This window comes from Ambystoma mexicanum, chromosome 1p, assembly GCF_040938575.1.
Source record: "Ambystoma mexicanum isolate Mex_15411 chromosome 1p, UKY_AmexF1_1, whole genome shotgun sequence".
Lineage (NCBI taxonomy): Eukaryota > Metazoa > Chordata > Amphibia > Caudata > Ambystomatidae > Ambystoma > Ambystoma mexicanum.
The window spans coordinates 1,394,538,702-1,394,610,790 of NC_090921.1; the positions used below are offsets into that span (position 1 = coordinate 1,394,538,702).

Here is a 72,089-nt window from a genome sequence, read left to right on the forward strand (position 1 = left end):
GTGGTCAGGCAGTCCCCATTACATCTACTGATGGTTCAGAGGACCCTGACTCGCCTCCGAAAAGGCACAAGAGAAAGTTAGACCCTGTCCTTCCTTCTAAAGGGCCAGTGGTTGATGTTAGTGGGATTCCATTCTTCGATACAGCTCTTATCCAACAACCCAGATCGGCAGAATGACACCCTTCGGATGCAGTGTCATTTTTCTTGAATCATTGGGTCAGACGCCCCTTACCTAAGGAGGACAGAAGCAAGTTACATTCGGAATGCCCTAGGCCGATGGTTCCAGATAAGGTGGCCCTCACTCCTGAAATAGGCTAGTCCATGGTAGCCTTTTTGTCCCAGAAAGGGAAAGACCCCAAGAAGGGGGTAGATAATGCCTGGTGGAGTTGCCAGGACAAGTTGTTTGATGTGTTGGGTCCTGTGACACAGATTTTTGAACTAGCAGAGGAGGCAGTATTTTCTAACTTCCCTATTGATGTGCAGGTCCTGCGGGCTGGATTCAGAAGACAGTTTGTCTGCTCGGCAATGCCAACGTCTCCATCTCTAGAGAGCGGCGTAAGACCCTCATCATGTGGATTGATCCCAAGTTGGCAGACATGGCAGAAAAGGAGGCAGGTCCTACAGCCCAGGGCAGTATGTTTGGTGACAGATTTCTTAAGGATCTTTCTGCCTATGTTCACACTTTTCACAGCATAAGACAAGGCTCTAGACAATATTAAGAAGGTATTTGCCCCTAAGGTTTTTGATAGGGCTGGAAGAAGTAGAGCCCGCTCCTCCGGAAGTTTCTCCCAGGGCTCTACCCATCCCCGGCAAGACACATCAAGAGGTACGTACAAATCCTCCTCTGCTCGAGGAGCACAAGCCCAGTTTTATCCCCAAAGGAGTTTCCATTGTAGAGGGTGTGCAGGCAGGGGTGCTGGTAGATCAAGAGCAGCTCCAGGTAATGCCATATGTGTTAAAGGCTTCTTCCCACAAAGGTTTAGGGGGCAGGCTGACCAGGTTTCTTCCTCAGTGGGAGGCTCTTCAAAATGGAGGGGATTCATCTACTCAGGGACACCCTTCTCTCGCAGATTGGATGGTCAAGTTAGACCTCAAGGATGTGTACCTGGTGGTCCCTGTCTTTCCTTCCCACCAGCAGTTTCTTCAGTTCCAGTGGGTGTCTCGCACTTGTCAGTTTGCCGCCGTACTGTTTGGCCTTTCATCAGCCTGCGGGGGCTTCACCAAGTTAATGATGCCGGTGATGGCTCACCTCAGGTCCAAATGGATTCGGATAAAAATGTATTTCAACGATATGCCTCTGTTAGCATTGTTCTCCTTCCGGACTGCAGGCTCTCCAAGATAAGCAAGGAAATCTGTCTCCTCCTCAGGAAAGGGACGGTCTCCCTCAGGCAGCTAGCCAGGGTTATGGGAATGTTGTCAGCTTCCATCCAAGCTATCTTTCCGGCCCCTCTCCATTAGAGCGTTGCAGTGCCTCAAGGCCAAACATCTGTGCAAGAGTCTGTCTTACTCGCAGTTAGTGCTTCTGTCCCCAGAAGCCAGGTTGGAGCTCCTTTGATAGCTCAGGCACATGGATGCCTGGAATGGCAGGGCAATTTTTGGTCCCTCTCCGGATGTCATTCTGGAGTCAGATGCCAGAAGAGCGGGCTTGAGGGCCAGGATCGGATAGGTTTCCACAGGCGGAAAGTTGTCCGCTTCAGAGAAGCAACTGCATATCAACGGTCTGGAGCTGTTAGCTGGCTCTTTTGCAGTCAAGAGCCTTCTCAAGGATCAGGGGAATTGTTGTGTCCTTCTCCAGATGGACAATGTTTCGGCGGTTCGATACATCAATCATCTGGTGGGAACCAGGTTCAAGGCCCTAGCAGATCTTGCAAGGGAATTTTGGCATTTCTGTCGGATTGGGACATTGTGTTGAAAGCAGAGTATCTTCCGGGGGTCAGCAACGCTGTTGCGGACTGTAACTTCAAGCATCTCCAGGACAAGAGCGACTGGATGTTGGACAGGGCTATTTTTGCCAAGATCTTGTCTCTTTGGGGTCCAATTCAGGTCGATCTCTTTGCTTCGTGACTCAACTGCCAGCTTCCCCAGTTCTACAGTTGGAGACCGGATCCCAGTGCGCTAGCGACCAACGCTTTCCTCCAGGATTGGTCTGGTCCCCTTTCGTATGCTTTCCTTCCCTTTGCCATAATAGCTAGAGTCCTGGTACAGGTGCGCAGGCAGGTGGCAATGCTAGTGTTAGTAACCCCCTTGTGACCTTCCCAGGTGTTGTTCCCAACTCTTCTGGAATTGGCGGTGGATATTCCTCATCTTCTCCCACTCCACCCACAGCTTCTGTCAGACCAACAGCTCTCCCTCACTAGCTGGTCCTTTGGGGACACCTCTCCCTTATGGCTTGGAAGATTTCAGCTCTTCCTGGTGCTTCCAAGAACTTTCACAGGACTATACCTGTCATCAAGGACTCCTGGGCGGCCTCTACCAAGTTAGGGTACTCCTCGGCATGGAACCGTTGGGTTAGCTGGTGTGTGGCTCAACACTTCAATCCCGTTTCTGCCCCTCCAGTAGAGGTGGTTAACTTTCTGGTGGAGTTGTTTAGAGAGGGCAAGGCTTACAGGACCATAAATGGATTTAGATCTGCAATTTCCGCGGGGCATGTTCTGGTCAACAGTGAGTCAGTGGGTAGGCACTTCTTGGTGTGCAGGGCCCTAAAATCCATTTGCATTAAGATCCCCCTGAAGCTAGGTATTATGTTTTATGGGACGTGAATATGGTATAGGATCTGTTCCGCTCTTGGCCTTCTAATGAAGATTTGTCTTTGCAACAACTGTTTTCCAAGTTAGCCATGTTGTTATGTCTTGTTACTATTAAGAGGGTTTCTGATATTAGGGCATTGGATGTGGACAACAAAGTGTTCACCCCTCAGGGGGTCACTTTCTTTATTTCCAGGAGAACTAAGTGTTTAATTTCCTCCATTTTTTAGACAGCCTTTCCAGAAGATTCTAAGTTATGTGTGATTCTTTTTTAAATTTTTCATTCAATTCACATACATAATTATATTATTCAAATCGTCTTTTACAGTATCATTCATTAATACAATTATTAAAATAGGGAATTACTATTCCTTAAATATTTAATCCAACAATAATTTCATTTTAATAGATAAAAGAAGAGCTACAAAGACTAGTAATCGTAATGCACATAAAACAATATTTTCACTTGAAAGTATTCTAAATCAGGTTTATCTCTCTAGGTAAAACAGCATTCACATATTGGGCAAGTGCTATTTGTATTGCAGTTCTTGGGCTAGTAAGTAATGCACGCCATATTTCATCTTTAGATCTATAGCAGTTGAATTGGAGCAATTTGTTAAAGTGTTTTCCCCGTAATCAGTTTAAAGCTGGACATTCAACCACCTAATGTAACAAAGTCTCTATGTGTGTATGATCACTACAGAATCAGAGAGTATTTTGATTTTTCGAGATTAACCCTCTTCTTGCTAGGATTTCACTAGTTGGACATAAGTTAATTTGTATTCTTAACAGTTGCGTTCTGGTGTAATTAGAGGGGCATTTTACTAAATAACTCTCCATTTTTCAAGGCTTTTGTGGCCAAATAGTGTGCAATTAAAATCCACATATCTTTGACATTGTTCTTGAGTGCATATCCAGTCAAATCAATAAAGGATAATTTGGCCCTTACTGGATTCGTTATTAAAAGTTAAATTGTAATATTTGCATCAATTAAGGCATCAAGGACACATTTGCTCCATGCTTTGGGAAATTTCTCTATTGAAGTTAAGACATATTGTGCCACCCTACCCAAGATATTCAGAGCAGATGCTCCTATTAAGCATTTTCTGTATAAACTGCACATTTTCCATAGCACTTGCCTGTAGATAGAAATAGCACCCAGTTCATGACGTAATAACGGTGAAGGCGTGCAACTAGGTAGCCTCAGGACCGGTTTCCAAAATTTGGCCTCGTACTGGTCCCAATGTTTCCCCGATCCAGGGATCACTGTATCAGACCCATATGTGAGTATTGGTACTACTTTTTGTTGAAAGAAAGTCATTATATGGGATGATGTAAATTGACCATATTTGTACATGACTATTTTTGCCTGTGATGTTAAAGTTCTAATTTTGGCATCCATTGTCAATGCGTACGTAGAGTCATTAATAGTTCCAGTAAAAGGTATTCCCAAATATTTGTAATATGGTACAACTGCCAGTCTGTTATTCTGTAAGGTCCATGTACAAGTCGACATTTTGTTGTTCTTTTTTTTCTGACATATTTCAATTAGGATTTTTTCAGAATTAATGGTTAATTTGTTTTTATTGACATACTCATACAATTTGTTTAGCACATTTTGGAGTCCTTTTGGAGTTAATTTTCTGGTCTCCCAATTTTGGGGCATCCGCAATAGTGTCCTTGAATGTAATACCTATGTCCAAAATAAACAGATTGAACAAAGTCGAGGCCAGGATGCATGCACCCTTGCTTCAGTCCCTGTTCCGTCTTAATTCTGGCAGACAATATCCCATCCAACGTGAGCCTCAGTTGGATGGTTGTTTCAGTATGCAACATCTTGATTAATGTAAAGAGCGATGGTGGACACTCATAGTGTTTTAATTTAGCAAAGAGTAGTTGACGATCGACCAATTCAACGGCTATGTGGAAATTCACAAATGCCATGTATATGGTATGATTTTGTTCTAAGTATTTGGATTTCAGCCTATTAAGAGTAATCATATTCGATGAGGTACCTAGTCTAGTGACAAAACCCGACTGGAAGGGATCTCTTTTATGTTTACTCATTGACCACGCATTTAGTTCTTGTAAAATGATGCGACTATAGATCTTACCAGGCGCATCTAACAATGCGATAGGTCTATAGCTTTCGGGATTAGAGTGGTCCCCCTTTTTATAAATCGGAACAACTATGTGGAGTGTTTCCAAAACTGAGGTAATGATTTGGAATAATTTATTTGCTCGATATATGATATAAAATATCTGTCCAAAATTCAGGATGTTGCTTCAAGATTTTATTTGAAAGACTGTCAGGGTCTGGGGCTTTAGATTGGTTTACTGTGTTGATATAATGCACTATATCTGCTCTTTCTATGTCTAGATGAAATATATCTGGTGTTTTACCCTCATAATCCTTGGTTATCGACACTGGTTTTGCATATATCTTCATGACAGCCTCGGGTACACTATGTACTTGTGACATCAATTGAGGGGTTGATGCTGCACAATTAAATGTCTGCCAAATTTGTGCCGTATTTTTATCTCGTATTAATGACAGCATTTTTTCTCCATCTCTTTAATAGAGTCGAGCACGATGTGAGCGTAACTAGTTTTTATAGGCTGTTTTGATCTTGGTCAAAACTACAAATCTCATACTTGCCGAAAGTTTAGGGACGTTGCGCTTTTGTTGACGAAATTGAGATTTTCTATTTTTAACCTCTGCATCAAATACGTGATTTCTCCGCAGCTGCCTCCCCTGGGTAAACTTATTAATAATGTAGCTTTGCATAAGATCGAAATGAGATGTTCCCATTGTATCCGCCTTACTCTTTCCTGTGTGTGATCGTGTTCAACGCAATGCAAATTAAGATCCCCCGCAACTATGGTATGAGAAATTTCGGGTGCTAATGCAATATAGTATAGTATGGTTGATACATTGTGGAGAAATATTTGATCATCAATGCCTTTGGGATTCCAGTATAAGTTAACCAGGGCATACAGTGCAGAGTTATCAGAGACAATTGATAACTGCGAATAGGCATTTGGAGCATATGTAAAAATTATACGTAGCTTTGCATTAATTCTTGTACTTGTGAGAAGACCAGACATAGGGCGGCCTTTCTCTCCTTTTATTTTAGATTGTACATTTACATTATTTGATACAGGCTTTGTAGGGAAAATAGGAGATGTTTCTTTCTGAGATCTGCTATCTGGAGGGCCATTAGGAGCCTGCACTGGTCCCACTATTAATAAAAATCCTAAAGCAAATAATTGATCTTTAGCTTGCCAGATAATGTTGCACACAGCTCGAGATTGCAACCATATGCGAACAGTAGTCAAAATTGTATCATTAATAAACTCAACTTGGTCTAAATCCGAGCTGCTTATATCCTCTAACATAGGGACATCTGAGAACAGCTCCATTAGGCTGCGTCGATTTAGATCATACTGGGGTAAAAGGAGCTGGATGACAGCCAAGGATTAAGGAACTCGAATTCACGTCACAGGCTAGTGAGCTTGATTGTTGTTTTAGAGTTTGTTTGGTTTTATGTGGGTTTACAGCTTTAGAAAATATTCTCGTATGTTGTGGATTTTTAGGTAATAAAGACTATAAAATACAAGCTATTTCAGTATCAGTTCCTTCTTGTTGTTGTTCATCAACTTTCAAAGGGCAATTGTTGTTCAACTTTGCCAATGGGAGTTGTACATTTTTTGCTACAATATTATCAGAGGACGGACACATTTGGTTCGTGTGTGCATGTTCAGATATGTAAAGACAGGAAGAAACTTGAGGGTGATCTTGAGATTTGTTATTAAAGTGACTTGCTTTATTTGAGTCCCGGTTTATGGGACATTCATCATATCGCCTAGGGGGAACAAGCAAAGGAGCTCCTAACTTAGCAGGATTTGAAAATCTAGTCATATAAGCATTAACCTCTTTCCTAATTTCTTGACGTCTACTTTCTTTCACTAATTGTTCGTCTTGTGCTGTGTTGGAATAAGATGGTGCTGGATGGACAGGTATAACGGTTTCAAAGATTTTAGAAATGGTCATGCTTTGGTAGTTTTGGACAGCTTCTAATAGCTCGTTTACTTCAGATTTATGAAGGGTCGCCAATTTTGATTTGCGCGCTTGATCTAACAGCGTGTATTTTTTTGACACTTCTAGGGACGCCTTTTGCATGCTTTTGGACGGGACCTTCAAGATTTTAGCTTGGTAGCCGCCATGGTAGTATGCTTGGCTGTTTTCACATTTTTTGTCTTTTTGCCTTTTAATAATGCTGTTTTCTTATCCATATGTCCTACTTTAGTAAAAATAGTGGAAGCTTTTAATCAGATGCTACAGGATGCGAATCGCTTAGCAGTGCATCATGCCTGTCCTCAGACAGAATTTCGTCAGTGATCATTTTATCAATGAATGGGAGAGATGGTGTGACTTCAACAAAAGTTGGACCCGACTTTAACGAAGGAGGTAATAATGTGAGGGGGCTCACAGGTGATGTAGATCAATTCACATACAGTGGGCATATAGGTTCAATAGTTTTGATCAGCGATGGAAAACCTTTTGGATCAAAATATTTCTCGTGATTTGTTTGTTATGCTATTATAGATTTTATCTGAGAGCTTTGAGTACTCATCATTTAGCGTTTCAAACAATTTAATTATGGTATTCATAGTCGTTTTCATGGCATCAAAAGTGATACCTATCAACTTACTTACACCCTCATTAACAAGTTGAATTTCCATTGCATTGCATTTCCGCGGTGTTTGTACAAGAAAAGAGGATACCGCGTTAATGTTTGTCTGGCTGTCATCAGTGAACATATTAGGAGAAAAAGACAGCTTTTTAGAAAGCTCTTGGACAGAAAAATCTGTTCTAATGGAGTCTAAATCAATTACTGCCATGTCGCTGGCCAAATTCTGACATATTCCAGTGTTATTCAGTGCTATGCGAGTCTTTGAGTCACCACTTAAAATGATACTGTCTGAAAGAGATGCATTGCATGTAATTGCATTAGACAGGTTGTTTCCTGCAGTTGAAACGTCTTGGGCTGCATCCACTCAAGGAGCAATGTCTTGTGATGTATTAATCGTTTTTTCTGATTGTATCTTTGACGTAAGATTCTTAACAGCTGAGCCATTGTAAAAAGATCTTATGTCAGTGGTGGCAGTTTCCTTAGATTGGTTTGCCACAGTCCTCTTTCTGGTAGTCCGTGAAATCGGCGTGGAACAGGCTTGAAGATCACAAGAGTAAACAGAAGTTTCCATTTGCTTTCTTTTGGCGCCAGTATCAGATCCCCGCTCATTATATGTAGGCAGCATATTTGTGCGCAAAGTGTACAAGTTCCGCCTCATGGTCTTCAATGCGATGGGTATGAAAAAGCAAAAGAGCACTCACTCACAGATCTTTATATGAATATAGAATGGTTACGATCAAAAGCACCTAATGGGAGAGTTCTAGATATAGAAGTCACCCACACCGCAAAACCGCACCGCTGCAGCGAAGCGGCAGAGCAGTGCTTCCGCTTGGTGCTTCTGCTTGGTGCTTCCGCTTGGTGCGCGCACGCTGGTGCGCATGCAGCCTCCTTTTTGAAACGTACGAGAAAAAGTGTGCACAGCTTCACTTTAGTTGTGTTAAAATCGTTCACTAATCACAGTCCGACGTCATAGCAGAGAGATGCAGCCTGGAGAGAGTCCGGTGCAAAGCGATGCTTGCAAGGTGCTTCCGCCTGGTGCATGTGCGCTGGTGCGCGCACAGTCTCCTTTTTGAAACGTATGAGAAAAAGTGGGTGGACCTTCACTTTAGTTGTGTAAAACTCGTTCACCAATCATAGTCCGACGTCGTAGCAGAGAGAGGCAGCTTGGAGAGAGTCCGGTGAAAAGGGATGCTTCCAAGGTGTGATTCAGTGTTTAAAATGTTTTGAGTTGAAGAAAGAGGCTCTTAGACCTCCTAATATCTCTGAGCTGCTAATTTCCTATAGGAAACCCCATAAGCCGGTGTCCCCTGCCACTTTCGCCTGATGGATTAAGTGGGTTATACGGGAGGCAGGAGTTGACACATCCTCCTTTGGTTCTCCTTCAGTTAGGGGTGCTATGGCATCCAAGGCCACTTTCCTGGGGTGTGGCCTGGAGCAAATTTTGAAAGCAGCTGATTGGTTAAGAGAATCAACATTCCAAATATTTTATCACAAGCGTATTGATCATGTTGCAATTAATGTGATGCAAGGGCTTTAAACTTGCATAATATAAAGCCTCCTGTTTTGACATAGAATGACTAATCCCCCTCACTAACGTGAGAGGGGGTTTAGGTTCTATTAAAGACAAGGAGGCGATTATTATACCACCCACCCACCCCTTTGTTATTCTTACAGCTTTGGGGTGAGATGATCCCTTAAGGAGCTTTTCGTCACAGTTACAAGATGCGGCGAGGTTGAGACCGTTTGGAATTTCATTTGGATCCTGTCTCAGCGCTACACCGTCTGGTCTTTGCAGTGGGCGTCTGATCCAAGACAGCTGCAGAAAGAGGAGTTGGGATTAGAGTAAAGGACTTATATGGGGGCAGGTCCCTGCTCATTGGTCCTCTACAGGGCATGACCTGTCCTCCATGTTGGATTAGGGAGTCCCTCATGCATTGATTTTAAACTTTTTTCTTTGCTGCTGTAGTTGTCAGAATTAAAGATGTAATGCATAATACTCGCCTCCTTGTCTTTAATAGAATCTAAACCCCCTCTCACGTTAGTAGGGGGATTAGTCATTATCATTTACACTTGAGAACACCAACATCATATTGGCTGCAAGCAACACTAATGTTCACGACTGTTCACCCAATGTCCTGTCATTAAAGCAACTTTCAGAACTCAGGGCCTGAGAGCAATACTGGATAGGAGAGTCCTTTTCCATTCCTTTTTTCAAACATAGCAGGCCTAGTTGATGGACGCACAGCTTAGAACACTAATGTGCTCAAATACAGAACGCTGTGAACACTGTGACAAAGCATTGTCTCAACTCAGTCTCTTGCACTGGCAAGAATAGAGATTTCAAGCAAACGTAGGCAAAAGCCTATTCGGAGCAAATGCACAACACTAGGCTTACGGCTTGATTTTGTATGGATTTATACCTTCTAGTTGGGGTAAGATTAGCCCGAAGCTGCAAGTTATCTGTACTCTGGGACTTTTGAAGTGGTCTGTGTTTTTCAGTAGCCTGATGACCGGTTGCTTTGTCATGTGTTTTGTGCTATTTTTGGCACTGTTGGTGCACGTTGTACTTACATACAGATTATTTATGTACAAAGACTACTTCTTTGGTGAATCACCTAATTTTAAGCACCTCACAATCAGGCTGGGTGCTTTGACGCAATGGTTTTCCGCTGCCAAGGTCCCAGCCATCACAGTGAGATGTTGCTTCACATACCACACATAACTCGGCCGGTGCACCTAATTCCGAACCAGAAGGCTGCCCTAATAGCCCAGAACTCTAATCAGCATGCAGCCCAACCGCTCCACCTCAATCCTGAGCACATAGCCCAGATCTTTAATCACCTCACAGCTCAACCAGTCCACCTCAGTCCTGACCATACCCCACCTGATGGCCCAGAACTTTAATCACCTCATAGCCCAACCACTCCACCTCAGTCCTGACCACAACGCCCACCTGCCACACAGCCCACCTGATGGCCCAGAACATTAATCACCTCAGAGCCAAACAGTCCACCTCAGTCCTGACCACAGTGCTCACCTGATAGCCCAGAACTTTAATCACCTCACAGCTCAACCACTCCACCTCAGTCCTGACCACACATTCCACCTGATAGCCCAGAACTTTAATCACCTCACATCCCAACCAGACCACCTCAGTCCTGATCACAAAGCCCACCTGATAGCCCAGAACTGGAATCATCTCACAGCCCAACCACTCCACCACAGTCCTAACCACAGAGCCCACCTGATAGCCCAGAACTTTAATCATCACCTCACAGCCTAACCAGTCCACCTCAGTCCTGACCACAAAGTCCCTCTGATAGCCCAGAACATTAATCACCACACAGCTCCACCAGTCTACCCCAGTCCTGACCACACAGCCCATCTAATAGCCCAGAACTTTAATCACCTCACCGCTCAACCAGTCCACCTTAGTCCTGACCACACAGCTCACCTGATAGCCTAGAACTTTAATCACCTCACAGCCCAACCACTCCACCTCAGTCCTGACCACACAGCCCACCTGCCACACAGCCCACCTGATGGCCCAGAACTTTAATCACCACACAGCTCCACCAGTCTACCCCAGTCCTGACCACACAGCCCATCTGATAGCCCAGAACTTTAATCACCTCACAGCTCAACCAGTCCACCTCAGTCCTGACCACACAGCTCACCTGATAGCCCAGAACTTTAATCACCTCACAGCCCAACCACTCCACCTCAGTCCTGACCACACAGCCCACCTGCCACATAGCCCACCTGATGGCCCAGAACTTTAATCACCTCACAGCTCAACCAGTCCACCTCACTCCTGACCACACAGCCCACCTGAAAGCCCAGAACTTTAATCACCTCACAGCCCAGCCAGTCCACCCCAGTCCTGACCACAAAGCCCATCTGATAGCCCAGAACTTTAATAACCTCACAGCTCAACCAGTCCACCTCAATCGTGGCCACACAGCCCACCTGGTAGCCCAAAACTTAATCACCTCACAGCCCAACCAATCCACCTAAGTCCTGACCACACAGCCCACCTAATAGCCCAGAACCTTAATCACCTCAAAGTCCAACCGCTCCACCTCAATCGTGACCACAAAGCACATCTGATAGCCCAGAACTTTAATCACCTCATATCTCAACCAGTCAACCTGTTAGGACACAAGGGCCAACTGCAGTACTGGTGGCTTGACACGTCGTGATGCAATTCAGTCTTTCTGACAATATACCCCTCAAGAGTACAAAAGGACAGATTGAGGTGAGTACTGCCCGAAAATATGGTACACCCTGGTACTCCAACAGCTGGCTGCAAGAAAAATGTACAAGATATTAACATGTGGTTTAAGGCAATGGATTCTCCAAAGCAAGATGCTGAACTGATGCTCACAAGCAAGAAAATCAGACTGGGACTGAATAGTTCCAAGTTAGATTGGTGAGTACGCAGAAAACAAGAAAAGTAACTATTACCAGGAGTACGGAATAGCAAGAAGAAAGTAAGAACCAAATAGTTGTGTGCTTACCAAATGAGTGACCTGGTGGATGCTGCAGAAGAGATGGGATTGAAGTGGCAGTCCTGGAAACACAATGTCTTGTTTTCCTATACCCGACGGCACAAGGACGCCTAAGGAGTTTATTGATCCAGGCACCATTGTGCTGATGTCCTTTGATCCTTGCGCTGATGCGCCAATGTCCTTTGATCCTTGTGCTGATGCGCGAGTGTCCTATGTTCAGTAGTGTCCTTGAAAAGTTCCAGAGTGAAGATATGACACAGGTAAGATTTGAGGAATGCGGTGTATGCAGTCCGTGGAAATTCCGGATTTGACAATGAACGGGTAAGACTTGAGGAATGAGGCGTATGCAGTCCGTGGACGTTCCAAGTTCGACGATGAGCAAGTAAGACTTGAGGTATTAGACAAATGCAGTCCATGGACGTTCCTGGCCTGGTATGAGCAGGTAAGACGTGAGGGATGAAGCGAATGCAGTCCGTGGTCGTTCCGGGTATGGTATGAGCAGGTAAGATTTGAGGGATTATGAAAATGCAGTCCGTGGTTGTTCAGGGTCTGATATGAGCAGGTAAGACTTAAGGGATTAGGCAAATGCAGTCCGTGGGCGTTCCAGGTCTGCTATGAGCAGGTAAGACTTGAGGGATGAGACGAAAAGCAGGCCGTGGACGTTCCGGGTCAGGTAATGCAGGAAGGTCGAAGACAATGACAAGAAGGAAGCAAGGAAGGTCACAAGGCAGGCCGGGGGTTCAATGAGCCAAGAAGACAAGGTAACAAGGTTCGAAGCTTTGAAAATGACAAATTCAGAAGCACCGCTGTGCGCCAGGGCGAGGCTTAAATACATGTCAGCTGACCGCATGCACAAGATGGCACCGTAGGCCTGAGTACCTATGCAAATACAACAGCCGCCAGCATTTCCATGGCAACCCATAGTGTTTTGTGAAAGGACACGCAAGAAACGACACACCACGGCTTCGAGGCTTTACAGACAACCTCGATTTGGAACAAAGACTGTTTGCTCCACTGGGGCTTCTAGACAGTTTGTTCTTGTGCAAGCTCAACCTATGATTATCCAAAGAAGCATCAAACTGAACCCTGACACCACCTCAGTCCTGACCACAAAGTCCACCAGATAGCCCAGAAATGTAATCACCTCACGGTTCAACCAGTCCACCTCAATGGTGAACACACAGCCCACCTGGTAGCCCAGAACTTGAATAACCTCACAGCTCAACCAGTCCACCTCAGTCGTATCCACACAGCACACCTGGTAGCCCAGAGCTTTAATCAACACACAGCCCAACAAGTCCACCTCCATACTGACTTGAATGCTTCTGTGATACCCCAGCACTTAAATCCACACGTAGCTCAATCAGTGCACCCCAATCCTGACCTGGAGCTCGAGTGATATCAAAGCCCTTTAACCCAGACAAACATCTAGCAGTGTACTTCAGTTCTGCCTGTAAGACTCCCCAGACATCCCAGAACAGTAATGTGCTGCAGATAGCTGGGCTGGTGCACATATCTCGTATTGCGCAGCACCCACTGCTCTGCATGAATGGAGCCCCCAAAGCTTTTCAGTTGCACCCCAGTAGTAGAGTGGTATGCTCGCTGGCATTTCAGCACTAGGACTATGCCTAGCCTAATAGGAGCCAGCAGCTGTTATTTCAATTCTGCAGCGTGCAACACATTTACATTGCACCTTCATTCTCACCTGCTGCAAATTCCTGCTACTTCAGCGCGGGCATATAACTATGCCAATGCTCCCTTTCTATGACCTACAGCTCCCTTAGTTGATCCATGCACAGCTCTGCGGGAAAAGCCCCCCTTCCCTCTTCTGCAACCACCACCATCTACTGCTCCAGTGCTGAGATCCGTGAGCTGCTCTGTCAATGCGCCCCTTCCACCTTCCGGCACCCACTACTGTTCCATCATGGAGCTGAACGAGCAGCTGTAAAATGCACTCCTTCTGTGGCCTTTAATGCACTCCAGCCACACCACTTGCCAATGTCTTCTGTTCCATAGCCGAGACCCATGCACAAGGCTACCAATGCACCCCCTTGCCACCCTCTGCTGTTCCAGTGCTGAGATCTCACCTCTGCCTAAGAATCACATTCCTGATCCACACCTAGCTCTGCCAATGCACCTCAGCAGCACATCCTGCTGAGCCTGTGTGTTGACCGCCCTGCATAGCTCTGCCAATACCTTTAAATTCGGACCCAGAGCGCCTCTCGCTTTTGTAGCCCGATTCAGTGCAACAAATAGGATCTCGCCAAATTGCTTACCCCAGGCCTCACCACATCCTGTGACACCCCTTCATTTGCTCACGCCCACCTTCACCTCACTGCCCCTGGTGACAGAATACCTTCTTAAACTGGCAAACATATACATTTACAGCTTTACATGCTTGGTTCAGCTGCATATGTAATTATGTAATATCTAATCAAGAGTCCTTGTGGACTATGCGGTGTGGGTAAAATGCCTAGATCAGCAAGAGAGAGCATACATATGCATAAATATGCTATCAGGACAAACATTAGTCACATCACTGGTGGCAAGAGACTTTAATCAGGCAAATCGTTCTGTGGCACAGCTGTGCTTTAGAATATCGGAACACATTGACAAATGTGCTTGTAGTGGAGATTGCATAAAAAGTTGAAAACGACTTGAATGTTAGTGCATATAGGCTTTGGGTACACTTTGGACATTGTGCCTCAATTAACAATTATACTGGCCCTCATTAGGACCCTGGCGGAAAGGGGTTTACGCCGGCGTAAAGCATGGCGTACCTTACCGCCAGACTACGAGTTCCCGTAGCGCCATGGTGATTTTCACGCCTGCTTTTTGCAGGCGGAAAAATCCATGGCGCTACGGGACTTGTCGTTAATTACGCCACCGTAATTTACGGTGGCGTAATAAACGCCTTCCCCACTCCCATTATACCCTATGGGGCAAAAATGGGAATGGGGAAGGGTAAATGGGGATTGGGGACTTACCGCCCCCGCCAAGGTCGGAATGGGGCGGTAAGTCCGCCAACCCCCATGGCGGAGTTGGCAGCTTTGCGCCATGGACCATGGTGCAAATTGCACCATGGTCCTCCGCCAGGGTCGTAATGAGGGCCACTGTCAAAGGTTTTCTTTGATGTATACATGTTTGCTGTGTTTCTGTTCCAGGGAGGCGTCTATATATGAACTACACATCCCATAAAGCCTCCGGTTAAGATCAACATTTCCTTTTCTAGTGCATGCTGGGATCCTCCGGGATGAGTGAAATACATACTCATGAGGTGATAGTTTACTGCACGGATTGGGTTCACTGGCCCCATTGAAATTATTTTGCAGACCATTTTTTAATTTAAATTGTGTGTGAGTGTTTGTGTTATTATAGATTATTGAGAGATTCGTTTGCTCACTTTGTAGACCGCTGGAGCGAGTCTCCTCTTAAACATGTGGTATTAGCCATGTATTTTTGCAATCTTTAAATGTTATTTTATCGAAGCTTCAAAAATTCGTCTAGTGCTAACAAAATGCAAAACCTTCCTTGGGCAAAATACAGGGGAACCCTTGTGCCTCTTGTTAATGTGTGCACAAAGGGGGTGGTGTAACATTTCTCCTATAGTGCCTGCTGTCTTCCCAAACAACCATCAAACCGCACTCCCAAAGGACAAACCTACATTTTTATTAAGTCTACATTTATGGAGGCCTAAATAAATGTAGACGTTATCTTTATAGTCACTAGTATTTACTGGACTCGCTTACATTTTCAGGATGTCTGAGCATCATTAACATGGAAGGAGGGTAAAGCAGTACAGGTTTTACGAGAATGAAAATAAAACCTCAAATCCCATTGCTTTTGTGTTTTGCTATATCCCATCCAAACTATTGGTCTCATTGAGTTAAAACAAGTCCCATGCCTGGATTTTGGGATTCAGATTAGGGTGACCTTGGGGCAAGGCCATGTTAAGCACTTTTGGGGTCCTGGGCACGGACATCTTTGGGGCCCCCTCCACCAAACCAAAGGAATAAAGGGATCAAGAATACTGGTTTCGCCCCTCAACCTCCACCACTTACGCTCACAACCTATAGGTTGATATGCTGTCTCGCAGCATAATAAGCAGGTTTACTCCCTTTAAGTCCCCTTGCCCTCTTCATTCTTGCTCTAATCAGAATGATAAACAAGTTGCATTTGAAGACCAACATTAGCAGTCAACAAAGGGGTTACTGTTCTAGTACATATAGGATACTTTTTATCAATGACATCCAGGAGGGTACATGTAGTATTAATGCAGGACCGTATATAAAAGGTACATGTAACCCATAATAGACAGATAACTCACATTAGCTGCCTCACAGAATGCAAAAGTGCTCATTCATGGATAGAGACCACCATTTGGAAGGAAGGAGAACACTACACATACCGCAGCATGGATAGTGGAGGCAGATTAGAAGCTACCAGCAAGGTGTCTTTATCCAGACAGAGACTAGAAGTGGGATAGGGTTTTCAAATAGTGTTGCCATTAGATATCAAAGGAACAACATCCTGTGGTGTGCGATATAAATATGCTCACTATTAACACAGTGAAACCATGAATAAGGCTTTTATGAAGAGCATACCATGAGAAGGAAATCACTCGTAAGGGCTGACAATTTTGAAAGGTTTAGGGACTGGCAATGTTGAGAAGTTAGGCAATACAAGAATAAATGAGATGCTCAGGATCACACATTGGTTAAGGGGTAAAGGAGTGAAGCTGGGATTTGTGCCAACTGCAATTTCTGCATTTGAACACTTTCTTTTAAAGTTCTTACCATGAACTAAAACAATCTCATTTTATAAAAAACTGACTTGTAAAGTACACAAATAACATTACCAAGCATGATCATTTTTAAACAAAATATTATAGAAGGGTGTTATGCAAAATGGGAATGATTCTCGCTTCATTCCCTCCATCAAACAGGGAAGTATATAAGAACCAGCATACCAATCAATGTGATTTAACACATTTAATCTGGGTTTGTCATTTGTGTTTTAAATCTTTAAATACTTCTAAAAGAATGGCTTGTGACATTTTCATTTATAAACGTGCATAAAACCCTTTGACTTTTACCAAAAAGCAAACCGTTTTTTGTGTCGAACAAGCAGACCTTAAAATATGCTTGCCTGAGGCCTGCAACATATGGTCCGCTCTCTTCCTTCGTCTACCAACCCTTCCACCCAAATGGCCTACATAAGAAGAAAGATCAAGTAATGGGCTAAACGATACGAGCAGCACGCTAGAAGACCAACCTCACAGAAGACAGCACAGTAATGTAAGACATATTAGCTAATTTGACCAGGATCATTGTATCATCTGCTGGCAAATCCAGGATACAAACATGAACACTGTTGTACAATAGTCTTGAATTTGGATATTTATTCACCTCTTGGACTAACAGTTTATGCCATCGTTGGAGGCGACTGCCTAGGTTTTACAACACCCCATCTGAACAAACCAATTTCTAGACCTTCATCATACGGATGACATGTAAGTTTTTATAGTAACCCCTATCTGGTATAGGTACATTGCTGATAATGGCAGAGGTTTTTCTGCAAAACCAAGTACATACAGGCAGGTTTATAAACTTCAGACATAGGAAAGGCTCAACCAGCCTTGCTGGAATGTGATATTCTAATTTTGCATATGAACACATCTCTGCAATGGGTGCTTCACACACTGAGCTAACTAATGAACCATTGCGGTACTCAATTTATCAATATGCATTTCACCATTGACTATTGCACATGATCAACATAATTCCCACAGGAAGGAAAGAATGCTACAGAGTTCTGCTATAAGAAACACACAAACTATGTATACCACAGTGAACACAGAAAGCAATACATGATGAATTGATAAAGGCAGAATGCACTTGCCAAAACAGAAAGGCAATGGGTTTAGAGCCTCAGCAGCCCCCCATAAAACATCCTGACATGTGCTATTTAAGACCGGTGAACAATGGAATTTTACTTCCTCAGATCAGCTAGCCTTGTGGGGCCCCCTCCAAGGTGGGGCCCCTGGCCAAGTGCCCCTTTTGCCCTCCCATAAAAACGTCTCTGCCTTGGGGGCCAGATGCTATTGCCAGCTATGACATTTCAGGAAGTTTTGGGGAGGGTCCCCGGGCCCAACCCTGCATGTCCCTGTCATTTTGTAGGGACTTGTCATATTGGTCCACCACAGCCCCTCAAAGAGACCCCGAAAAATAAGTAGGCTCACCAATCCACTTCAAACCCTGTGTTCTCATTTCCCTCATAATCTGCCCCCTAATTCCACCTTCGTGTGAGAGAGAATGGCAGGGTGTTGCACACACGGCAGGGTATACTATAACAGGGTATATTGAATAGATCATGGATAGGTAACTGCCCCTAGAATGTTAGAAATTAAAAAAAGAACAATTGACACGCATTATACAGAACCCTTCCCACAATTTGCCGCAGATGCAGGGACCAGGCCCCAGGATATTTTTATTTATTTTCACCATGGAGTGCTAACATGTGCAGGCATGAACCCCAGATCCCTGAAAATAAGTCCTGCGATGAATCCTGATCGGCAGTGAACCTTAATCAAGGCTTGGGCAGCATCTCTGCAATGTTCCCGGGATGAGGCCAGTGGAGCAGCAGAGGGCCACCAAACCAAACCAATCTCACCAATCAGAGTTATCATATAATTGTAACCCAAATTTTAGTCCAGTTAAGAACGGGCAGTCCCAGGCCCGTGGCCAAGTCCCTATGTGACCAGTCAGCGAGGAGAGTAGTGTGAGTTATTGGGGAATGAGACAGAGCACTGGAGAAGGTTGATGATGAGGAGGTGGAATAGGAAGGTGAAGGTTGGAGGAGAGAGGTTGCCAGAAGGAGGTACAGCAAAGGTGAGGTGGAAAGTAAAGAGGAGGTGTCAAACAAGAAATGCAGAAGGATAGATGAGGTATGTAGCAGACATAATGGAGGAGGAAGTGTTTATTGGAGAGGGGGTTGGAGAGGATGCGAGGAGGAGGGAAGTGGAACACCATAAGGAGGTGGTTGGAGGAAACACGAGGAGGAAGGAGATGGAGAACATTGAGGAGGAAGATACCCAGGAGGGGGCTGAAGGCAAAACAAGTGGAGAGGAGGGAAAAGAAGGAAGAGAACATAAATAATGCAGAGGAGGTTGGAGGAGGTGAGAAGAATGAACAGGCACTCTGCCAGCCTGCAAAGATAGAGTTAAGAAGAGGTATGAATGAGCACATGGCAAAGCATCGAAGAGGCACATGAGAAAGATAAGGTAAGAGACAGGGGAGAGGAGGAGAAGACGGGAGGCTCAGGGAAGAACCCCTTAGGTGCAAGATGGTTGTGACTGGTCAAGGAGATAGATGATAATGACGTGTTAGGGATTAGAGTGAGAACCCAAGCCAGGGAAAGAGACAGGGCAACCTAATAATACCTGCAGAGAAGCCTATGTGGTCAGCAAACTGGTGGCAGTTTTGGGGCTGATTCTGTTGCCCGACAAGTGTGATTTCTGTCATTACACTACCCTAGCATGTAGATTACCATAAGGCCCTATGGCACAGGTGAGGTGTCTCTTCCAAGGAGTCAAGGATGTGAAGCAGTGGATTTCAGACAACAGAAGGAATGACCAAGTGTAAGGGCACTTATACCCCCAACACTGTGAGCATTTAAACCATATGAAAAGGCACCAGGAAAGGCCCCCTGGTCTGAGAATTGACAACCCAGAGACTTTCTTCCATATGTGTCTCAAGGACAAGATATATGCGTTGTTGACTTCTATTTCTCTTAGTTGGCCCACTTGTGTAAACATCCCTAATTCATGTTTATATTTGGCCTCAAACCCCTGTGTCCTACTCAGCTTCCTGATAAACAATTACACATCTGAGACTCTGGGCCTCATTACAGGTCGGGCGGTCTGGAATTAACAGTGGCGGTAAATCCGCCGCCACTGTTAATTCTGGACCGCCCGATCCCGAGTCGGACGTGGAAACACTAGCACCATCACGAGATGGTGCCGGTGTTTCCACTTCCCCATTCCCATTGAGTCCTATAGGACTCAATGGGAATGGGGATTTACCGAATTCCGCCTCTGGAATTCCCGGGACACCAGGGCTGTAATGCCCTGGTAATTCCGGGAGTCACGGAGGTGGAATGGTAATACAAGTCCGGCGGTAACCAGACGGTTTTACCGCCGCGGTTACCGCCGGACTCGTAATGAGGCCCTCTGTGTTTTCTGGTTATCTCCTGTGTCTCTGGCCCCAAAGAGAGTGAAGATACTGGTGATTTTCAGCATCAGACTGTAAGAACAGAGTTTAATGAGCTACAATCTTGTGCAAATGAGACGCTATATTTAGTATTCTAAATGAAAATCTGTAACCATGTTAGAAGATAATTCCATACATGACAGATGCACAAAGACCTACGAATGATTGGCATTTAGATGCGATAAAGCTCAAAAGCCTATGCGATTGGAAAGTGGCAGGCCCCCAGAACGAGTCTCTGCTTTAAACATTTTGAGAAAAGTATTGCACGTGTTTTAATGGTATGTGAGTATTTAAATATTTTCAGTATGAACCATTTAATCCACTTAAGTAGAGATGCAGTGACGCAAGGTGAGGAAGTAAGGCCATGTGACCAGATTAAATAGAAAAGTACACGCAGAAGACATGATGCTCCTCAGATAGAGATCTCTTTAAAGATACATACCCTGTGAATTGTACTAGATGTGATGTAATGTGTAATATTTCCAAACAGTTATGTTGCAGGTGGAAACACCTATACAAGTATGTTGAGTCTTGCTTATGAGCGCTTCCTTTGTCAGACAGGGTTTTCAACTCTCAGCCATAATCTCTTCTTTTGGTCTCTCTCATCACTTCTATGCCGATGATACACACATTTTTCTATCCTTTTCAACCTTCACTCCTGAAATCCACCAGACTCTTACAGCCTGTCTTTCTGATATCAAATCTTGGATGGCCTCCCATTTCTTCACTCGAAATGCAGGGAAGACGTAGGTGTTATTCTTCCCTGCAAACGCTCTTCCCCCTCACCCACCACCTCCTTTCATATTCTTTCCTCATGATAATCTTACTATTTCTCCCACAGCTCGTAATCTTGGCCTCTACCTTGATTCCAATATTTTTTTTTCTCACCATATCTCTTACCTCTTGTTCCTGTCATTTCCATCGTTATAATATCCGTAAAGTTCACCTTTTCCTCACTTTTCAAGCTAATAAACGTCTTATTTCTTCCTTAATCTTTTCATGACTCTTCTAATGCTCTAACACTCCTTTTGGTCTCCTGTGTTCTCGTCTTGCTCCCTTGAAATCAATCTATAATTCCTCTGTTCGTCTACTCTGTCGTCTCTCTCATCGAGATTCTATCTCCTTCTCGCTTGCCTCACTTGGCTGGTTACCTTTTCACTCTCAACTCAGATTTCACTTTCTTTGCTTAGTCTTCAAATCCCTCTACCAGCTTGCACCTGACTATCTTGCTTCACTTTTATCTTTCTACACCCCGCCTCACTTTCTCCGTTCTTCCTGTCTCTTTGGACTGAATGCTCCCCGTCCTCCATGTGCCCAGTCCCGGTCCTTTCAGCTTCTTGCTCCTTTACATTGGAATGCTCTCCCACTCTCCATTCACTCTATCAGTGTTTATTCTGTTTTCCATCTATTTTTGAAAACTCATCTCCTACATAGCCCCTGATTGCCTGCTACCAGCATTGATGTTTTGATGTTTACTTACCATTATTTTTGTACCATACTTTGTTCTTAAATTGTACAGCGCTTTAGGTTAAGGCGCTATGTAAAACAGAATAAAATACAAATACAAATGGATCCAAGCTGACTGTGCTACCTGTTGCTATCCAAATTTCAGTCCTGAAATTATTGTTCAACAACGGAATGCAGCTGGCTTAAGAAAATAACATATCTTTAAGTATTCTGTGGCCCAGAAACCGATGACAGGGAAGTCATTAAGAGGTCAAATGTGGTTGGTTTTTATCAACTTCTTTAACACCATGGTATTCATTCTTAGTTTAAACATTCTTAAACCTCAATGGCTGGGTGGTCATATGTCATGTGATATCACAATCTGTAATGTCACGATATATTAGGCGGCCATTCTCATCTCAGGGAGTTCCTTTCACCCCAAGCAAGGTGGTGCGTACCCAACGCACTTATACAGCTTCAACTTTAGTAAGGCCTCCAACCCGTCTCACATCACCCCAACAAATACCTTCTGTACCACCAAAGAGCTAGGAAACAGGCTGGTCTATAGGAAGAATGTATATTTATTTAAGGTTTGACAAAGAAGACTAGCAACATAGCATCTACCATCAGTGCTGTGGCACTACACAATATCACAAATTCAAATTTCTTGCACCAATTGACTAACTCATATTTCTAATGAACTTACAGATATTACAACACACAGGACACATTTAGAGAAGGACAGTTCTCACCTTGCATCAGATTTCTTGCAAATTAACCAATAGGAAACATACAGAACACACAGTGATTGCTTAGTTTGGTACAATACTCCTTTCTCCCAGCAACCCCCACCTCCCAGGCATCAATTAGATATGCCCCTCTGATCTGAAGGCAAGGAATAGGGAGTGGGAAAATCGTTTGGGTTTTTTATTTGAAAGGCAAAGTCAAGAAAGGAACTCAATGGGAACATCGTTTTGGGCTTTTTATTTGCATGAAAGGCAAAGTTAAGAAAGGAACTCAATGGGAAAATCGTTTTGGGATGCAAATAAATAATTGGGAAATTTTGGTTTGCACACTTTACATTCACTTCAATGGCAGCGTTTTGGGTTCCTAATTTTGGGATTATGGACACCCCCCTTTGATAAAGAAGACAGGGGTTCCAGAAAGGTAGAGTCCCGCAAGTACTTTATTGTCAGCCAGGCCTTGTCAAGGTCCACAGCAAATTTCACCTTTGTGGACATCCATACGTGCAGAAAATACCCACTAACAGAGACCACCGCAAAGACCGAAAGGGCTGCCGTTCCGACACCGCTTGGTTCCTTTTTTTATCTTGACCTCGACATCCCAGCACTCCTTCTTCCAAAGGGGGTCCATCCTCAAGGGGTCTTGTCAAGTAAAGCAAAGAAACTCCACCACCTTTCCTGCTAAGGCACCAAAGCTACTGTAATGAGGAAGAGCATCTACCAGCCTTAGGAATCAACCAGAGATCCAAGAGTCGTCTTGCATCGTGTACCCCTGTGGCATCTCAGGCACTTTTGGGTAGTGGGACCTATAAAAAAAGGAGAGCATTAGTGAACATATATGGACTGGGCTGTAATAACCAAGATATGCCCTGAATAACTCTCAAGGCAGAATTCCAGCATTCTATACACTGCCAAAGATACGTAAAATCCCAATTAATCCACCAGGAAGATCACTAGTATCTGGCTGTGGCTCTATCTTAGAACCACTATGCAAATTCTTTGATTACTTCTTAACCTCTCTAGCTGGCCCTGTGAGGCAGATGTCCCCAGATTCATCCCCCCTTCCCAGCATCTCACCCATGCACTTTACATCCTCGCCTTGTCATCTTGCTGTGCATTCCATTGTCACATTTCCGAGGATACAGACTCCCCACCTGAGGAGGACTAGGTGTAAGTAGACCAGGCATCGAGGGAAGGTGCATCCATCCGTCTCCCAAGCCAGTGCAAAAACACACCCTTAATGCCAACTGTTAGAGGCACACCCTGAATGAGCGGCGCCAGGAGGCAATGCAGCGGTTTGCTCAGGAGCAACTTGGACACTCACAGGCTATGCAGGATGTGATGCTGGGTGCCTCGAGGCAGGTGACCACTAGCCATGAACGTCTGAGATGCTATGCAGCTGAAACCACTGCCAGCAATACCATAATGGGACAAAGGGTAACAGGGTTGGCCGACCATATGTCTGCCATACATGAGACCATGTCCACATCCATCACCCTCACCATGCAGCACCTCCTGGGTGGTGAACCTGCGAGTTCTGTGTCGGCCATTCTAACTGAGGGATCTGTGTCATACACACCACCAAGGTGCTCGCAGAGCTACACCAGTTGTGCAACCAAACCAATAAGGAAAGGGGACAGGAGGAGGAGGTAGTGGATACATGTATGAGACAGACTGGAGACCACAAGGGTGTGGGGAGGGTCATGGTGCTGGGGACGAGGGTGCTGGGAGATTCCATGGTGTTGGGGATGATAGTATGGGGAGGGTCATGGTGTTAGGAATGAGGTTTGGGGAGGATCATAGTGTTGAGGGTGAGGTGCATAGCTGGACAATAAATCACTTTGTGCTGCAGCCAGTGGATCCAGTGATCATTTCATTAAAGGGATACATGTGAGTTCAGTGGCAGTTAAATATACAGTGACATGTGTCAATATGTGCTTTCAGAAATAGTTATCTGTAATGTCCTGCCCGACAATACGTCCTTCTCTCAATTCCTCTTGTCTGAGTCGGGGCGTGCAATATCCTCATTCGGAGGCATGGGTATATTCTGGCGTGCTGTGCAGCATAGTGCCAGTGATGACAATCATACACTTATTTTCTGGAGTGTACATTAGTGCCTCACCTGTCTGGTGGTGGTACCTGAACCTTCACCTTAGCAGTCCAAATATGCATTCTATGGATGCCCTGATCCTATTGTGAGCCTCATTGTGGGTGTCTCCTGCGGTGTACCAGGGTTCCTCACCGGTGTCAACAACCATGGTAGAAGCAGATCACTTGAGTCACCTACAACAGGTAGGAAGGGGAGTGTTCAACATTACTGTTTTGCTTTTGAATGCTAATGTAACTCACTGTTGTGCTGGTGGCCTTTGTGTGCTCCTATGTGTGCAAGGCAGACTCCCTGTACTGCACGTGAAGCACAGTATGCAGTATGCTTTCAGGTGTCTCTGTGGCCAGCATTAATTGGATTATGGGTCATGGGCTAATGAGTATCACTCAGTATGGTTTATGTAGTCTCCTCACGTATGTTCTCTTGCCTGTCTCCATGTGTGCCTCTGTTCGGCATCATCATCAGATGCCTTACTTACCAAAGAGCCATTTACGCTGTTCTCGTGTCTGTGCATATATATGCAGGGAGGGTGCTGCTTCTTAAGACCATGGAATTTTGTGTGAAACTTGGCAATCATGTGCAGCAGTGGCTGATGGTCAGATCTGCATCACAGGTCATCAGGATGCTCATATAATGGTACTGTTTGTGATTCCGTTATGCAGGTTCCACTGCCTGGGGGGCACCAATGCCACATGTGTGCAGTCAAGTGCTGCAATGACATTAGGAAAATTGGCAATGGCATAGATTTGTGTGTATGCTGCATGTACCTGGGCCTGGTTGGTGGGCAGCGAGATGCCTCATGAGCACATCCAAGACTTGCTCCAACACTATTGATAATGTTAGCTGGGACAAGCCATGCAGCATCCACACAGTCTTGTGGAATGCATCTGTGGCGCAGAAGTGGAGGATGAACACCAACTCCAGCAGGGTTGGGATTGCAATTCTGATGTGTATGGTGCTCTAGGGATCTCTATCAGGGTCAGCAGGTCTGCTATAGTGTTCTGGTCCAAGCGATACAGCAAGACTAATTGTCCATCAGTCAGAGCCTATGGGGACAGACGGACATGTGGTATGGCTGCCCTTCGCAGCACACGCCTCCTCCATCTTTTGGGCTGCCTGTATCCTTACATGTAGTGGCCTTGCATGCTGCTGGAACAATGAACAGTTGTGGATGTCATAATTCACGTCTGGTTGTGGCTGTATGTTGCTTGGAAGTGTGTTTGAGGGGGCTTAAATACTAAAGGCTATTATTGGCACATGTGATTGATTCCCATCACCTGATACTTTTACCTCCAACTTTCAGCTCGGGGTGACTGCACTGCATTTTTGGTGGAATTACCACATGTCTTTGGTGGTATTGTGGCAGTATTTCCATTTGCAATATGGTGGAAGGAGCATTTGTATTTCTGGATGTAATTGCACTGGAGGAAATAGCACTGTGGCTAAATCTGCCACTTGTTGGTGAATTTCCGCCTGCAGTAACCTGTCACGGCTAATTCCACTGCCGGAATGAGTGCAGATTTTCAGTGAGCTAAAATTCTGCTGAGTTGTAATAATGGCAGTAGCAGATTTACTGATAATTGTACCACTTTCCACCAGGCTCATAACGAGGCTCTCAGTGTTTTTCCCCAGAAAACAAACTAGCATTGGACTTTATCCAATAGTGGTTGCTAGAGACACGCTCTTACTTCGAAGCACTTGCAATCCCGAATTCAAGCCTTATGTTGTCCTTGAGAAAGCACTATAATGCACAAACCTGTTGGCCACGTTTCATTGTAATTAATGGAAGCTGAATTGCCCGTGTTTCATGTGATGTAAAGGAAGTTGAATTAAATATAAAATAGGTACATTTCTGTTTGAAAGCGGATTTGTAATGCATGTAATGGAATATCAACAATCCCCATTAGAATTTCTGTACATTTTGCCACCATACAGTGGGGACATATGTGCTTGCCTGCTGGATCCTTCATGAATAATGTGCCCAATGTGTGCATTGCAGAATAAAGGCGAGAGGTGGTGTCCACATGCCCCAGATACTGCTTAAAGATATATCTGTGGGTCTTCTGACCCTGTGTAATCCTGGAGGCTACAGCTAGCCCATTTAGAAATCTCGTGTCTCACGAGACTTTCTAACGTATAAGTGTGTCTGCCCCTACTTTAGTGGACAAGATCCCAACTATGACGGCTCAATCACCTCATACTTTGGCATCATCCTTGTCCCCTGCCACATTTGTATGCGTACTATAAAGTAGACTTACTGCCATGTAAACCAACACACACAAGCCACTGAACACAGATCGGCACGCTCATGTGGCTGGCCCCTGGGCGTGGCATCTTTCCCAGAATTCATTTTTAAAAGACCCCTAACTGGAATTGATTGTAACCTCAAGGTAACCTTCTTCACGCCCTTCTGTCTGCGGCTTTTTAATGGCACTGAGCTTCCAGTGACCACGCTGCTCCAATGAGAATGAGACAGTATATATTTAGAAATGGCGTCCTTTCTAGCAGGATACCTTCAGTGACACGGTCAGAGTGGATCTCAACCACCATCCCTGCGGGGAGAGAAAGAGAGCAAGAGTGATTTATAACAAATGGACAGAGTCAGAGAGAGAAACAGATAAGCAGAACAAGATAAATAAATTTGAGCACAAAATTCAGAAAGAAAGGACAGAGGGATACCAAAGACAGCAATAACAATCATTAGAAAAGCAAAGCGTTATCTTTTGTGTTGTCACCGGATTGGTATTTGTCACATGCTTATATCTTATGCCCAAGTACTCACACCATTTAACAGCCATCTTAAGGCAACGTAGTACCATCTATTTTATTTGTATTGTGCTGTATCAGTGGTTTATAGTGCGGCAAATGAGTTGCCTACTTCATTTCCTAGGCATGGCCATGTGAGCTGTCTCTGCAAGCTGCAGCACTGCCATACTGTACATTATGCCGGGAGTTGCATAAGTGTTGGCAATACTTGGCAAGTGCAGTAATAATTGGGGATGTGATCACCATCATAAAATATGCCCTCACATTGCAGGTGGTGCCGCTATTTGGCACGGGCAGCCTCTGATTGCTCAGCATAGGCACCATATGCTGTTTCTGTATGTAAGGTATAGCACCCACACTTGTAGATGCTGACGTCATATGCCACATAACATCGAAGGCACACATATTCCTGGCATGGTCATCACATGTAACATGTAGTATCCTAGAAGCTGTCGTCGTATCGCAAGGGCGGCATCAAAAGCCCAAATGATATCTCAATGTTGTCATCATATGCCTAATATAGTCACCATATGTGAAGCTATACTCCACATGTATAGGCCCTTCCAACATATGCCAGTACAGCCTAAATGTGGCACTACCTGCCTCTTTGAACAGGAGACGGATTACAGGTTGTGCCCTCCTCGGTTCTTTAACATTCCCAATGCCATCTGGCTGCACAGCTGGGACAGAGATTTGGTATCATCGCTATAGTTCCTCCCCCATCTCATATGGCAAGAAGGGAATCCTAATAAAAGAAACACATCTTCAAATAGATTTACAAGCATCCTTTAATGAAACTGGACTACACTAAAATAACGTAATACTTATCTATCACTAGTTAATTTACCTTAAATGGTCTCTGTCAAACTCCATGCAAAGCACATTTAGATGCATGGAATATTTAGGGAACATCTAGTTAACAATACATTTGACATTATCTTAGACCTTTGTAGGAGATCCATTTGTTTCTCATATCACGCATGCACACACACATAGGCCCACAAAAACACACACCCTTGACACACCCAATCTCTCACACACATGTAACACACATACAAACAAATGTGTCTTCACGCAGTGATCAAGAGATAGCCTCTTTTTCATTTCAAGGTGCTAGGTCCTGTCTTTAAGGAGGACAACTGCAAGGTTAATGTGTGCTCCCTGGGCGTGCATGCCTCGTCGGCACTGTAGTAAATAAAGGTCTGTGGCTCATGTGGGTAGAAGCAGGCTCCTTTATTTAGGTCTTGGTCACATACATTATAAGTAAAGGGGAAGGAGAAAACCCCACGGTCTCCACCACCCAGGTAGCTCTTCCAACTGCAACTCCTGGGACCTATTGGAGGGAGCCTTCCATGATATGCATGCATTCCAGCACCCGCTCTGACATCACAGCTACAGCCTAACATACACACAGAGGGAAGGGAAGGAATACAAGACACTATGCACCTGCCTTCCTACCAAACACATTAACCACACACACAGGGAAAGAGGGACAGGATACCACACACCTCGTCAATTTTCTCGGCGTCTGGCAAGTACAGAACGTTGAAAGGAAAGCATCGCGAAGGGAGAGGAGGAGTAGAAAAACAAACAGAATACAGTGGATGAGTTTATTTAAAATGTTTGCTAATTTTGTAGCACCTTAAAGGTGCTTAGGCTTTGTTAAAATAGTGAAGGTGTGTAGTGCGAGGGATGCAGGAATAGGGTAAGTTAAGAAACGGCACAACATGTCTATGGGGGAACCTATTAAAAAAGCGATGACAACACTGTACAGCTGTAATTAATTAAATGGAGAATCAGTAATGTTAACAGCACATTTAGAAATCTGAAAAAGGGAATAATTGAATCCCGAATATCACTCACTTTTTTATGCAACTAAGAACACACTGGAGAAAGTGACCATGTACACGGTCTTTTGTGGTATGCAGAGGTATGCAGAGTTGGAAATGCATTGCTTATGCATCTTTCACTTCTTCTATATGTAAGTGATATACATTTAAATGCAGAGTGGTTTTGAGGAAGAATACTTAACAGCAATGAAACTTCATTAGATATATCAATTCAGAGATTTATCACCATTGTACCCCCCACCCCCACTAACTCTTGGCTTCTTTTTAATTGTAATGAATTGTTAAATCAGCCACATGAATTTAATATTTAATATGTAAAATCTTATTTTATATTTTAACTGTGCAGTTTGTAATATTTTTACAAGTGTAATCTGTAAGATTTTAGTTGTATTTTCTAGTAGTGATATTGTATTTCTATTGCAAAGGCTTCTCGTAAGCATAAGCGATTAAATAAATATATAATGGAACATCATCACTCTTGGCGCGACTCACAATATATAAGTGTCCGGTGTGATTGAATGCAGCACATATAATTAGTGCAGCCAACAAACAGCATACCATGCCGACTTCTGAGAACACCTGTAGTGGCGGAGCCAGGTTTTGATGCCGGGGGCAGAGGGGAGTGCTCCTCACGCAGCACCGCACCCGTCGGGCCAGGGGGGTTGGGTCAACACCAATTCCTTACTGTATGTATAACAACTAGGAACTGTTGCTAGAGAGGCATACTATATATGGAAAAGGCTTTTTTTTTACATGGATAATATTTATTTACTGTACATATATTAATGGGTGGCAGCTTCTGATTTTCACTAAAGTAGCCGAGATTCCCACACTGAGTGACGCGAAGGAGCTGTAGCCATCGCCAGGTCGAAGCAATACATTTTACAGCAAATGTTGCAGCAGGAATAGAAAAAAAGCCATATCATTTACAGGAAGGTCTTAACATATGACATCTCAGCTACAGTACCTAACCTGCTGAGTTGTCTTTGCAGCATTCTGCAATAGGATCCCATGCTTCTCCCTCACCTGCAAAGCAGGTTTGGCCTGCCCACTCCTCCAAACAAAGGTCAGTTGGTCTGTTAATCAATTTTGAAATGAGCAGAAGTTGCTAATTTGACAGGATAGATGCTAACACATCACCCAGCCTGAACCCAGCAGGAAAGGAGAAAGAACCCCTCACACAACCAGTGATTTAGATGAGCATGGTAAGGAGAACGGGTGCTCCTATGACCTCTGCCCCTATATACCCAGCGCCTAGTCATATAGTAATGAATTCCCCTGTGCCCCACCCTTTCTTTAGGACTTGAGCCCTGTTCATTTAGTCAACATTTGAAGACCTGAAAAATGCTTACTTCCCTGCCTCAAGACCTCCCAGGTAAATAGGGTCTATCGCACTATAATGCAATCCAGCAGGAGACACAACCTGCCCTGTCTGCCCCAGGGCCAATCTCTGCCCTGACATCACATGACATCCTTGGGACACGCTTGAAGTTTATTTCTTTTGACAGTCAAAATAACCTTATCTGTGGTTTCCGAAATAAAAGAATATTGCTAGTTTTGGACAATATGGCCAAATATATCCACAATGAAACCAAGTGAGAATAGTCTGAAACTACAGCAGCTGTTTGCTTCAGCTAGAAAAACACAATCACTATATTTTTGCAATGCCTGCCACAATCAGAATGATGTTTGCAAACAAAAGTTTCAAAAAGACCTTTTACAAGTAATATATTTCACCCAATTACATCTGGGAAGGGGTGTGTTGAAGCTGCTGAATTGCAGACTGGTCTCAAATCCCGGCTTCTAGCCCACTTAACCCAAGTGTGTGTTCGTGGCCATATTCTTGTACCTCACCTCACAATCCCTTCTCTGCCAAAATGAAAAGTCTATTTTAGGTCATTCAGCTCTGTTTCCTTCTTACTCTTTGAACTTCTGTCGTCTGAGCCCAGTTTCTTCCAAAGTTCTCATGCTCTGAAGTGTATCTGTGTCTCGAACAAACGCATTCGTGTGCGTTAATGGGGAAGCAATGGCAACGTATGTGATATGCTGGAACTGTATGAGTTTGCCAAAAGGAAACACCTGCAAATGCTGCCGTTGCAGTGCACTTGATTTATAGCCGCCCAGCCCCAGGGGTCGAAGTGGGCGGGAGCGGTGCTCCTATACTTTTTGAAATTAAGTTGTACTATTCTTATACTTTTATTTGAAAAAGAAACCGTTCGGGAATGTTTTTGTTTTAAAATTAAAGTGTAGGAAGGTGTTGAAACTTGCACTTCAGTGAACTGCACGTTACCCTAAACAGCAGGCACATTTGTTAAGGGGTTTGTATGATTTGTAGTGATGGGGTTTGTAGAGGTCGGGTGCAGGCCAGCAGGGGAACATAGTTCCACTACTTCTTTTCGTACACTTCCACCACTGCTCAGCCCCATGTGTCTTATGATATGATATGGCATTTATAACGCGCCTATGCACAAGTTTCACGGCGCGACGAAGCAAGAGAGGGGGAACACAGGGAGGACAGAAAACGATCCTACTAGGCCAGGTATCATTCAGATCACGCAAGTGCATGGGAAAGGGGAAGGTGGAAAGTGCGAGGGGGGGACAGTGCATTGCATGGAAAATAAAATAAATACAATAAGTAAAGGTATCGGTCAGCAAGTGGCAAGTGCAAAGGTAAGTGCGGGATCAGGTGTCAAGTGCTGGTAGTGGGACTGTAGGGATAATACATTCCTAAACCCTACCACATGTGTATGGGAGGTAAACATGGAACTTGGCTTGATAAGCAGAAGCACAGCGCTGTGCCTGTCTCCCTACAGGCAATCGCTAGAAGATATTTCCGATTTTACAAAATGGCGACAAATGCTCCTTGAAATGTAGTTGTTTTATAGCACGATGAACACCAATAACATTACAAAACTAAGCATAAAAATAACAGTAATTTACAAAAAACGAATACGGTAAAATCGTGGGGCCGTAATTAATATGTTAAGTTGTGCTCTGCACTTTATAGTAGGCGGCTCACCTGTTCGTTCACATGTTTTACAGGACATGTGCTATTACTGGCGCTATGGCAGGGCAAGGGTGCAGAGAGCGGGAAGCCTGCTGCATGCAGCACGCGGGGCCTTGGGAAGATAACCCCATCAAAAGCATACACTTACTCAGTCACTCGGAGATGTGTAGTGAGTCTACAGCTACTCGCCTGCCTCAGAATTGGCACAGCCTGTCATCGGACATCAACGTCACTTCCCCGTTACCTCATACAACAGAGCACTCAGGGCCCGATTCTCATCATGGCGCAGTGAACGTGCTAAATACCATGATTCACTGTGCCAATTCGTGACGCCCAGCCACCACTGCTATTCTGAAGTGGGCCTGGGCGTCATCGCAAAGCACGGCAGTGCTTTCGCTGTAATCCACCTGTTTCTAATGGAAACAGGCAGATTGCAGAATCTCGGCAGCATTTTCGTTAAATAACGAGGGAAAATGCTGCCGCTCCTATACACCAAAGTGAGCAGCTTCAACATTGCAGGATGTTGAAGCAGCTTACTGTGGTGTATAGGAAATTATTCATATACAACCGTGTGGTGTATATGAACACTTTCATTTAAAGCGAGCAGCTTGAACGTTGCATCCTGCAACGTTGAAGCTGCTCGCTTTGGTGTAAAATAAAGTGTTCATATACACTCGTGCGGTGTATATGAACACTTTCACCAAAGCGAGCAGCTTCATCGTTGCAGGAAGCTGTAAATGAAAGTGTTCATATACACCCGTGTGTTGTATATGAACACTTTCATGTACACCAAAGCAAGCAGCTTCAACGTTGCAGCAACGTTGAAGCTGCTTGCTATGGTGTACATGAAAGTGTCCACATACAACACGGGTGTATGGACACTTCCATTTACACTGGTGGCACTCCTCCAGTTTAAAGGTACAAAAAGGGTACCATAAATGTGCGCTAGTTTAGCGCACATATTACACTGGAGTAGTGCCACAAGAATAGGCTTCCAAAAAGCCAGTTTACGAAAGTGGAGGTTGCTAGGTTGGTTTCCAACTCATCCTAGCCACCCCCACATGTATTCCGAAAATGGCGCATTCCTTCCGAATTCGAAAGAATGCACCACCTTCAGAATAGGTCTTAAGTACCGAAAAAGTTGTTAAGCCTTTTAACGTCCTTTTCGGTACTTAACACCTACATGAGAATCGGGCCTTCAGTGTCCACCTGTCTAATACAGTGAATACGTTAGCAATTGGAAAATACGCATATGGTATTTTTCGTCAGATTGTGTTGCGCTGCTTTGCCAAATTGTCAATCAGCCGCAGTGCCAGACCTGCACCCCTGCAAGGCAGGAAGGACTGTCAGAAGTTGGTCAGACATGTTGTTTACATTCATTTGAGGTTTATTATATTACATATTTGTTCCTGTAGTGCTGACTGCCAGCGCCTTGCAGCTTGGTATTGCTGGACATGAGTGGCGTTACTAAGCCTGGACTGGCCAATAGGGCACAATGTGACAGACCGCCCAGAGAAGCCTTTGTGGGCCAGTATTTCGAGCCAATGTGGGCCCGTTTTATTACCTAGTGCACAGTGTCGGGGTCGCTAAGCAGTTGACTGTTTTAACCAGTGTCACTGGGCCAATGGACTGTAAGATGCGTTTGAATCCACAAATATCCCTAAACAAATGTGTCCACATGCTAATCAGTTTGTCTTAAAAGTAATAAAATGCGATTTGTGAACCTGCGTTTTGCCTTTGTCTGCTCCACTCCGACCCTGGGGGTTACTGCTAGGCAACACGATGGAGCTTAATTAATAACAAAAAACTGCCACCTGCTCCAACCTGTGACATGCAGGGTGCACAGATATTTTTTGCCACCTACACCTTCACCACCTCAGCATTATTACTATGTGTTTATTTATATCCGTTTGCCTTAACCCACTGTGCTACCGCACATAACTTCGCCACCTCAGCATTATTACTATGTGTTTATTTATATCCCTTTGCCTTAACCCACTGTGCTACCGCACATAATCTCACGACCTCAGCATTATTACTATGTGTTTATTTATATCCGTTTGCCTTAACCCACTGTGCTACCCCACAGAACCCACTACCTCAGCATTATTACTATGTGTTTATATATATCCCTTTGCCTTAACCCACTGTGCTACCGCACATAATCTCACGACCTCAGCATTATTACTATGTGTCTATTTATATCCGTTTGCCTTAACCCACTGTGCTACCGCACATAACCTCATGACCTCAGCATTTTTACTATGTGTTTATTTATAACCGGTTGCCTTAACCCACTGTGCTACCGCACATAACCTCACGACCTCAGCATTATTACTATGTGTTTATTTATATCCGTTTGCCTTAACCCACTGTGCTACCGCACATAACCTCACGACCTCAGCATTATTACTATGTGTTTATTTATATCCGTTTGCCTTAACCCACTGTGCTACCACACATAACCTCACCACCTCAGCATTATGACTACATCTTTATTGCTGTCTTTTTGTCTCACTGTACATACTCAACATCACCACTATGGCTCTGTATGTATTGATGCTGTTGCTGAGTTTGCCCTGTGTTGTATAGCAGAGAAGAAGCATGCCCTGAATGTACCCTGCATGCCAAGTTACAGTGTGCATTCCCCACAGAGACTATTCCTAGGTACTAACAGCGGGCTCAGTGGGCAAATGCACCTGCTGCCCTTATCTGTAGGTCACATGGTTTGAAATATGCCTTGGCAACTCAGCATTCCTTCTGGCTGACTATTATAAACATGAGAACACTTGATTAGAGAATAATAGTAAAACCTATCATGTACAGTGACACAAAGCAGCAGCTGCAAGCACTGGATATACAAAACGGTTTCTTGTTGTGTTAACAGAAAACACTTTTCACAGGAAGCCCGTAAAGTCACAGCACTTCTTTCCCCCCTTGGAACTACACTGGCTCCGCCACTGAACACCTGCCCACCTCGTGTTCGCTCTCATGCAATCACTTTCATCAGGGAATGTCCTGTACAGAGCAGTGCATTGCTTGCTTCCTTCCACACCTGCACGCTTCCACACACGGCACTACATTCCTCCAATAGAACTATCCAGTATATCATGCCCTGTGGTTCTGCAGAGAAAGACACTGAAGTGTAAAAGAAAATGCATTTCAAGAAACGAGGGGCCTGAGTCACAAAAAGGATGTGTTTTTCAGGCATGGACTAGGCATTTCCAGGGCCTATTTGGGCAGGCACAGGGAAATGTGAAATGCATAGAAGGTCCCATTCTGACTCTTCTGTGTATTCTTTCACAGTTGGGAAATTAAAGAGGGATGCTGAAGCCCCCCTCGCACATGCATTTCCAGGAGTACTGTAAGCGATATTCAATCAACACTACAGCCAAGTCAATGCCTAGTCTGGGATGCGGAGGAAAACCCTTATTAATGTATTTTTATGTCTAGTTCAGTACTCTGGATGACCACCCCAGTATAACACCCCCCTCTTAGAATCCCCCTGACCCCACTGAGCCAAGAAGTAGGTTTGTTTTGCAAATTAAAAGGTTTATTTGAGAATTTAAACAATATATATATATCACACTTTATAATAAATTAATATCTGATAGTACACTTAGACATATGATGTTGATCAACAATGGGTAATCTGGCACTAGCACACTTCTTTACAATCAATGAGGAGTTAGTATAGGATGGATAAAGTAGCAAAAATACTTTTATGATTCCAAGGGAAAAGCAATGAGGAATAAATGCAGTACAGAAATACTTGGTATGATTTTAGCAAAAGATAAGATAATCACTTTTTCTCTGGCAATTCGCCCCCCTCCCCTATGCAATGTAAGAAATGGAAGGAGATGGAAAGAGGAGCACACAGTTCTCAGGAATGCAATCAAATACAAAACGAAATTCAGTTCCCCCCCAGCAAGCTTAGAGGAAACAGGTAGGAGTTTGAAACAGAGGCCCAAAATGCTTTTAAATGTGATGGCAATGGATGGGAAAATGTGCCTTCTGATTCTAATTCCCTCTAGAGATTCAGGGTGAGTGGGAGATGCGTGTTGGTATTAATTCAGGCTCACTTTAGCAATGCTCTATGAGTTATTACCAAGTTGCAAACGGATTTTAACAAAGGAAAGAATGGAGCTGCTATTTTGACAAGTGGAGAAATTGAGCCAAAATCGCAAATCGCGGTAAATTCGCGAGTGCGTGACTCGTGATTGCGGCAAAAGTATAAGGAGAAAAAATGTTGGAAAGCTTAGATTCTAAGCTTTCAGATGAAAGTTAAGGAACAAGTTACTTACCTGTAACTGTTGTTCTCCAGCATGGGTCTGGCATGGATTCACATGCTCATGAATATTCCCCGTCGTCAGGCTGGGAATCCTCGGTAAAGAAAAAACCAGTATCAGTTTAGTTTCTGATCTGTCTTTCGTAGTAGTAACCAATCACTGGTCTCTGCGTCATACTGACCACAGCCAATGACTGCCCTCTACCTAAGCACCGCCTCTGGCAGCCATCTTCAGATTTGGAAGCACGTGAAGTGGCAGTATGACCAAGTGAAGAGCCGCAGAGGGGTAGGCGGGAGGGTTCGCATGTGAATCCATGCCAGACCCATGCTGGAGAACAACAGTTACAGGTAAGTAACTTGTTCCTTCTCCAGCATGGGGTCTGGCATGGATTCACATGCTCATGAATAAAGAATACATAGCAGTACACACATGCACAACCACGGGAGGTGGCAAAGGCTCAACATTAAGCATTACATCAACTCAACATTAAGCATCTTACCTCCTCACCAGGCTCACCTCAGGCGAACAGGTTGCGCAGCACTGCTTGGCCGACCCTGGACTCCTCCCTGGAATCCCGATCGACGCAGTAGAATTTCGTGAAGGTGTGCGTCGACCTCCACGTAGCAGCCCTACATATGTCCAGCAGGGGCACACCAGAAAGGAACGCCGTGGTAGCTGCGATTGCTCTGGTGGAATGGTCTCTCGGACGGCCAGGCAGCGGTCGGTTTGCCAACCGATGACAGTACATGATACAGCCGGAGAGCCATCTGGAAATGGAAGCCTTCGAGAGAGCCTTCCCCTGATTGACAGGTCCAAAGTTCACAAAGAGTTGTGACGTCTTCCGAAAACACTTCGTGCAGTCCACGTAGAACTTCAGCGCTCTAGCCACATCCAGCGAGTGCAAAGTCCTCTCAGCCGGCGACGAAGGCGACGGGAAGAACACAGGCAACACCAAGGGTTCGTTGAGATGGAAGTCCGACGGTACCTTGGGCATGAAGGAGGGGTGCGTCCTGAGCACTACCCTCGTGTCGTGAAAAGTCAAGTACGGGGCCTTGCAGGAAAGGGCCTGGATCTCTCCCACCCGTCGTGCGGAGGTGATGGCCACAAGAAACGCTGTTTTCCACGACAGAAACTTCAACGGGGCCGAGTGCAGAGGCTCGAACGGAGGTCCCATGAGCTTGGTCAGCACCACGTTGAGCTCCCACGCCGGGGCCGGAGCCTTCACCGGCGGGAACGATCTGAACAGTCCCTTCATGAACTCTTTCACCAGACGATGAGACCACAAGGACGTCCGCCCCGTGGTTCTGGTGTATCGGGAGATCGCAGCAAGATGAATCTTGATGGACGCGTGTGCCAGTCCAGCTTTGGCCAGCGTCAGCAGGTACGGCAGTACCTGGGGAGCCGTAATCCGTAGAGGGTTAATCTTCTGTGCGTGGCACCAGACAGAGAACCTCTTCCATTTGTGTCCGTAGCATTTAAGAGTCGAGGACGCCCTGGCCTTTGCAAGAACCTCTCTGCAGTCGGCCGGTATGTCGTATCCTCCAAACTCTAGCGCTGCAGGAGCCAGGCCTGCAAGTTCAGCGATTTCGGGTCGTGGTGGAGGATGGCGCCTCCTTCCCTGGAGAGTAGATCCGCGTCCACCGGCAGCTTGATTGGCGGGGACGTTGACAAGTCCAGAAGGTCCGGGAACCATATCTGCCTCGGCCACGCAGGTGCGACGAGGATCATCCTGCACCGTGACCTCTTGAGCTGGTTGACGAGCCGGATTAGCAGTGGCAAAGGAGGGAACGCGTAGAGGAACAGGCCCTCCCAGGGGAACGAGAAAGCATCGCCCATGCTCCTCGCCTGGGGAAACCTGCTGGCGAACCTCCGGCACTTGGAGTTCGTCGCCGTCGCGAACAGGTCGATCTGGGGTGTGCCCCACCGTCGGAAGAGGCGATCCACTAGATCCTGCCGTAGTTCCCACTCGTGGCACGAGCGCAGCTCCCTGCTGAGTGAGTCGGGGATGGTGTTTTTTATCCCTGCCAGATGAAACGGCACCAGAAACATCCTTTGGGCGACGGCCCAATGCCACAGGTCCTGCGCCTCCTTGGACAGTGCTGGGGACCTGGTTCCGCCCTGTTTCCTGATGTAAAACATGGTGGTGGTGTTGTCGGTGAAGATCCTCACCACCTTGCCCTTGAGGGACGGAAGGAAGGACCTGAGGGCCCAGAACACTGCACGGAGCTCCAGGACGTTGATATGGAGGGACTTCTCCGTCGGGAGCCAAAGGCCTCTCGCGTGCAGATTTCCGGTGTGCGCTCCCCACCCTTCCAGGGAGGCATCCGTGGTCACTGTCTCCTGGTGGTCTGGGGTCTGGAAGTCCATGCCCGCCGTCAGATGCGCGCGGGTGCCCCACCACCGGACCGCGCGGCGGAAACTCTCGTCGAGTGTGATCCTCTCCTCGAAGCCGCCCGTCGTTTGGATCCAGCGCGCGTCCAGGAACTCCTGCAACGGGCGCATCCGGAGCCTGCACATGGGAATGAGGTAGATGCAAGAAGACATCATTCCGAGGAGGGACTTGATGGACCTCACCTTGGCCGCGTCGGAAGCCAACATCCGCTGTACCTTGCCCAGGATGGACCTGGTCCTTTCCTCCGACGGGGAGGCCAGAAGGGACACTCTGTCGAGCTTCGCTCCCAGAAACAGTGCGTTTTGCGCGGGTACCAGGTGGGACTTGGCGTAGTTCACAGAGAATCCCAGGTCCGTGAGAAGTTGGATGGTCCTTGCCGTGTGCTCCACGGCGAGCTCCCTCGTCTTGGCCCGGATGAGCCAGTCGTCCAGGTAGGGGTAGACGTGGATCCCCTCGCGGCGCAGCTGCGCCGCCACCGGTGCAAGGCACTTGGTGAATACACTGGGTGCCGACCGTAGTCTGAAGGGGAGGGCTTTGAACTGGTAGTGACGCCCTTGGACCACAAACCTGAGGAATTTTCGGTGCCCCTTTAGGATGGGAATATGGAAGTAGGCATCCTCCAAATCCCACGACGACAGGAAGTCTCCTTCCTCCAGCTGACCCAGGACGTGCTGGAGGGTGACCATCCGGAACTTCTGCGCCTTGATGAATTTGTTCAGACGTCGCAGGTCTAGGATGGGGCGCCATCCTCCCGTCTTCTTCTTCACGAGGAAGTATCTCGAGTAAACTCCGGAGCCCCGAAGCCTCTTTGGGACGAGTTCGATGGCGCCCTTCCTGAGCATCGCCCTTACCTCCCGGAGAAGCTGAGGGACGTGAAGCTCTTTTCTGGCCACGGGGGGGACGCGCGGGCACCTTCTTTGAAACTCGAGCGCATGGCCCCGGGCTAAGGCGTCCAGCACCCAACGGTCGGTGGAGATGGACTCCCACACGCTGACGAAGCTCGCCAGCCGGCCTCCCACCGGGGTGCATTGGTGGGGGCCCGACCCCACGGTCGGTTCAATCCTGTTTCGACGAGGCTTTGCCGCCTTGACCTCCTTGGCGACGACGGCGGGGTCCGCCAGACTTGCCTCGTCCTCTGTAGGCCTCCTGAGACGACGAGCGGGCCGCTTGACGGTAGGTGGAGAAACCGCCGCCGGAACCTTTGGAGGCGCCCTTGCCTCCGCTGCTCCGAAAGGGCGTCCGTCGTTGCTGCAGAACCCCAAGGGCCCGGGCCGTCTCAGTGTCCGCTTTAATGGCCTGAAGGGAATCGTCCACTGTTTTCCCAAACAGGTTGTTCCCATCGAACGGCATGTCCAGGACTCTGGTCTGTACATCTTGACGGAAGTCCGTAGCCTTGAGCCATCCACGCCGCCTAAGGCACACGCCGTTGCCCAACTGGCGAAACCCAGTGTCGGCGATGTCCGTCGCAATAGTGATGGCGTGGTCCGACGCCACCTCACCTTCCTGTAGGATCTCCAGGGCATCCGCCCTCTTGTCGTCCGGTAGGAAGTCCAGCAGGGGAGCCAGTTTGTACCATAGCTCCCTGTCGTAGCGGGCCACGATAGCCAAGGCGTTGGCCGCTTTAATCGTCGTCGCTGCAGACGAGATGACCCTGCGTCCCATAGTGTCCAATTTCTTTCCCTCGCCGTCCGGTGGGTAAGTCGATGTGGAGGCCGCACCCCCCCCCCGCTTTCTTCCTGGCCGCCGCGGAGACGACGGAGTCCGGGGTAGGCTGCGCCCGGAGGCACAGGGGGGCCGCGTCCGGGACCCGGTACTTCTTCTCGTACCGGTCTCTTCTAGCTGGCGTAGTGGAAGGGTTCTTGAGGAGGCCCGCTACGACAGGGGGTGTCGTCCAGTAGAGGCACCGCGAGGACCGTCTTCCTCTTGGCCTCGCGCCGTTGATAAAGGAATCCTTCCTTTTTCTTCTCCTCAGGGCAGAGTTGGAAAAGCTCGGATGCCCTGGCGATCATGGAGTGGAACGAACCAATCTCGTCGGGCGGAGAAGCCCTGGTGGGAGGTGACGACGGTAGATCCTCGTCGTATACCTCGTCGTCCGTACCCGTCGCTGCCGTGTCAGTCCCCGTATCATCCCCTCGGGTGGACGGGGAGGAGGGCTGGACGGTGCGCGACGGCTGAAAAGGAGGTGGAGGGTGAATCCTTCTTTTCTTGGGCGGGGGAACGGCAGAAGGTCCCGGTTCAGGATCCCCCGACAGGAGAGGTTCCTCCGTCGGCAACGGTAGTCTCGTCCTTATCTCTGAGCATAAGGACTGTATAGCCAACAAAATGGCCGCCGAGTTGTCTTGCGGCGCTGGCAGAGGGGAATCCGACGGGCGATCAGGGGCCCCGTCGGCACCCTCGACGATGTCGTCGTCACCCGCGTCGGGATCCATCCCGACGGGCCGGTCTTCTTCCACGCCAAGGCCGTGGCTTAAGACCTCGATCAGCTCTTCCTCCGAGGTTGAAGCCGAATCTACGACGACGCCCTGGCCCCCCTTTTTCTTCCCCGCCGGGGATTTCACGGGGGTCCTATCGATGGGCACAAAAGAGGACTCCCTCCGAGGTGGCAGGGAGACTCTGAGCCCCGAGGTCGCCACCACTGGTGTAGCCTCCACAGGCTGAGCCAGGGTCGCCGCGACAGTATCGATAGAGGGCTTGGCCGGATGGATTAAGGCCTTCACCACCTTAGGTGCGCTCACTGCCTTATCCTTGAGGGGGGGGACACTGCCTCGCTCCCCCTCCGATGGGGCCTTCGAGCTCGACCGGGGCCTCTCCAGGAGCTCCACCGGGTGCTCGCCCTTCCTCTTACCCGACCCAGAGCGTTGGCTCGTAGTTGAAGGTGCCGGGGAGGGTGCGCCCTGCCTGGCGCCCGTAGAGCCCGACCGTTCGGCGCTCCCGGTGCCAGCGGACTCGCGGTGCTTGGCCTTGTGTTGGACCCCCGTCGCCGGGGCGTCCTCAAAGGTCTTAGAAGACCGCTCGGATTTCTTCCTCTTCTTCTCGCCTGACGGGCTCTTCCCTTCCAGCCAGTTGGCGAGACGTTGATGGCGGTCCTTCATGGTCCGCTCTGACATATTGCCGCAAAACGCACAGTCCTTCTCCACGTGCGTCTTGTCCTCATGTAAGCAGTAGAGACAAAAGGAGTGTTCGTCCTCCTTAAAGACGTTCTGCAGCTGGCATCCAGGGCAGACCCTGAACAGCTTTCCGGGCGTCGAGCTTCCCTTCTCCTGGGCCATGTCCGGGCCTGAGAAGCTTCTGGAGTCCTCCAAAGCGTAGCTCGACGAAATCTTCACCCTTGAGGGGCGCAGACGAATCCGACACGGGTCCCCGTTGATCGGATGGAGAGTCGGTGGAGCTTGAGGCTCTTTTGACCGAAAAAACGAAGTTTTTGAGCAAAAAACGTGAAAAAATAGCACTAACGCTCGAGAGCAATAGCACGAGGATCCCAACACATGAGCGTGCGGTAAAAATCTGAAGATGGCTGCCAGAGGCGGTGCTTAGGTAGAGGGCAGTCATTGGCTGTGGTCAGTATGACGCAGAGACCAGTGATTGGTTACTACTACGAAAGACAGATCAGAAACGAAACTGATACTGTTTTTTTCTTTACCGAGGATTCCCAGCCTGACGACGGGGCATATTCATGAGCATGTGAATCCATGCCAGACCCCATGCTGGAGAAACCACGCTCCTAGCACAAACGGTTTCAGAGATACGGACGATTTAATAAAGGTAGATTTTTGGATTTAAAGTAAAACTCAAAATGACAGGTGACAGCTTGCAGCTGCAGAATTGACGGGTGACAGTTGTGCAGCTTTAAAAATGACAGATGACACGATTTCTAGGAGGCTGTTCTACTTAGGTTAAAATAGTTTGGATTAGATTATTTTAACTAAGAGATTGGTTCTGCACAGTTCTGCTATGTACTCACAATATAAATTTGAAATAGGCCTCGCCACAGATCTGGTCAGGTTTTGGACTGGACTCCGGTTCTGGTCTTGGCACTTCACAGTGATCTGGGTCAGCTCTCTGGTTCTGCTCACAGCGGTCTGGGTCACTCTGGATCTCTGGTCTGGTCTCTGGCAATTGTTCTTGGCAAAAGAATTCAAACAGCTCGCCCGGCTGTGGAATAGTTTGCAAATGATTTTAAGGTTGCGGAGGCCTGCTGAGAAAAGTTCTCAGTTTGTGGGTTTAGGCCCTTGCTTTAAGTTCTTAAGTTCTGAAGTAAAGTTCTGGTCTTTGGAGATTGATGGATTTGAAGTCTGGATATCTGGATGTGAAGTCGTCGGTCAGCATGCTCCGCAGCAAATGGAATTGAATGTCTCTACCTGTCCCAGCAGTCTCTTTTTATGTGTTTTGAAAATGGGTGTGTGCCTGGGTCTAGCTAAGCCTGCCCCTCTCTACTTGTCATTGGCCCAATTCTCCCCTCTCCCATGATTGGGGGAAGGAAATGGATTGTCATCATGATGAGGTCTGTTTATGGGTCAGAGGATCCTCCCCTGGTCAGTTTGCCCACAAATCTATATTTGATTCAAATACATCTTTCCCAGATATACAATTGGTTGCAATTACATGTGCACATTATATATACCTTATGGTCCATGCTTGTCCACCTCTGATCTTCCTGGGGGCTTGCATTCAAAAATGACAACATTTTGTGCTTTTTAACTGGTTTTGCAATATCGGACATTTACCCAAAATTACACACATGTGCGCAAGGAGTATGGACATTAATTGATGAAGTGTCAGATTTTTAACATGCAGACATTTGGAGTGAGACCCTATTTTCCGCTAGCAACCCCCCAGAATACACCACAGGGTCCTAATGCCTCTCAAAATGTTCACAGAAAAATCACAAAAATAATGATATTACTTATATAATTCTGACAAGTCCGCACTATGAGTTATCTATCTTTTTAAAATTATGCTCTGGTCAAAAAGGGGTGTGGCTTCCCACATCACAGGGTGGCATAACTGGTTTATCCACTTCCCCCAAGCCAGCTTGTTCACAGAGGCACAGCTGCCCCCCAGTTTCTCCCAAGAGGAAGCTATTTTTACGACGCCCCCAATATAACATTTGCCTGAGTCAAGGAAGTTGCATTGTTCTGTTCTTTCAGGTTCCCAGGTGCTCCACCCGTAATCTAATCAGAGAGGTGACAACTCCTTTTGGCAAGGGGCAGCAGGATGCAGCTAGGCCTGGGAAGAGTGGCTGAACAGGTTTCTCCTGTCGGGGGTAGTTGTCAGGCAGAATCCAGTTTCATTAAGTCAGGTTTCAGCTAAATGTCACTTTTTGTTCCCAGTTTTCTACATTCAAATCAAACTGACAATTTGTACCTATACATTAAATAATTACTTCCTTCAAGTCATTTCAGAATATAGTTTTACATTCTTCCACCTCTTAGCAAGTCTTTCCTTGGCCTGGTTTTGTTTCATTTGTTCAGTTTTACACAAAAGTCTGGTGGTTTTAAAACGCCGGCTTTCTGATAGTGGTGAGTACTGGTAATGCAACCATTTTTGGGATTAATAAAATGAATTCCCCATAGTTCTGAATTGCTTTTTTGGCAATCAGCATTGCCATTCCCAATGGTTTCAGGCTACTGTGTGTGTAGCCCAATGGTGGTTTTAGGCAGTGCCCTCCTGTGCTCACAACATAGGCAAAAATGGGTGGCAGCCTATTCTTCATATTTTCCCTGTGCATTCTCTGGGGAGTTCTGGCCATCATGATGTTTTCCATGCCAGTACTTCACAGTTTTATGGTAGGGCTTGTATGCATGGGTAAAAACATCCCACAAGCCCCCCCTCTTGCGATGGCCATTCTGTCCTTTCGCTGATGGAACTCGCAAGATCTGGGATGTTCGCCTCCTCTTCTTCCAATTCCATGGATGGCACAGTTCAGCATCTTTTCCTCCCTCCAGTCGATCAATCAGTTCTCCTTGCTGGTCCTGATGGGAGGATTGGGCGGTACCCTGGGCCCCTCGGGTCTCTGCTCCCGGTCCCCGGTCGTCCTCCTTGGTCAGTCTCCATGGTTTCATCTCTCCTAGGATGATAAAGCAAAGCGGCAATACCTATTCGTATACATTTTTCCATCACTACTAATGGTGTGGCAGACATATACATTTTATACTTTAACATACCTAACATTTTACTTTTGAGATACAAGTTATCATTCAAAGACAGTGGCTTACAAGAGTATAATATTTTAGAGACTATATGTGGGATATTTTAGGGTTGGAACTGAATTAATCTGGAGCAGTCCCCTCTGGCATTGCAGAGGACTCCTCCAGTTGTTGCAGAGTGTGCCTGGGATGGCACCACTTTAGCTGATTTATATGTACCCACTTGTCTTCCCCTTCCACCAAACTGCCTTTGGGGATGCGGATCTTGTAGGCCACAGGGGAGATTTTGTCTATAATTTCAAACGGTCCCTTCCATGTAGGCAAGAATTTTTGCTGTTTGGCCTGGTTCCTTTGGAAATTGTATAGATAGACCCGATCATCCACCTTATATTCCTTTCGGGTAGTTTTTAAATCATAGTGGGTCTTCATGCTCTCGGCTGATCTTTCTAGATTCCGCTGAGCATAGGCAAAAGCATGCTGAAGGTGTTTCCTTAAATTCTCCACATACTCATGAGTTGTGGAGGCATTTATCAACGTTTGCTCTTGGGTTCTGTAGAGCAAATGCTGGGGAAGCACCATCTTGCGTCCCGTCATCAACTCAAATGGTGACATTTTAGTTGCAGATGAAGGGGTAGATCTGATGGCCATTAGGACCAGAGGTAATGGGATATCCCAACTTGGCCCAGAATCTGCCACAAACTTTTTTAAGATGCTCACAATTGTCCGGTTGTAGCGTTCTACTGCTCCAGAAGAACCAGGCCTGTAAGCAATGTGTAGCTTCCTTTTAACCCCCAGTATCTCCCACATCTTTGTCATTACTTCACTGGTGAAGTGGCTACCCCTGTCTGACTCAATCCTTTGAGGTAGACCAAAACGGGAAAAGATGTGGTTAATCATCAGGGCAGCTGCTGTTTCTGCCTTGCAGTTTGGGGCTGGGAGACATTCCACCCACTTGGTAAACAAGCATGTAACGGTCAACATGTACTTGTTTCCTCTAGACGAGCGGATTACAGGGCCTACAAAGTCGATCTGCAAATCTGACCATGGCAGTTTCATCCCCCTCTTTTGGAGAGGCGCACGGTGTGTGAGGGATGATGGCTGAAATTGTGCACACACAAGACACCCCTTCAAGTATTGGTCGAGGTCCTGCCCCATGTGTGGCCAGTATGCAACCTCTCTTAAGATTTCCAGTGTTGTGCGAAACCCCCTATGACCGGCGGCGGCCGCATCATGGGCGTGACTTAACATCAGGCTGCGGAATGAGGTAGGAACCACCCACTGATCGTGGCCAGCTTTGGATTTCCTTACCAGCAAACCGTCTTGGATTCGGAACATTTTTGGACATTTCATCAACACTCTTAGGTCCTCTTTCCCAATGTAATCGGTATCAGTCAGGGGAAAGTTCTCAGGGTCCTCAAGGTGTTGGTAAAACTTACCAATAATTGGATCCCCCTTCTGAGCTGTAATTAAATCAGCATCAGGGGTCTCCTTACTCCATTGTGCAGTTGAAAGATCATTGTGAACATTTGTCTGGGACCTAGTGATAGCAGTGACCTGGATTTCCCCCAATAGGGACTCTATTTCTATTAGATCCCCTTGGATGGCCCCTGTTTTGGCCAGCTGATCAGCTAAGTAATTTCCAGTTTTGTCTGGTCCCTCTACTTTGGAATGACCCTTGATCTTTTTCCAGTAGATGGTCATCCCATTCGATGTGACCAGATCATCAATATTTTGGATTAACTTCCCATGTTTCAGGGGTTTGTTATTAGCGCATAACATGCCTCTGGTTTTCCAGTTGACCAAGTGCTCCACGAACCCGTTCCGTACATAATCCGAATCTGTGATTATGACCAGTTCGTGGAGTTGATGCTGTACAGCAGTGAGGATGGCCTGATGCACAGCCATCAATTCTGCCACCTGACTACTTCGGGGACCAATTTTGTATCCAGCAGAGGGTTCTGGGAACTCCTTCACCCATGCATTCCCTACGCCAGCCACCAGTTCTTTCTCCCCGTCGTTGTCAACATGGTAAGAGCATCCATACACATAGACAGTGGGCATTCCCTCACACTTGTCTTCTTCAAAGACTTTGTGTGGGGAATTAAGGTATGCCTCCATGTTGTCCTTGATTTTTAGACTTTCGTCCTCGAGACAGTTTTCTCTGGCACCATCATGCAAGTCAGCCAGACCTTGCGCGAGTGGACTCTTCTTGTTTTGGCCATATCTGACCTCCACAGGAAAGCCTTGCATTGACAGAATCCAGGAAGTAATTCGGGAATTACTCACATTTCCGGCCCGGATTCTGTCACTTTGGAGATATTACAGAGGCTGGTGTGGAGTCTACACTATGATGTGTTCCCCCTGGATAAACGGGTGGTAATTCTTCAATGCCCACACCGTTGCCAGGAGTGCCTTCTCACAATCGTTGAATTTTTCCTCCACAGAGGATAAAGTTTTGCTCGCATAGGAGATTACTTTATTGACCTTGTCTTGCTTTTGGTATAATACTGCCGTCAAGCACGTATTAGAGAACCCCGTCTCCAGGAAGAACTCCTTGTTTCTGACAGGGTAAGCTAGGCAAGGCGCTTGTGAGAGGCTTCTTTTGAGTTGTCTTACCGCCTCGGATTGTTCTGGACCCCATTCCCACTTGACCCCCCCTTCAAGAGATGAATCAGGGGTCTAGTGATCTCTGCGTAGCCTTCAATGAACTTTCTGCTGTAATTAGTCAGTCCCAGGAGGCTCCTTAGTTCCCGCAGAGTTGTAGGGTCTTTCAGCTTTTGAAGTGCTTCCACTTTCTTTTCTTGGGGACAGAGGCCCTGAGGAGTAATCTCATGCCCCAAGAAATTAACACGGGTTCTACACCACTGTGCTTTCGAAAGGAAAGTTTTGCTCCGGCGGCCCTCAACTGTGTCAGAACATAACAGATCTCTGCTATGTCTTCCTCCACAGATGAACTTTTGATGAGGGCATCATCTACATAAGCCAGGTTACCCCTCGCACCCAGGTCGGGCATGGCCTTATGTAGGAAAATGTTGAATTCATTGCCGGAGTTGAGGTATCCGAAGGGAGTCCGGGTCCATGTGTACTGCTGGCCCCCAAAGGTAAAAGCCAGTTTGTATTGGTCCTCCCTACTGACAGGCATGGTCCAGTATCCATTGGTCAGGTCTATTGCTGTGAATACCTGTGACCCCTGAATCTGGGCCAGCCCCGGGTCAATGTAGGGCAGAGGCCATCGGGAAGTATGGACCCGTTTTTTGAGCTCCCTAAGGTCGGCGCAGAATCTCCACTGGCCGTTTGGCTTCAATATTCCCAGCACCGGATTATTGAAAGTGCTGTGGACTGGACGGATTATTCCCCGGGACTCAAGGTTCTTAATTATTTCAGTAAGGGACTCCATGGATGTGAGAGGCAAGCAATATTGCTTCACAAACACTGGAGTCATTCCAGGGTCCGTGGGAATTGTTGTGGTGTGGATGTCGGTGCGACCACAGTCATATGAGTCTACCGCAAAGAGATCTTGGAAATCCAAGAAAACTTGTTTCAACTTTTGCTTCTGTTCCAGAGTCACACAGGCATCAGCTAGGTTGACTCTCTCTTCCACCATCTGCCTGAAGCCTAGAAAGACTTCTGGTTTGGCTATCTCAGCGGCCTCCTCCAGCTGGGTGGAGAAGTCCCTGGTCAGAGTGCTGATTTGGACAGGAGGCTTCAGGTGGGAAAGGCAGCCCTCATGGACCTGGAAAATCACCTCATCCCTCCTGAAGTCACAAGTCACATCTTCCTTACCATAAGGGCAAGAAGTGTACACCAGGAAGTTCCCCCCATGCCGGGTGAAAATCCTGTCTGGTGTTGTATTGTCCTCACTGTCACTGTCAAAACAGTCCTTGGGGATCGGTCCTAACAGTTCATTTCCTAAATCAATGGAGAAATGTCGGTCATCAACCGCCATTCCAATAATGGTGCCTGCGGCTAGAGTAATACTCTTTAAGTCGCTGTTATCCACCTCTATTGGAATGGTGTCATGTTCTATGTTGACTAATGGTGTTGGGTTTACCCCTAACCCTTGCTGTTGGAGAGAAGCATTTAGATGGATATAAGCATCAGGGTTTTTCAATTTTTGTCCTCTTTTAACTTTCACTTCCAGGGAGAATTTTCGGGTCCTTTCTGGGATGGTGACTTCCTCTTTGATCTGAATTTCAACTGCATAAGGTAGCAATTGAGCTGACCTAAATGCTTTTTCTGGATCATCAAAGCCCATGGGATTATCCGCTAATCGGGACCAAGCTTTGAAGTTTATTAGGTCCAAACTAATGGCAAAGCGATTGAGAATGTCACTGCCTAAGTAAAAGGCGGCAGTGACATCTCGCCCGACCCAACAATTATGGACTATGCTCTTGTTGCTTGGCAGGAGATGTTTGGCAGGAGATGTTTGGAATTAGGTGCTTCCAGGTCCATTTCCCATTTGTCTAGCAGTTTGAATGTGGGAATGGCTGGATCTTTTGGGAGTTGGCGGAACATGGCTTCGCTGATGAAGCTCTTACCGTTGTTCACACACACTCGAGCGAGAACAGAGTCCTTCCCATCATTTAACTGAACAGGGATGAACAACTGCTCTCCAATTTGCTGAATATCAGCCAGGCTCTGAGCTGATTTCACATCTTTCTGGACTATAGGAGTGGGAGTTTCTGATTGTGGATTAGTAAAGAATTTCAGGGTGTTTCCTTCCAGTGTGGAATACCACCTTAAACTGGAAGGAAGGTTGATTTTCAGAAATAGAGAGGACCCCCCACCACCAGTCTGTTGTTCTACTGCTATCACTTTCACGTCTGGAATTTGGTTGTTCTGGAAGTGAAATTCTACTTGGTCAGATTTTTGTTCGACCATGTGGCAGGTGCGGTTTAAACTAACATGGTTGACACTCTGTTTTAATTTTATTGGTCGGCTAGTCTGGGTCCAGAGGACCTTGTTTACACAATCTATTAGGGGTGACAACCTTCTCAGGAGGTCATTCCCTAGTAAACAAGGGGTGCCCTCTGGAGTCACTACTATGACCGGGTGTTTCACCTTGTGTCACCCAATTTTAATGTCCAAGTCTGCAGTCCCCTCAACGGGAATTTCCTTCCCGTCAAAGTTCTGCAGTTGTCCAGGAAGAGAGGTGAGAGGAATTCGGTAATTCTCCCCCCTTCCTGCATTTAGTTCCTCAAAGGCCCTTTTGGACAGAAGGGTAGCTTGGGATCCAGTGTCCACCAGTGCCAAAATTGTACCCTGCCCCTGTACTTGTACCGGGGCATAGTATCTTCCCTCCTTCTCCTCAACGGGGCACAGATAATGCACATTTTTGGACAACTGGTGGGCTAACTTTCTGGTTTTGGACATTGCTAGCGAAGAGATTTGGGCAGAATTCTGTGGAGAGCCTTGGGAATCTGAAAGAAAAAGTTGGCAACTGGAGATCAGAGCCATTGTGGGTTCCCCTGGTTCCGGTTCTGGGCCGCCCGCCCTTTTTGGAGGCAGTCATCAGGATGGGTTTGACCCTTGGGATTTTGGTATCGTCGGTTCTGGGATGAGATGATGGGCGGCGGTAGCTCAGTCTCCACATCTCCCCAGTCTGGATTGGAATCCCTTGGGACCCATTTTTCCTTGGGAGGAGTTCCTCCATCTCTGAAGGAGAAGATCCTTTTCCCAGGATCTTCTGAGGATCCCCCTCCCTCAAATTGGAAGACCTGTACCTCCTCCACAAAGTGGGTCTTTTTGGGTCCTTTGTTTCTCCTACCTCCTCTCTGCTCCTTGGGTGGCAGACTTTCGGGGGTAGGAGATTTTGTTTCCGGTTCCTGGTTTTCCAGGGGCTGTTTACAAGTTGGGAAGTATGCTTGCTCCAAGGCTTTACACCCCCCTTCCCCTTGTGCCTCCTCCCTGGGAACCGGTGGGTTATCAGGGTGCTGCCCCCATCATTGTTCTGGAGCACCAGGTCCAGAGTTTGGGGCATTCTGCGGTGGCATGCTCATCTGAGGGTTCTGTTGAACCCTCAGTATGTGACCCAGATCTCGTGCCATATTTTGGACCTGGCGCTCAAGTTGTGAAACCTGCTCAGGCTGATACGGGGCTCTATTTTCTCCCCTGGGCTGATCCCGGGAAGGGTAGCTATCCCTTCTCTGGTAGTACCCCTGGTTGAGAAGATTTTGGTACCCCTCCACCCTTGGCCTCCCCTCTCCCGGATTAGGTTGTCTGGGCTCAGGGAATTGGGGAAAGAAGGATGGATGATTTTGGGGCTGGAAATTGGGCGGATACCTGGGGAAAAAGTTCTGCCCAGGATTTGGAGAATTTCTGCCCTCCTGGGGGAAGTTAGGAGGGAAGTTCCCCGGGTCAGGTGCTTGGCTGGATCCCCCCCTTGGGCTGGAGGAGTCCACACATAACCCAGGATTGGTCGGTTTCCCTTGTAGCGGGGACTTACATAGTCAGGGGAGCGGGGGACCCCATTTGTGGGACTACCTCCTCGACTCCCTGTCTGTGACTGGCCTGAGGGCCTTCTGGGCTGTGAATTATTTGTTGCAGGCAGGTTTTTAGGCCCCCCATCTCCAAATCTAAAACGGGGGCAACCTTTACCTCTGCCACCTTGGCAGCAGCAGGGGTGCTGTTGGTTTTGGGGTTTTTCGGCGCATTATTTTTTTTTTCTATGGGCTTCTGCACCTCATAGATCCGGGTAGCCTGTTCAATGACACAGTCTAAAGATCTTTTCTCATGAAAATCTCTCACGAGCTGGGTCATTATGTATTTGGGTAAGACATGGAAAAACATATTGATAAATTCTCTGCTATCCGTGCGCACCCTTCTGGTGGTCTGCGCAAAAGCACGCTTTAATTCTTGCACAAACTCTTGTGGGGCCTGATCCTCCCCACATTGCAAATTGTAGGCTGCCTTGCGAGCCTCTTGAGGATTTCTGTGAACAGAAAAATGTTTCAAGATGGCCGCCTTATAGGTGGACCATCTTAAATGATTTTGGTCCTCCAGCCCGGCAAACAAACTGGAGTATTCTGGGGAGAATGTCCATTTGACGTACTGGATGCAGCTACTGCTGTCCTTCAAATGGAAAGTCTCCATCATTTGCTCATAGAGCTCCAAGTGTTCCCAAACGGAATACTTGGCGTTCTTATGATAAGGAGTGATGACACTCCTGATTGCCTTTATTTGTTTCAATGGGTCCTTAAGCAAGGCCCTTTTTGCCTTATTGGCCTTTTTGGTTCGGGTAACCCTGGTCCATTCATCCTCCGACTCAGAAGCGCTGCTCCCAGAGGTGCCCGTCTGATCTTCCAGGTTTTCCCGGATTCTGCAGGCCTGGGAATGGCTGGCAGAATGTGGGGTCCTGGTCTCCTGTGTCCTGTGACACTCAGAGGAGTCTTCAGTTCCCTCCTTGCTACCAGGATTTGCTGGGTATCCCCCCCACTGACCTAACTGGGCAGAGGTTTTCAGGATGCCCTTAATGGGCCTACTCTTCTGGGGTTCCCCACTAAATTGCACTGTGCTTGGTTGCCCATACCCCGATACCCGCCCATCCATTCCTGGGAGGTACTGGCCTATGAGCCCCATACTTCTAGCTGGATAGTAATCTGCCATCCCCGTGGCCCTGGGCTCATGTGCGCGAGGGGACATGGGGGTGGCAGAGTCCAGGGACTGGGAGAGATGAAGGCCTCTGGTACTAGGGCTCCTGAGGTTATGCTCAGGAGTTTCTCTTTCCCAGCGAACCTCATCTCTATCCGCCCCTGCTTCCTGTTGCAATGCAAGAGCCTGCGCTTTCAGTTCCTCAGTTAAGGCCTTACTAGACTCTATCAGTCTCTCCTGCATCTCTACCTGTTGCTGGATCTTATCATTGTGCTGACAGAGAGCCTCATTTTCTCTCTGTGCCTCCTGATTGGTCTTGGAGTACTGGGCCAGTCTCTGCTGCAGGAGGGTTACCTCCTGAGCTGTGTCCCTATTGGCCTGCTCCTTTCTTGCCAGAGCATCCTCCACCCTCCTGGTGTGCTCTAACAAGTTCTGGTGTTCTTTTTTGAGGTCACCCAGTCCCTGGAGGGCCAGGTGATTTTCTTCCATTTTACTTTTGTAAGTGGCAGACTTCCTGGCCTAAGGTATCCCTTTCCTGACTAAGAGCCTGCATCTGTGCCGCCAGGTCGTCCCTTTGCCTTTGGAAGGCACCAGCTTTCTGGCGCTCCTGATCAAACTCTGCCTGGGTATCCAGGTCTTTCAGAATCAATTTATTGCTTTCCTCTTTCTCTCTGTCTAATCGAATTTGCAGGGTGGCTACCTGCTCTTGGCATGCCCTGTTGAAGTCCAGTTGTTGCTCCAGCTTTTTCTGGCTCCAAACCTTCTTGGTACTCCTTCTGCAAGGCCAGAAATCTGGTATCCTGGTCAGCCTTCTCCTGTTGCAGTCTATCCATGTCCCCTTTTATTTTAATGATATACTGCCTACTATCATTTTCTGACTCCTGGCTCCTCTGCAGCCTCTGCTCAGAAGAGACCAGGTCAGATTGGGCCTTTTCTAACGCCAGCTGTTGCCTACTTGCCAGATCTTGGCCTTCAGCACATTTGTCCTGCATGGCTCCCATATATAGATACAAATATGCCGCTATCCTAACCATCTTGTCGTGTTCATCTTTAACTTTAGGAGCCATGTATAATTCACTCAGGGCCACATGTAATGGACCCTGATCTCTCCATGTATCTGACCCTGTTTCAGTGACCTGTTGCGCGATTGCCTGCAGCCAGACCGTTTGGTCCTGATGAGTCCACTCACCTCTCACAAATAGCTTATGTAAGAAGTGCTCTCTGGCTATTTTCATATCTACCAAGGTCGTCATTCTGGAATTTGAGTTCCTTCCTGACTTACAGAAGTTTGTATTTTATTTTGCAAAACAGATCGTTTCCTTAGAGCGTTCCTTTGAGGGGTGCTTTCACAGTGTAAAACAGCGTGGTGATCTAACCGGATATGTGTATCTGGTCAGTTGGCACACTGTATTAATCTGCACAAATGGTAAATCTAACCCAGAATATCCCGGCTCCGAGCCCCCACTTTTGTAAGCGATATTCAATCAACACTACAGCCAAGTCAATGCCTAGTCTGGGATGCTGAGGAAAACCCTTATTAATGTATTTTTATGTCTAGTTCAGTACTCTGGATGACCATCCTTGTATAACACCCCCCTCTTAGAATCCCCCTGACCCCACTGAGCAAATTAAAAGGTTTATTTGAGAATTTAAACAATATATAAATAAATTTATAATAAATTAATATCTGATAGTACACTTAGACATATGATGTTGATCAACAATGGGTAATCTGGCACTAGCACACTTCTTTACAATCAATGAGGAGTTAGCATAGGATGGATAAAGTAGCAAAAATACTTTTATGATTTCAAGGGAAAAGCAATGAGGAATAAATGCAGTACAGAAATACTTGATATGATTTTACCAAAAGATAAGATAATCACTTTTTTTCTGGCAATTCACCCCCCTCCCATATGCAATGTAAGAAATGGAAGGAGATGGAAAGAGGAGCACACAGTTCTCAGGAATGCAATCAAATACAATACAAAATTCAGTTCCCCCCCAGCAAGCTTAGAGGAAACAGGTAGGAGTTTGAAACACAGGCCCAAAATGCTTTTAAATGTGATGGCAATGGATGGGAAAATGTGCCTACTGATTCTAATTCCCTCTAGAGATTCAGGGTGAGTGGGAGATGCGTGTTGGTATTAGTTCAGGCTCACTTTAGCAATGCTCTATGAGTTATTACCAAGTTGCAAACGGATTTTAACAAAGGAAAGAATGGAGCTGCTATTTTGACAAGTGGAGAAATTGGCCAAAATCGCAAATCGTAGTAAATTCGCGAGTGAGTGACTCGTGATTGCGGCAAAAGTCGGTTCTAGGCTTGTTGGAAAGCTTAGATTCTAAGCTTTCAGAGGAAAGTTAAACCACGTTCCTAGCACAAACGGTTCCAGAGATACGGACGATTTAATAAAGGTAGATTTTTGGATTTAAAGTAAAACTCAAAATGACAGGTGACAGCTTGCAGCTGCAGAATTGACGGATGACAGTTGTGCAGCTTTAAAAATGACAGATGACACGATTTCTAGGAGGCTGTTCTACTTAGGTTAAAATAGTTTGGATTAGATTATTTTAACTAAGAGATTGGTTCTGCACAGTTCTGCTAGGTACTGACAATATAAATTTGAAATAGGCCTCGCCACGGATCTGGTCAGGTTTTGGACTGGACTCCGGTTCTGGTCTCGGCACATCACAGTGATCTGGGTCAGCTCTCTGGTTCTGCTCACAGCGGTCTGGGTCACTCTGGATCTCTGGTCTGGTGTCTGGCAATTGTTCTTGGCAAAAGAATTCAAACAGCTCGCCCGGCTGTGGAATAGTTTGCAAATGATTTTAAGGTTGCTGATGCCTGCTGAGAAAAGTTCTCAGTTTGTGGGTTTAGGCCCTTGCTTTAAGTTCTTAAATTCTGAAGTAAAGTTCTGGTCTTTGGAGATTGATGGATTTGAAGTCTGGATATCTGGATGTGAAGTCGTCGGTCAGCATGCTCCGCAGCAAATGGAATTGAATGTCTCTACCTGTCCCAGCAGTCTCTTTTTATGTGTTTTGAAAATGGGTGTGTGCCTGGGTCTAGCTAAGCCTACCCCTCTCTACTTGTCATTGGCCTAATTCTCCCCTCTCCCATGATTGGGGGAAGGAAATGGATTGTCATCATGATTAGGTCTGTTTATGGGTCAGAGGATCCTCCCCTGGTCAGTTTGCCCACAAATCTATATTTGATTCAAATACATCTTTCCCAGATATACAATTTGTTGAAATTACATGTGCACGTTATATATTCCTTATGGTCCATGCTTGCCCGCCTCTGATCTTCCTGGGGGCTTGCATTCAAAAATGACAACATTTTGCGCTTTTTAACTGGTTTTGCAATATCGGACATTTACCCAAAATTACACACATGTGCGCAAGGAGTATGGACATTAATTGATGAAGTGTCAGATTTTTAACATGCAGACATTTGGAGTGAGACCCTATTTTCCGCTAGCAACCCCCCAGAATACACCACAGGGTCCTAATGCCTCTCAAAATGTTCACAGAAAAATCACAAAAATAATGATATTACTTATATAATTCTGACAAGTCCGCACTATGAGTTATCTATCTTTTTAAAATTATGCTCTGGTCAAAAAGGGGTGTGGCTTCCGACATCACAGGGTGGAATAACTGGCTTATCCACTTCCCCCAAGTCAGCTTGTTCACAGAGGCACAGCTGCCCCCCAGTTTCTCCCAAGAGGAAGCTATTTTTACGACGCCCCCAATATAACATTTGCCTGAGTCAAGGAAGTTGCATTGTTCTGTTCTTTCCAGTTCCCAGGTGCTCCACCCGTAATCTAATCAGAGAGGTGACAACTCCTTTTGGCAAGGGGCAGCAGGATGCAGCTAGGCCTGGGAAGAGTGGATGAACAGGTTTCTCCTGTCGGGGGTAGTTGTCAGGCAGAATCCAGTTTCATTAAGCCAGGTTTCAGCTAAATGTCACTTTTTGTTCCCAGTTTTCTACATTCAAATCAAACTGACAATTTGTACCTATACATTAAATAATTACTTCCTTCAAGTCATTTCAGAATATAGTTTTACATTCTTCCACCTCTTAGCAAGTCTTTCCTTGACCTGGTTTTGTTTAATTTGTTCAGTTTTACACAAAAGACTGGTGGTTTTAAAACGCCGGCTTTCTGATAGTGGTGAGTACTGTTAATGCAACCATTTTTGGGATTAAGAAAATGAATTCCCCACAGTTCTGAGTTGCTTTTTTGGCAATCAGCATTGCCATTCCCAATGGTTTCAGGCTACTGTGTGTGTAGCCCAATGGTGGTTTTACGCAGTGCCCTCCGGTGCTTAAAAAAAAAATGGGTGGCAGCCTATTCTTCATGTTTTCCCTGTGCACTCTCTGGGGAGTTCTGGCCATCATGATGTTTTCCATGCCAGTACTGCACAGTTTTATGGTAGGGCTTCTATGCATGGGTAAAAACATCCCACAGTACACATACATATCCCTTTGTTCGTCTATTCATCATTACAGGCCCTTCAAGATGTGCCATGTTGGATTGCTCTGCCAGCACACATGGAGGTGCAGGACACCTATAAATGCATTAGTCGTGGCGAATCCAAGTGATTTGCCCGTGGCTGAAATTACTGCGGGCAAATCGTTCGCATGAGAAAGGTGCAAACTACCAAAAGTTTGCACCTTTCTCATGCGAACACACATACACACTCACACCCACACACACAACACATCCATAACACTCCCTCACCCACACCCTCAGCACACCCCCACCCGCACCCCCAACATAGGCTGGGTTCCTGCAGCGCCAGTCCCCTTTCACTTCCGTGTTCGGGAACCGGCGCTGCAGGGTCCTTTTCTTATCTTTTTTATTTATTTTTAAACGGAAGGCTGCAGTGGTTTCCCCTGCAGCCCCCGCTCACTATACTATAAAGTATAGTGAGCGGGGCGATGCGGGGGACACACCACAGTCCCTGTTTTTTAAAATAATGCTACCACCAAAGGTTCAAACTTTTGGTGTTCGAACCTTTGGTGGTAGCATTTTTAGAACAAAAGGTTCATGCGAACCTTTTGATTCGGGAAAATCGTCCTAAACGTCTTGGCGATGCGCACCAATACTATTGCATCCATGGAGAGAAGGAATGCTGGACGCAGGAAATGCCGGGCAACCTTTCTGAATTTCTGAATTTGTTGACAATGACATACATCAAAGTCAGTCATCTGTAAAATAGTCATTGTTCGCATCCTTTTCAGATGCTCGGCCCTTTGAGATTCAAGCCCTACATTTAGAAAGCATCATGCATTGAGATCTGCAGATGACGATATGAACACTAAAGTTTCAGAAAAACATCTCTAATGAGCATACTAAGTGCTAAGAATGTTTACCGGTGATCCTCATTACATCTAATCCTATTCTTCCTAATTGCTGTCTTTACATGAGGTGGATTCCACCGCTGACACAAGATATTGACCGTTCCGCTGCCTGAGAACAATAGACTCCAAATACCTCAAGTAGGGACAAAAAGGGACGCAAACGGCAGCATCTTCCTGAAGCTGATTTGCCACCCATTGCCATCCCCTTCATTCGGGAGGGTGGATATGATGTAAGGAATGTGAAGAGGAAGAGTGGCAATCAGAGCAGTAAGGATTACTTTCAATCATATGTTTCTTCTCTCACCCTACTTCCAACATGTGCAGAAAACCATAGACTGGATTTGGAGAAATACCACTTAAAAGAATAAGCAGACTCTATAATGCTCACATGGCAAGATGTATTTGCAAAAGAAGAAGAAATATTCATTTTACCGCCACCTGACTCACACCATATCCAGATCTGCTGTCTGATTCAACAATGCAGACGATAATGCTTTACAAAAGTACAGGGAAGCCCATTTAGCTGCCTGACAAATACCAGACTAGGGATGCCTCCGGACATTGACCAACAATGCGAAGATTCCCTGAACAGCAAATCAAATCCATTAGAAAGCCTGTCAGCCTTGACATGTGGAGCTGAATGATCAGCTACAGGTTGTGGATGCAGGAATTAATGTCTGCTTGCGGCTGTTTGTCACTTGGAAGTGTGTTTGGGGAAGGTGTGGGCCATAAATACACTTTCGGAGGCTATTATGTGCTTGATTCCCATCACCTGGATGCTTTTACCTCCAAGCTTTAGCTGGAGATGACTGCATTTTTGGTGGAATTACCGCCTGTTTTTGGTGTTTTTGGTGGCATTTCGCAGCATTTCCACTTGTAATATGGCAGAATTAGCATTAGTGTTTCTGGAGGTAATTCCACTGGAGGAATTAGCACTGTGGCTAAATATGCCACTTGTTGGTCAATTTCCATCAGCAGTAATTATGCCAGGGCTAATTCTGACGGCAGGCTCAGTGCTGATTTTCAGTGACCTAAAATTAGGCAGACTAGTAATAATGGTGGTAACAGATTTACTGGCACTTTTACCACTTACCACTCTATCCAATGTTGGCTGCAGAAGACACGGTCTTACTTTGAAGCTCTTTAAATCCCGAATTGAAGCCTTATGGTGTCCTTGAGAAAGAACAAAAACGCAAAACACATTTTGGTCACATTTCAATGTATTTAATGGACGTTGAATTACATATAAAACAGGCACATTTCTGTTTGAAAGTGGAATTGTGGTGCACATAATAAAATATCATCAATCCTTATCATAATGTATGCACATTTTGCCATTATAATGTTTATTTATTTATTTATTACATTTGTTAGCATGGGGACATATATGCTTGTCTGTCAGCGACAGGCCTTACCTTCGTTCTCTTGCATGGTTTAGGGTCGAAGGGGTAAATCTTGTCTCCCCAGGCACCCACCCCGCTATCCGTTAGCAGTGCTGCACAAACAGAGTTAGGGGGCTACCCAAAAAGGACAGGTGCAAGTATTGAGGAAAAGCCCCCAATTGAGGGAAAACATCTTCTGCAGAGCCAACAGGATCAATTCAGGATGTACGAATGACAAATCAGGGCTAGTGAAGAATCCTGGGCAACATTTTAAATGATCAGGGTTCTGGTACAGTGAAACCAGGATAGGAAACTGAGTACAAAGGAAGAGATCCACAGACTAGATAGCGAGGTTCCAGGCAAAGGCACTGGAGCTGAACAGGACAGGAATAAGGAGGAGGCAAATTAGCGACAGGGAGTAAGCCATGAAAATGAGCGTCTTGCAATCACAGAGAAAATGGAGATTACGATGCTAGGCTTACCCCATAAACGGCTTTATTGTACCGTTCTTCTGAGCCAGGTGTACGGTGCCATCTTGACGCAACTGCATCATTGCATTACGTTCTACAGGACGTCAGCGCCATCTTGGAACGGGCAGATGACAGATGACCCATAGCGATGTGGAAGGCTGGACCTGCCATGTCCGGGCGTGGCAGTGAGTACATACACCATCATACCCCCTGCAAGGTCTGAAGTACCCAGTTTCCATGGGTGTCTGTGACGGAAATGCTTAACCAGCAATGGGGCATGTACATTGAAGTATGGCTCCCAGGACCTCTCGGCTGCTGAATACCCCTTCCAATGTATCAGGTATAGTATAATCCTTCTATAATACCTTGAGTCATAAATCTTAGTGACTTCATACTCATACAGTTCTGTATGAGGCAATGGCTGTTTGATTCTTTTCTGTGAGGCACCATGGATCAACTTGAGTAAGGAAATATGAAACACCAGATGGATGGAGTGCTGAGAGGGAGGTAAACAAACCTTTTAAGCTACACAGTTTAGTGCTTTCAACACAGTAAAGGGTCCAAACTACTTTGGAGCCAACTTTCCCTGTGTTAATCGACACAGCAGATATTTAGCAGATAGCCATACTCAATTCCCTTTTTTATATGTCGTAGCTTTTGATCTTTCCCTATCTGCCAATGTTTTACTGTTTCTCTGGGAACAAAGTAAGGCCTCACATGTCTGTTGATGTATCTCCCAAAAGGTGTGCATGACTTATTCCGCTCTGAGGACTGTAGACAAACTATTTGGAAGATTAGCTTACCTGTGCGGATGGTAACCATGGGTACAAAGAAAATAACTATTTCCAGTAGATGTATGTCTGGCGTTGTTGTAGGAGAATTCAGCCAAGGGTAAGAGGGTCAAGCAGTTGTCTTGTGCTAAGTTGGTGTAGCAACAGAGATATTGTTGAAGCGTCTGGTTCCAACTCTCTATTTGTCCATTGGTTCCCGGGTGGTATCCTGTGGATAGATGGTTACATACCGCAGCCCAAAATCAGGAGGTATATTGTGTCCCTCTATCTGATGTAGTAGACTCCAGCAGTCCATGCAGGTGAAAAATGTCTCTTATATATACTAGACTCATCTCGTAGGCTGATAGTAGCTTGGAAAATGGTGAAAAGTGAGCCAGTTTAGAGAATGAATCGGCAAATGCCATGATGACAGTGTGACCCTTAGAGAAAGGTATGTCTGTAATGAAGTTAGTTGACATCTTATGCCAGGGTCTATTAGCTGTGTCTGCTTGAATGCGTTTCCCCACTGGTACAGTATAAGGTGTTATGTTTTGTATACAGATCTTACGCTTCATGACATAGCTCTTGACATCTTGGTGCATGCATGTCCACCAGAAATTTCTAGAGATTAGATACAAAGTGTTGTTCAATACTCTATGGCCTCCTACTACCGAATGATGGGTTAATTGTAGGAACCCACAACTTAAGAGGCTGCTTATATCTTTCTTTTGTAGAAATACGATCCATCTTTGTACTCATATGGGAGCAAAGGGTCGATTTTTGTCCATGTACTTGTGTATCTCTTTGAAGATGTTGCAATCACGCCTCTACCAAACATAAAAACATAGCCTGAGGTAATATATTTCCATAGACTTGGGGGTACTCTGTCTTGGGTGTAGCCATAATGAGAAAATAGATGAGCAAGGATGTTTTTTGATCCCGGAATGTAGGTTATGTAAAACTGATAATGTGAGAAGAAATGGGCCCATCTAGCCTGTCTGCTGTTTTGACAACAGTAATGTTGAGGTAGTTGTAGAGTCCAATTGTGTGTTCTGATCTCAATGGGCTTTCTAGTGGCAATTAGCAAATGTCTCCATTCTTAGAAAGCCAGCCTAATCTCCAGAAGTCCTTTCTCCAGTACTGAGTATTTTCTTTCTGCTGGAGAAAGTGTCTGGATTTTCGTCTTTATGTTGTCTTCGTTTTAGAACGGCTCCTACTGCAATGTCCGAAGCTTCGGTTTCCAGTATGAGCTCCTGGTCATATGATGGCTGATGAAGAAGTGAGGCAATAGTAAAGGCTACTTCAAAAGTTGTCAAAAGCTGCCTGAGCTTCAGGTGTCCATTAAAAGGAGACAGTCTTTTTGAAAACATTTGTTAAACGGAGAACCGTTCTGGAGAAATTTCTGAAGAACATACAGTAGAAATTAGCCATCCCCAGAAACCTTTGTATATCTTTAACATTGTGGGGAGGTCTCATCTGTAAATGGCCTTCATTTTCTTGGGGTCCAGAGTAATCCCTTGCTTCGAAATTATAACCCAATCTGTATCAAAAACACATTTTCCAGGGTTAGCTTTGAGTCAATGTTTTTGTAGACTCAAAAGCACTTGCTTGACATTTTCTTGTGATCCTCTGCTGTTCTACAAAATACTAAGAAGTAGTTGCACTGGACCACCACACTATGCAAATATATGGTCCATAAAATTCTGAAACAGTGTGGGGGCGTATGCCAAGCCAAAGGGCATGACCTGGTATTGAAAGTGACCAAAGGGAGTTCTAAATGCAGATTTCCACTCATCACCAGCTCTGATTCTTACCAGATTGTATGATCCCTGTAAATCAAGCTTGGTAAGCATCTGGGCAGATTGAACAGCTTCCAGTATATCCGGGATGAGTGGAAGAGGGAACTTATCCGTGATGGTCACATGATTGAAACCCTGATAATCATCTTGGGTCTTAGCTCTGTTGTGTCTTTCTTTGGGATGAAAAATAAAGGTGCGTTACCTGATGATTTAGATTTCATAATCAAAATAAACATGCAGCTGAATGGAACTGTGTAGTTAGCAATCCAATTAATGTTACAATCATCCATTCTGTGTACTGGGAAGGCTTTCTCAGTTTCCTCAACAGAAACATCATAGACTTCCTGGTATTTCTTGGGCACGAGATTGGACATGACCACTGGAGCATCGGTGACAGACAGGACTACCAGGGCAGATTCTGTTGCTTTCAGGTCTTGTAACCACGTAGTCACACACTTTTCCGATCCCAGAAATAATGTTCATGCCTTCCAGTTAATGTAGGGGTTGTGCCGCTCAGCCACAGAACACCCAATGTCACATGATAGTGAGCTGCAGTAATCGGATCGAAGGAGATATGTTTTTTGTGTTACTGTATGGACAGAATCAAATCCAGTCTGTTCAACAATTGGTCCACTACTTAAGGGCAAGCCGTCTACCCGTTCGACTGGTCCACTGGCAAGGCTTGTTTTTTTCTCTCAAGGGGTAGTTTCATTTTCTGTGGCCAGGTCCTGTCCATAAATACTCCCGCTGCCCCAGAGTCCACCATACCTGATGTCTTGGTTTCTCTCCTGTGGGGCAAGGTCAGTTGTATCTTTATCATCATAAGTGAGGTGGTCCTGCCCATAGCGGAATTCAAAGTACCATATACGCTGGGACTAAGAGCATTCTCCCGGAGAAGCGTTCCCCTCTATGTGCACTAGCTGGCATTTCCCGCCTTGCGTGGGGGTGCTAGAGGACATGCTCTGACTAGATGGGTTGATGCTCCACAATGCATGCATAACATTTTCTTCTGACGGTATTTTCTTTCATCTTCAGAGAGCGGCCCTCTGGCTGACCCTAGTTGCATAGGTTCACCTGCGTTAGCTTCCTCGAGTGCATCAGGTGGTGGAGGTGGTAATGGTCTGCTAGAACTATAGCGTGTCTTCCTTATTTCCACTTTTCTTTCCTGTTGCCTGTAATCCACCTGGATGATCACTTTCACCAACGTGTCAAATGAAGGAGCTCTGGGTACACGGGCCAACTCATCCTTCAACTCGTCTGTCAGTCTTCGACGAAAAATAGTGAAGCAGGAAACTTCAGGCCATGCTGTTTGCTGAGCCAATTGTTTACATTTTGGGATGTAAGTCAGCAGGACTGAGGAGCCTTGAGTTAGGTCCAGGAACACGTCCTATTTAGTATAAGACATCTCAGGCCTGTGGAACATTCCAGTGAATGCAGCCAAAAACCCTCGATAATCATCCAAGAAAGAATTGTTGTCCACAACCAGAAGGGGTAGCCCAAGAAAAAGCACTGCCCATAAAATTGGAAATCATGAAACCAATCTTGGTTCTGTTGGTGGGAAAAGAGGCTTGTCTAAATGCGAAGGCAACAGTGCATGCATCCATTAATTCTTTATACTTCTTGGGTACTCCTGTATTGGGTAGTCTCTAAAGCAACATCTCTCTGCGCTGTAGATGTCCTAAGCACTGCATTTCTGCCTTAAGATTTTGTACCTCTAATGTCAGACCCTGGACTGCAACCATTAACTCCTGTATCTGCTCCATCTCCAATTTGTCAGCGACAGGACCTACCTTTGTTGTCTTGCGTGGTTTAGGGTCGAAGAGGTAAGGCCTGTCTCCCCGGGCAGACACCCCACGGTCCGGTAAGCAAAGTTGCACACAGAGGAAGGGGGCTACCAAAATAGGGCAGGTCCATGTATGGAGGAAGATTCTTGTAGTGTTCTTCAGAGCCGGGTGTACGGTGCCAACTTGACACACCCGTGTCATTGTGTTACGTCGTACAGGATGTTAGCGCCATCTTGGCATGGGCCAATGACCTGTATATCATAGCCATAACGACATGGAAGCCTGGACCTGCGCGATGGTGAGTACATATAACATTGTCTGCTAAATCCGACATTTATAATTTGTCCAATGTGTGTGCATTGCAGAATGAAGGCGAGATGTGGTGTCCACATGCCCCAGATACTGCTTGAAGATATATCTGCGGGTCATCTGACCCTGTGTTATCCTGGAGGCCACAGCTAGCCAAGTTAAAGAACACGTGTTATTCACAAGGCAATCCGCGTTCTCACATATATGTGTGTCTGTCCCTTCTTTAATGGTCACGATCCCAATTATGACATCTCAATCACATCATACTTTGGCAACCTCCTGTCACCTGCCATGTTTGTTTGCGTACTATTTATAATGACACTTACTCCCATGCAATCCAACATAACCAAGACTGCACGCTCATGTGGCTGGCCCCTGGGCGTGGCATCTTTCCCAGAATTCATTTTTAAAAGACCCCTAACTGGAATTGATTGTAACCTCAAGGTAACCTTCTTCACGCCCTTCTGTCTGCGGCTTTTTAATAGCACTGAGCTTCCAGTGACCACGCTGCTCCAATGAGAATGAGACAGTATATATTTAGAAATGGCATCCTTTCTAGCAGGATACCTTCAGTGACACGGTCAGAGTGGATCTCAACCACCATCCCTGCGGGGAGAGAAAAAGAGCAAGAGTGATTTATAACAAATGGACAGAGTCAGAGAGAGAAACAGATAAGCAGAACAAGATAAATAAATTTGAGCACAAAATTCAGAAAGAAAGGACAGAGGGATACCAAAGACAGCAAGAACAATAATAAGCCTTGTGTTTTGTGTTGGCATTGGATTGGTATTTGTCACATGCTTATATCTTATGCCCAAGTACTTACACCGTTTAACAGCCATCTTAAGGCAACATAGTACCATCTATTTTATTTTTATTGTATCAGTGGTTTATAGTGCGGCAAATGAGTTGCCTACTTCATTTCCTAGGCATGGCCATGTGAGCTGTCTCTGCAAGCTGCAGCACTGCCATACTGTACATTATGCCGGGAGTTGCATAAGTGTTGGCAATACTTGGCAAGTGCAGTAATAATTGGGGATGTGATCACCATCATAAGATATGCCCTCACATGTGCAGGTGGTGCCGCTATTTGGCACGGGCAGCCTCTGATTGCTCAGCATAGGCACCATATGCTGTTTCTATATTTAAGGTATAGCACCCGCACTAGTAGATGCTGACGTCATGTGCCACATAACATCGAAGGCACACATATTCCTGGCATGGTCATCACATGTAACATGTAGTATCCTAGAAGCTGTCGTCGTATCGCAAGGGCGGCATCAAAAGCCCAAATGATATCTCAATGTTGTCATCATATACCCAATATAGTCACCATATGTGAAGCTATACTCCACGTGTATAGGCCCTTCCAACATATGCCAGTACAGCCTAAATGTGGCACTACCTGCCGCTTTGAACAGGAGACGGATTACAGGTTGTGCCCTCCTCGGTTCTTTAACATTCCCAATGCCATCTGGCTGCACAGCTGGGACAGAGTTTTGGTATCATCGCTATAGTTCCTCCACCCATCTCATATGGCAAGAAAGGAATCCTAATAAAAGAAACACATCTTCAAATAGATTAACAAGCATCCTTTAATGAAACTGGACTACACTAAAATAACGTAATACTTATCTATCACTAGTTAATTTACCTTAAATGGTCTCTGTCAAACTCCATGCAAAGCACATTTAGATGCATGGAATATTTAGGGAACATCTAGTTAACAATACATTTGACATTATTGTAGAAGATCCATTTGTTTCTCATATCACGCATGCACACACACATAGGCCCACACAAAAACACACCCCGACACACCCACTCTCTCACACACATGTACACACATACAAACAAATGTGTCTTCACGCAGCGATCAAGAGATAGCCTCTTTTTCATTTCAAGGTGCTAGGTCCTGTCTTTAAGGAGGACAACTGCAAGGTTAATGTGTGCTCCCTGGGCGTGCATGCCTCGTTGGCAGTGTAGTAAATAAAGGTCTGTGGCTCATGTGGGTTGAAGCAGGTTCCTTTATTTAGGTCTTGGTCACATACATTATAAGTAAAGGGGAAGGAGAAAACCCCACGGTCTCCACCACCCAGGTAGCTCTTCCAACTGCAACTCCTGGGACCTATTGGAGGGAACCTTCCATGATATGCATGCATTCCAGCACCCGCTCTGACATCACAGCTACAGCCTAACATACACACAGAGCGAAGGGAAGGAATACAAGACACTACACACCTGTCTTTCTACCAAACACATTAACCACACACAGGGAAAGAGGGGCAGGATTCCACACACCACGTCAATTTTCTCAGTGTCTGGCAAGTACAGAACGTTGAAAGGAAAGCATCGCGAAGGGAGAGGAGGAGTAGAAAAACAAACAGAATACAGTGGATGAGTTTATTTAAAATGTTTGCTAATTTTGTAGCACCTTAAAGGTGCTTAGGCTTTGTTAAAATAGCAAAGGTGTGTGGTGCGAGGGATGCAGGAATAGGGTAAATTAAGAACGGCACAACATATCTATGGGGGACCTATTAAAAAAGCGATGACAGCACTGTACAGCTGTAATTAATTAAATGGAGAATCAGTAATGTTAACAGCACATTTAGAAATCTGAAAAAGGGAATAATTTAATCCCGAATATCACTCACGTTGTTATGCAACTAAGAACACACTGGAGAAAGTGACCATGTACACGGTCTTTTGTGGTATGCAGAGGTATGCAGAGTTGGAAATGCATTGCTTATGCATCTTTCACTTCTTCTATATGTAAGTGATATACATTTAAATGCAGAGTGGTTTTGAGGAAGAATACTTAACAGCAATGAAACTTCATTAGATATATCAATTCAGAGATTTATCACCATTGTACCCCCCACCCCCACTAACTCTTGGCTTCTTTTTAATTGTAATGAATTGTTAAATCAGCCACAAGGAATTTATAAAGATTTTAATATGTAATATTTAATCCGTAACATTTTATTTTATATTTTAACTGTGCAATTTATAATATTTTTACCAGTGTAATCAGTAAGATTTTAGTTGTGTTCTCTAGTAGTGATATTGTATTTCTATTGCAAAGGTTTCTCGTAAGCATAAGTGATTAAATAAATACATAATTGCGCAGCATCACTCTTGGCACGACTCACGACATATAAGTGTCTTTGTGTGATTGAATGCAGCACATATAATCAGTGCAGCCAACAAACAGCATACCATGCCGACTTCTGAGAACACCTGCAGCGGCAGAGCCAGGTTTTGATGCCAGGGGGAGAGAGGGGGGAGAAGTGCTCCTCACGCAGCACCGCACCCGTCGGGCCAGGGGGGTTGGGTCAACACCAATTCCTTACTGTATGTATAACAACTAGGAACTGTTGCTAGAGAAGCATACTATATATGGAAAAGGCTTTTTTTTTTTTACATGGATAATATTTATTTACTGTGCATATATTAATGGGTGGCAGCTTCTGATTTTCACTAAAATAGCCGAGATTCCCACACTGAGTGACGCGAAGGAGCTGTAGCCATCGCCAGGTCGAAGCAATACATTTTACAGCAAATGTTGCAGCAGGAATAGAAAAAAAGCCATATCGTTTACAGGAAGGTCTTAACATATAACATCTCAGCTACAGTGCCTAACCTGCTGAGTTGTCTTTGCAGCATTCTGCAATAGGATCCCATGCTTCTCCCTCACCTGCAAAGCAGGTTTGGCCTGCCCACTCCTCCAAACACAGGCCAGTTGGTCCGTTAATCAATTTTGAAATTAGCAGAAGTTGCTAATTTGACAAGATAGATGCTAACACATCACCCAGCCTGAAACCAGTAGGAAAGGAGAAAGAAACCCTGACACAACCAGTGATTTAGATGAGCATGGTAAGGAGAACGGGTGCACCTATGCCCTCTGCCCCTGTATACTCAGCGCCTAGTCATATAGTAATGAGTTCCCCTTGCCCCACCCTTTCTTTAGGACTTGAGCCCTGTTCATTTAGTCAACATTTGAAGACCTGAAAAATGCTTACTTCCCTGCCTCAAGACCTCCCAGGTAAATAGGCTCTATCGCACTATAATGCAATCCAGCAGGACACACAACCTGCCCTGTCTGCCCCAGGGCCAATCTCCGCCCTGACATCACATGACATCCTTGGGACTTGCTTGAAGTTTATTTCTTTTGACAGTCAAAATAACCTTATCTGTGGTTTCTGAAATAAAAGAATATTGCTTATTTTGGACAATATGGCCAAATATATCCACAATGAAAACAAGTGAGAAATGTCTGAAACTACAGCAGCAGTTTGCTTCAGCTAAAAAAACACAATCACTATATTTTTGCAATGCCTGCCACAATCAGAATGATGTTTGCAAACAAAAGTTTCAAAAATACCTTTTATTCTTGTACCTCACCTCACAATCCCTTCTCTGCCAAAATGAAAAGTCTATTTTAGGTCATTCAGCTCTGTTTCCTTCTTACTCTTTGAACTTCTGTCGTCTGGGCCCAGTTTCTTCCAAAGTTCTCATGTTGTGAAGTGTATCTGGGTCTCGAGCAAATGCATTTGTGTGCGTTAATGGGGAAGCAATGGCAATGTATTTGAAATGGTGGAACTGTATGAGTTTGCCAAAAGGAAACACCTGCAAATGCTGCTGTTGCAGTGCACTTGATTTATAGCTGCCCAGCCCCAGGGGTCGAAGTGGGCAGGAGCGGTTGGGAGCGGTGCTCCTATACTTTTTGAAATTAAGTTGTACTATTCTTATACTTTTATTTGAAAAATAAACCGTTTGGGAATGTTTTTGTTTTAGGAAGAAGTTGAAACTTGCACTTCAGTGAACTGCACTTTACCATAAACAGCAGGCACATTTGTTAAGGGGTTTGTATGATTTGTGGTGATGGGGTTTGTGGAGGTCAGGTGCAGGCCAGCAGGGGAACATAGTTCCACTACTTCTTTTCGTACACTTCCACCACTGCTCAGCCCTATGTGTGTTATGATATGATACGGCATTTATAACGCGCCTATGCACAAGTTTCACGGCGCGACGAAGCAAGAGAGGGGGAACACAGGGAGGACAGACAACGATCCTACTAGGCCAGGTATCATTCAGATCACGCAAGTGCATGGGAAAGGGGAAGGTGGAAAGTGCGAGGGGGGGACAGTGAATTACACGGAAAAGAAAAGAAATACAATAAGTAAAGGTATCGGTCAGCAAGTGGCAAGTGCAAGATCAGGTGTCAAGTGCTGGTAGTGGGACTGTAGGGATACTACATTCCTGAACCCTACCACATGTGTATGGGAGGTAAACATGGAACTTGGCTTGATAAGCAGAAGCACAGCGCTGTGCCTGTATCCCTACAGGCAATCGCTAGAAGATATTTCCGATTTTACAAAATGGCGACAAATGCTCCTTGAAATGTAGTTGTTGTATAGCACGATGAACACCAATAACATTACAAAACTAAGCATAAAATAACGGTAATTTACAAAAAACGAATACGGTAAAATCGTGGGGCCGTAATTAATATGTTAAGTTGTGCTCTGCACTTTATAGTAGGCGGCTGACCTGTTCGTTCACATGTTTTACAGGACATGTGCTATTGCTGGCGCTATGGCAGGGCAAGGGTGCAGGGAGCGGGAAGCCTGCTGCATGCAGCACGGGGGGCCTTGGGAAGACAACCCCACCAAAAGCATACACTGACTCAGTCACTCGGAGATGTGTAGTGAGTCTACACTCGTGCAGTGTATATGAACACTTTCACCAAAGCGAGCAGCTTCAACGTTGCAGGAAGCTGTAAATGAAAGTGTTCATATACACCCGTGTGTTGTATATGAACACTTTCATGTAGACCAAAGCAAGCAGCTTCAACGTTGCAGCAACGTTGAAGCTGCTTGCTATGGTGTACATGAAAGTGTCCATATACAACACGGGTGTATGGACACTTCCATTTACACTGGTGGCACTCCTCCAGTTTAAAGGTACAAAAAGGGTACCATAAATGTGCGCTAGTTTAGCGCACATATTACACTGGAGTAGTGCCACAAGAATAGGCTTCCAAAAAGCCAGTTTACGAAAGTGGAGGTTGCTAGGTTGGTAGGTCATCCTAGCCACCCCCACATGTATTCCGAAAGTGGCGCATTCCTTCCGAATTCGAAAGAATGCGCCACCTTCAGAATAGGTCTTAAGTACCTAAAAGGTCGTTAAGCCTTTTAACGTCCTTTTCGGTACTTAACACCTACATGAGAATCGGGCCTTCAGTGTCCACCTGTCTAACACAGTGAATACGTTAGCAATTGGAAAATACGCATATGGTATTTTTCGTCAGATTGTGTTGCGTTGCTTCGCCAAATTGTCAATCAGCCGCAGTGCCAGACCTGCACCCCTGCAAGGCAGGAAGGACTGTCAGAACTTGGTCAGACATGTTGTTTACATTCATTTGTGGTTTATTATATTACATATTTGTTCCTGTAGTGCTGACTGCCAGCGCCTTGCAGCTTGGTATTGCTGGACATGAGTGGCGTTACTAAGCCTGGACTGGGCAATAGGGCACAATGTGACAGACCGCCCAGAGAAGCCTTTGTGGGCCAGTATTTCGAGCCAATGTGGGCCCGTTTTATTACCTAGTGCACAGTGTCGGGGTCGCTATGCAGTTGACTGTTTTAACCAGTGTCACTGGGCCAATGGACTGAAAGATGCGTTTGAATCCACAAATATCCCTAAACAAATGTGTCCACATGCTAATCAGTTTGTCTTAAAAGTAATAAAATGCGATTTGTGAACCTGCGTTTTTTTGTGTTTTGCCTTTGTCTGCTCCACTCCGACCCTGGGGGTTACTGCTAGGCAACACGATGGAGCTTAATTAATAACAAAAAACTGCCACCTGCTCCAACCTGTGACATGCAGGGTGCACAGATATTTTTTGCCACCTACACCTTAACCCACTGTGCTACCGCACATAACTTCACCACCTCAGCATTATTACTATGTGTTTATGTATATCCGTTTGCCTTAACCCACTGTGCTACCACACATAACCTCACAACCTCAGCATTATTGCCTTAACCAACTGTGCTACCACACATAACCTCACCACCTCAGCATGATTACTATGTGTTTATTTATATCCGTTTGCCTTAACCCACTGTGCTACCGCACATAACTTCACCAACTCAGCATTATTACTATGTGTTTATATCCGTTTGCCTTAACCCACTGTGCTACCGCACATAACCTCACGACCTCAGCATTATTACTATGGGCCTCATTACGACCCTTGCGGAAATCGCGGTGCTAAATGCACCGCGGAGCACGGCGGAAAGCTGCCGATAGCGCCATGGGGGTTGGCGGATTTTCCGCCCCATGCCGACCTTGGCGGGGCGGTAAATCCCCATTCCCCATTTTACCCTTCCCCATTCCCATTTTTGCCCCATAGGGTATAATGGGAGTGGGGAAGGCGTTAATTGCGCCACCGTAAAATACGGTGGCGTAATTAACAACAAGGTCCCGTAGCGCCATGGATTTCTCCGCCCGGAAAAACCAGGCGGAAAACGCTCCATGGCGCTACGGGAACTCGTAGTAGGGCGGACGGGTCCGCCGCGAATAACGCTGGCGTAAACCCACTCCGCCAGGGTCGTAATGAGGCCCAATGTGTTTATTTATATCCGT

General features: G+C 45.9%; 1 long non-coding RNA gene across 1 annotated transcript; it reads right to left on the reverse strand.

Annotated features, from left to right (window-relative positions):
- Positions 1-22,230: 22,230 nt before the first annotated feature.
- Positions 22,231-59,261, reverse strand: LOC138454855 (uncharacterized). The gene is made up of 2 exons (XR_011261516.1): positions 59,016-59,261; positions 22,231-23,216 (listed from the first exon to the last, which is right to left on the reverse strand). It is a non-coding gene; the product is annotated as an uncharacterized lncRNA (long non-coding RNA).
- Between the last annotated feature and the right edge of the window lie 12,828 nt (positions 59,262-72,089).